The sequence below is a fragment of the Glycine soja genome, chromosome 13, assembly GCF_004193775.1.
Source record: "Glycine soja cultivar W05 chromosome 13, ASM419377v2, whole genome shotgun sequence".
Taxonomy (NCBI): Eukaryota; Viridiplantae; Streptophyta; class Magnoliopsida; order Fabales; family Fabaceae; genus Glycine; species Glycine soja.
Window position 1 is genome coordinate 26577128 of NC_041014.1, and position 72089 is coordinate 26649216.

Below are 72089 nucleotides of genomic sequence, written 5' to 3' on the forward strand. Positions count from 1 at the left end.
ATTTAGCCTGAAAACCTTTAAATGCATTTTAGTATGTGGATGTTGAGTATTTTGATCAATTAAGTGATGTAACACGTCACCTTCTCTATAGCTTTTCTTGTGCCGGTATAGTAGTACGTAATCTGTATCATAGACATCTGCCATCTAAAATTCCATTTCATTACAATGTTTTTACTTTGTATAATCTTTGCTACTAAGAGGGAAAATAACTGTTATGTATAATAAAGATAATCTCCAGTTTTAATTCTATGATCTATACATGAGAACTTGTTTTCTTTCCAGTTACGGAATGGGTGTGTCAGAAAATAGCTGGATGACACTCATGGATCGTCTTTTGACACTAAACAATTACTGCACTAATGAGAATGAGAAGGAACGTGTGAAAGAAAATATGCTCAAATTGATCGATATATACTATGAGGCATTAGATGCTCCTAAAAGTGGAAGAAATGTTAGTTTGTATTATTCCTTGGTTGCTACATACCCTACCTCTTTAGTTGGGACTCAGAAAACTAACATTCTTTTATGATTATTAGTTGGAAGCTAGTTGGGCTAATGTTCCTGTATTTCCTACGCTATTTATATTAATGAAATCTATATGTAAGCTAAACATTTTATTTCTATTGTAACAATGGTCCTATATATATATATATATATTAATTTTTTCATATTTGACATTAGGCACCTTCTTTTATGTAAATTCTTGTAATATGAATGATTCTATTAAATTGTAAGTGTTGAATTTGATGATGATGCTTTTGGTTTCCATCAATGTAGAGTGCCTTGTTTAAAGCTATTAAAGAACAATAAAAAAAAGCCCAAAAAAATTACCTAAAAAAGTAGAAAAAAACAGCAAAAAAATAAAAATCCAATCGAAGACAGTTATTGTATACCCTTCTTAGAATTGGTGAGTTGCTTCCGTTAAGTTGCTTCCGTTAAGGTCGGTTTCAAAGCATATTTGGTCATTGGTGATGTAAGTGCGTTGTTCAAGGGTGTATGGTGAAGTTTGGTCGGTTTTCTTCACTAGAGATGAAGAGGTACGTGAAATTTTTTTACGAACCTACAGATTGGCAATCTGTATGAAGCATATGGATTTCCAATCTGTATATCTTTGTACTAGTTTTAGTAATTTTAGAAAATTTGATTTGGTGATATTATTTTATAGTGATATAAAAAAATGTATTCAGTAATTAGAATGGTGAAAAAAATGCTAATGATTAATAATTAAGTAACATTAGATTTCTTAAAAATTAATATACTAATGATTAATAATTAAACAAATTTATATAACAATGATTATGTATTTACATGTTTAACTGATTAATAAAAAAATGCTAATGATTAATAATTAAGTAACTTTAGATTGTATAATTTTTTGTCATTGAATTGAATTTGTTAAATTTTTATTCAGATGGACGAAGACCAGTGGATGTATGATAGTATAATGTCTGAAGAAGTTGATATGAAAGTTGAAAATGAGGAAGATGCTGACGTTAAAGTAGAGCACACTAATTGCTCTGATGTCTTTAATACTTCTCAGGTATTTGTGTAATTTGTAGTTGTTGGTACATTAATTATATTACATAGATGTTTATTGATGTCAGACCTTATTTGAATTGTGTTATAGTTGTTTGCTAATCGTGATGAAGTTTTACAATGGGCTCGATCGGTGGCTCATGACATTGAATTTATTGTCGTTATAATGAGGTTAGACACCAATACTGGTGTTTGAGGAAGAACCTTATTTCTGTTGATAGCTTGCGAAAGGAGTGGTGAGTATAGGCCTAAGAAACATAATTTGGTAAGAACATGCACTGACAGTAGAAAATGTGGATGCCCGTTTAAGTTATGTGCGAAGCCAATTTTGGGAAGACCATTCATGTTAACTGCAAGCTGTATAGTGGATATGGGGAAAAAGAAGCTGGAGTTGGGCTTTGAAGATTAGAAAATTGATTTTGATTTATTTGTTGAAGACAAGCCTGCTCTAGAACAAAATGTTTGCTTATAGGTAATGGAAGCGGGTAAGGAGGTTCTGGAAGTAAGAACTAAAACATGACTTCGCCCATTGAGGTAAAAGCGTCAAGCTAATGATGTTAAAGAAACGCTTCGTGGGAGGCAACCCAGTTTTAATTTCTTTTATCTTTGTTTTTCATGCATTGTATCATGTAGAACTTGCTTCATAATCATTACATTGGGGTATATCATCTTGCTTTTGGATGATAGATATAAGGGTTTCAATTTCTTAAAGAAGGGACTGAAAAATAACTTAGAAATTTTTTCTGAAAAACAATCCTTTTAATTTCGCTAAGCGCATCCTTTGCTATGCGCTAAGTCGAGCGTCTCTAGCGCTTAGCGCTCAACCCTTGCATCTCAGGCTGATTTGATCCGCTAAGCTGGCCAAGGCTGAGCTAAGCCCATTTCAAGTTGATCTGAACTGGGCTAAGCGACGGCCTGCTCGCTAAGCGCATTGCATTATCAGGCTAAGCGCGACACGTCGCGGCTAAGCTCATTTCCTTGTGGCCAGAATTGGGTTTCATTGAGCTAAGCGAAACTCATACCAGCTAAACCCAATTCCTTGTGGCCATAGCATCGCTAAGTGACCCTCAACCGCTAAGCGCCTATACCTCTGTAATCAAGATGCATTATTTTAGCTAAGCTGGCCGAGAGCCAGGCTTAACGAGAGTTGCAGGTATTTTGTTCTGCAGAACTCGCTAAGCGACCCTATATGCCCGCTAAGCCTAGTCCTTTCTCTGTAAAAATAAAAAAATAAAAAAATAAAAAATAAAATAATAATAATAATAATAAAAAAAATATTAATTTTGAATTTCAAACGTGGGCTAAGAGCACGGATCCGCTAAGCGAGCCTCTTTGAGAAACCAAACGTCTCTCTAGCTCGCTTAGAGAGACAATCCGCTAAGCGAGAGGGTCAAAAATTGCTTAAGTGAGTGTAACGTCAGTTACACTCACATTTGCCCAAATTTATTGAATCTTGTGTGCATTCTCTCTCACACCCAACTTCGTGCATTCGTGTTTTCTTCTGCATCTTCACGCATCTTTTCTCTAACAAAGATCCAAGTAAGTTCCTCACTCCTTCTCTTTCTCTTTTACTTTGTTGAACCTTAGGTTAGAAAACCTTAGATTTAGCTTTAGATTTTTAGGGTTTGAATGTTTTTAGAAGTAGTTAAAGATTAGGACTTTATATATGTTTGTACCGTATAAGTCATTTTGGTTGGTTTGCATGTGTGATATTCTCAATTTTCATTGAACAATTGATGGAATTGGTAGGGACTATAAATCTATAACAACTGCAACTGTGTGTTTGATTTAGAAGATGTAAATAGAGAAAACAAAAATATAAAAAAATTAAATCAAAGAAGAATGTAGAAGGTGTGAAAGGTACATGAAATCCCCACAAATCTTTCTTATTTCTCTCTTCTCCCTTTCAATGATGTGTTTGGTTTAGAGGAGAAAAATAGAAAGAATTATTTTTAATTAAAATAAAGTGTAAAAAATATAAATCCTCTTAAAAGAATATAAAATTTCTTTCCAATTTATTTTCATCTTCCTTCCCCAACACACTCCAAGGATAGTTGTTTTCGCGAAGATAATCGGTCACTTTTTCCTAGATACTAGATACTATCACGATGATAAGTCCCTCTCGCACTTTCCCTACCCTGCCACTCAGAACCTGATTGCAGGTTTTCATTATTGGGTGTGAATTGTGATGGAAAATGCATTGCCTTCTACGGCCAAAAATACTTAAAGCTGGTTGCAGAACCCACAATATTTCCCTTCTGGGTTTCGGGTACAATAAGTTTTCCCCCTTAAATTAACTGAACTAATATAACATGTTTAGTTTTCAGTGAAAACTTAATAAAATCTACACAAGGATGTTATAAGATTGAGAGTAAGGTTTATAGAAGAAAGATTTGAGATTTTGGATGAAATTTGATGTTTTAGTTGGTAAGTTTTAAGTAAAAGACAATCGACTCAATTTATACAAAATTGAATTGAAAATAGGAATTTGAAGACCTTTAGGTATAAGAAATTCAAATGAGACAAAATTCGTTTAATTTTAAAATCAGAGAAACTTAATTAGCTTAAAAACAAGCTAGGAAATTAACCAAAATCAAATACAGTTGAAAGTATATTGATAAAAATGAAATTAACCCTAAATAGTAAAAACAACAGGTAATACGTGTTTTTTTTAAGATAATACTTTTTTATTTAATTTCCTTAAATAAAATTTTGAGTTCAAGCTTTTTTTTATGAAAACAATTACTCGGAAATTTAATATCACCATACTATAGATGTTCTCAAGTTGAACATAACTATTTCATGTGAAATTAAATAATTATTTTAATCAATATATAGATCCCTTAATTATTTGAGTATTTTTAAATAGGTATTTATACTGAAAATCAATAGGAAAATTATGTCAAAATTAGGAAAAAAAAATCTTTTTAACCTAACAAGGATCTTGGATTTACTGGTTATTTAACCTAACAAGGTGGTTCTTAAATTATTTAAAATTTTTCAAATAAGTCCCATACTTTTGAAATTTGTAAATGGAATCACGAATATTTTTTATAACTTTAAGATAACTCTGATCTAGTAATAAGGACTAATAAGTTTTAAACTCAACTATATATTTTTTTTAAATATAGGGAGTGATTAAAAAATAAAAAATTCAATAATGGCGTACATATTAGTGTAAATTAACACTGATTTGTATCAGTGAATAGGGTAAGAAAGAAATAGATGAGAGGTTTGTTTTCTTTAGTTATATTGAAATTTTAAAAAGAAAGAAGAAATGAAGTAAAACCCGCTTATTTTTTATCCTCAACATAGCTAAAAAAAAGTACGAAGAAAAAGTGTTTCTCTTTTTTTTTTCATATTTAATTAATACCCTTGCTTTAAGCTTGCCCAACCATTCGAACTATGCCTGGAATTCAACATTATGACTTTTTTAACTACTTGATCCATGCATTGTTTTTCTTATCATTTTTTCTATTTAATATCTCATATCAAACGCATTAAATTTATTATAGGATTTAATAACTAATCTCTTAAATACATTACCCAAAACTATACCTAATAATAATTTTATACTAAATCATTTTGGTAATATATATTTTTTTCTTGTAAATATTTTTTGTGTACCATCAAACAATATTATATCTTGATATTTCTAAAACAATATTTATATAATTTTATCAAAATACTAAAATATTAAAAAATTACAAAAATAGTTTTAATGTTATATTATACAACTCAATTGTTTAAGGGTACACTTGTTTATTAAAATACGTACTATTTTATTTTTTCACTTTTTATCAAATCAAATAAGTGATCAGGAGAGAATTTTATTTTCTTTGTCTTTGTTTTCAATCAAAGAATAGAGATATAAGAAAGTATCAGAGACGAGGGGAGGAAAAAGGATATATTCATAATTGTACTAATTACAATTTAACAAAAATTTGTCTTCAATTTCTATCAAATTATTTTATTTTTCACTTTGTTCCTTATACTTAATAACAAATCAAAGGAGATATTTAGAATTGTGATAACTACAAAAATGCAAAACTCATGAGCCACACTATGAAACAATGAGAAAAAGGTGATCGAGCATTATTAAGTGGGGAGACAAAGATTGTTGAAAATTAATTTGATTTTATGTTGTGAAAGTTTACAACAAAAACATTTATCTTTTATAAAGGTTGATAGAAAGGTGTTTATATATGATTTTTATTGACTTAAAAAAAATTTATGACTATGTGCCAAAAGAAGTGTTGTGAAGGACTTTAAAAAAAAAGTTATTTGCAAAATACTTATCAAAGTCAAAGGTAGATTTTATATGTCTTTTTAATCTTAATTTCTTGTACATCAAACAACTTATAAATTTATTTCCTTACTGCTTTCTTTCTATTCAATTTTTTTCTTCCTTTTTGGAAAAACAATTAGAGTGGACAAGTTACAAACTGAATATTGGTTTATACTATACTTATGTTATTTTGAAAGAATAATGAAGTAATTAAATCCAATGATTTGATCAACCTTTCCATAATTGTATTTGGCTTCCTTTGATTTTCCAATTACTTGGATACATGTAATTAACGTTGAGACAAGGAAGGAAAGGGTGGGTTGGAGAGAGGGAAATCATGAAAGGGGTGTGACGATAGAGCTGTCAATATGGTTCACTTTTTTGCAGGAAGCTTCTTTACTCTTTCCCAGGTACGGACACTGGCTGTCCAGGAGGGTAAGATCATATATATCATATATGCAATTGCAATGCATGTGCATATGTTTGTGTGGCCTGCTGCCACTAGTACCCTCAGCCTTATCATACAAGAAAAGGCACTTTGTCCTGCCACTCTTATATTTACCACTTATCTTTCTATATATAATTATATAAGCTTAAATGTATTTTTATTTAAGTTGACGATTTTTCATTTTTCTCTCTCTAAGTTTAGTTTTTTAATTTTAATTGCTATAAAACATATTTTTTTAATTTTAATTTTTGTAAGATATTTAATTCATTTTTAGTCTATATAAGTTTATATTTTTTAATTTTTGTCCTTATAAGTATTCTAATTTGTTCATTTATAATTTTTATAAGTTCATAGTTATAAAGATCAAAATTATAAAAATACAAACTTACATGATTAAAAATGAGTAAAATATTTTATAGAAGTTAAAATTAAAAAAATACAAACTTATAAAGATAAAAATTAGAGAAATAAACTTACAAACAATAAAAAAAAATTGTTAATTTATTAGGACAAAAACATATTTAAGTCAATTATATATATTGAAAATAAAATAGCTTCATTTATTTTATTTTCATCTTTGGTGGAGGGTGGGAGTGGTGTGGAGGTAGGGATTTCGCTTTCATCTCTCTGTAATGGATAAATGGTGGATTCACATATTTATGGCGTATCCAGGATACATATAAGAAGTCAGAATCCCACTTATATAGAAGAGATTATTCTTCGCTTGTAATTAGTATACATTTAACTAGGTTTAATTAAAGTAAAAAACGTTTAATTAAAAATGTATCTATGACATCACTAATGTAAACTTGCTCAACTTTTAATTTTTAAGTAATTAAAAACATTTCAATATATTAAATATTTTATAATATACACCTAATTAAAGAATTCGTGAACAAGATTGTATTAAGTATTATGCAAATTTATCTTGAAATCCTTTCTTTTTAGCTTATCCAATATTCTTACATAATGTCAAAACGAGTTGACACGAATAGTCTTACCCACCATAGAGAAACATTTTCATCTTTTTCAGACACAGGTTTCAATCCCTTTATAAGAAAATTTACATGGTAGACATTCAAGGAGATCTGACACTTAGATTTGATTTTTTGCGATGAAGATTTATACAACTGGGTTGGATTTCTACTAATCTCTAACATGCCATCCTTTTGTTTTAGGTGTTATCTAACATGTCATCCACGTCTTGCTAGATGAATTGGGTGTTGGCTCTTTCTTATCACTTTTGAATGTCTATAATATATATATATATATATATATATATATATATATATATATATATATATATATATATATAGTTAACTATTTCTTCCAAAAATTTAAGGATATACCTAATAGACCTTGCAATTGATTTAAGTAAAATTAACTTCGAATTTCTTAAATAAAATATGATGTAAAATTTATGGAGAAAAACCTAATTTAAAGGAAGGATTTAACTAAAAGGTGATCGATAACATGATATGATTCATAAAATACAAAAAAAGAAAAAATATCTAAAGGATATTCAATTAACAGTAAAATTTATATATAAAAACTTATAAATACAAATTTTTAATTCAAACACTGATATAATTAACTAGCAATCAATTATGCTTGGAGAGAAAAATAAAATTGAAAATAGTAAACAATTAACAAAATAGAAAATTGTTTTAATTTGTAAATTTGATGAGTTTACCAAAAAAATCATTATTACCATCATTATTTAACATTTTTGGTACTTAACATGGACTTCCTCAGAGAGGAAACTATGAAATTAAAGCTTACTCATGACTTGCAAGTTACTCACCTGTGAATCATTTCATTATATCATTTTTATCATGTTTTCATCATTGAGATAGTAACCCTAAACGTATATATGGCCACAAAAGTTTGAGAGTAAAGTAAGTGGTCGAAGGTTAAAATAAATACTTGCGCCGTGTTGTGGGTCATTTATTTCACAGTCAAATAGATAGATAGGAAGGACCACAAAAATAATATATAACTGTCGAGTGTATCGCTGGAGAATTACTATGCTGCGATGTATGGCTTTTTTGGGTATATACTGAAACGTGTTGCTGTATGATATTGATTGATCCTTGTGCACAAACCTGCTAACTGTATGGTTATTAATTTGCACACGCATCAAGAGCTAGTACTACACGATATTCCTGAGGAAGATCGATCGGTGTTATTAATAACTACACACACATGTTTATGTGTGTGTGAAAAATCTCAGTTGCAGTTGTACTTAAGAGATGTAAAATCTCAGTTACAAATTTGCTAATTATATATCCATATAGTTAACTATTGATATTTGTATCCTAGAAAACTTCAATTTGCAGCCTGCATTTGGGATCCAGTAGTAATTAGTAAAGATGCAACAACATGCATGGTAGACCTCATGAGCTAGGTTTTATTCCTAGTAAACCCAAACGGCTAACTCTGCGGTAATTACAGCAGCGTTATTCCTAGTAAACCCAAACGGCTAACTCAATTAATCAAGTGGATTATTTTAATTTAATCAGTCTTCTTGAATTCGAATTTTGGATACATATTTTTATCAAATATTTGAAAGAAATTTTGTTTTTTATAGTTGTTTTATTAAAATTGAAGTACAGGTAATTTTTTTTTTTTTAAAATAACAATACCTATGGAGTATTGAACATAATCCCGTGTTCTCGCACCAATTTTAACTTATTCAGCTAGCCTAGTTTATTCTTTCAAAATTGGAATTAAGAATTTACTTAAGAGTTTGGTGTCGGCAGCTTCCAGTGGTGCATAAATATGTGGGAGGTTTTATTAATCAGACTATTGATGACCTCTTAAAAATTTGCAACTATTTTACATAACATGGTAAATTAAATTGTTGAGTTATTTGATCTGCAAAGTGAACTAATTAAAAAGAGAAAAAAGAGAAGATATCATATACGACCATTTACTAGCACCCTAATATGAACTATTGATTATCTACAATGTAGACAAATGATACGATTTTCCTTTAATGTTTAATTCAAAAGCTCTTTCATAATGAAAAAAAAAAGAGCTGGTTTAATGCCTAAACGAGTACATTAATCTCCTTGTTCATGGAAATATTTACTTAAAAACAACGGGAAGAAATTACAACCTCAATCTACCCACCTTCTGTTTACAAACACCTAAAAACCTGCACTATTTAACCCCAAAACAACACAGAAAGCAGCACGGGGAAGGAAGGAGAAAAACAGTGACCAATTAACTGATGCAAACATCATTGAAGTTGCAACATAGCAGGTAATACAATTTTGATTCCAATTGCATGCATAAAAAGAAAAAGAAAAAAAGAAACTCACCTGAAATTGGTGTCATGTTCCAACACGCAAGTGAACTTTATCACTTCGCCTCCCTCACTAAAATATAAATTGATGAAGCCATTATTTTTCTCATAAATGCCCCATAAATATATATATTAAGATTGATCATCATCACCTAATCATCATCAATCTCTATACATACATAAACCCTCAGTTAGCTCTTTCTTACATGATATGAGACCGTCTCAGATACTAACTGTCAAATTTCTGTGCTTTAGTCACTAACCACATTTCACTCAGTGGTTTTGATTTTCTTTATTAAGCTTTAAGCCATAGTTCTCCCACAAGTTTCCACCCTCAGCACTCATCAAGAAGGGAAAGCAACTATCAGAAGGAGCAACATTTCCAACATTGGATTTTGAAGGTAAAGAAGAACCATTATTTGTTTGAAGCCTCTGAATCTCTTTCCCTTGATCATTGACATCATCTTCACAATAGGCATTTCCTTGATCGTATAGAGAAGAATGTTGTTGATCCTCATTGTTCTTGAAGTAAAAGCAGCTTCTAGAATTTTCCTTGCGCTTCTTGTTGTTATTCTCTTCCTTGTTGATACTTTCCCATTTCTCTTTGCACATCAAAGCACTCCTTTCGTAGCCAAAACAAGCCATTTTGGTTGCTACCACATCCCATGAAACCTCTTCTGACATCTCACTATATTGAAACCTTATCTCCATCTCAGCTCTCAGCTGTTGAAGCCTTGTGATCTCGGATTCTTGCCAGCTATCAGCACCACTAATAACAATATTACTGTTGTTCAAGATTTCACTCTCATCTTCATTATTCTGGTTGTTTTCTCTGTGGTTTTGAACTTCTTCTGCCGGCATTGCATTTATAGTACCCTCAGGATCTGTTTCAGGCTTCATGATTTCTGTTCCAGTTAGCTTATGCAAAGCCTCCATCAAAGCAGCATCTCTAGCTTCAATCCATGCTCTCTCTTTTGCCCAAAACTTATGCTCCCTCTCTAACCTGTTTGCCTCTTGTTTCCTCCACTCTTCCTCTCTTAGCATTCTCTCCTTCTCTTTCTCTTCAAGTGTCTTCACAAGCTTATCCAACCACTCCTTTTGCTTCTCCACCAGCTTCCTCATCTGTGAGTCAATGAAGTCTTTTATCTTCACCTTCCAACTCCTCCCACTCTTCCTCTTTCTCCTCTTCTCCATGGACTCATTCTCCATGCCGTGATCACTGCCACCATCACCATCATCATCTTCAGATGTTGATGTGCCAAAGTTAGAGGAATTAGTGAGGCTGAGGCTATCACAATGCTTGGTGTTGTTGTTGTTGTGAGACCGAAACTTATTATTATCTTGATTTGTTTGGGAGGGGCTCCCTTGAAAATGAATGCTGCCAACAGCAACATTAGTTTCTGGGAGTGAAACTGTGTTACTGTTTTCTCCATACAAGGCTTCAAGTTGACGAAAGAATCTGTAATGCTTCCCATCATGCCTTCCTGCCTTACCCTCTTTTGTCTTCTTGTAATATTTGTATAAATTCTCAAACTTCTCTCTGCACTTTTTCCCACTCCTTTTATATCCATGTTCTTCACACATGATCCTGTGATCATCACCAGCACAATCAAAAACTAAAAGGGTATGGAAGATATTAAACAGCAAAAGACTATAACTATTGATGACCCATCAGTGTATAAAATAGAACCCTAGTTCAATGTGACATTGAGTTTTAGGAATTAATTAATAATTTTATGCAATGCCATGCAGTGACGTTTTTAGGTTGTTGGTAGCAATAAGCATAACAAAGCATGCGACACTGCAATTGCCATAGAAGTGAGGCTTAGAAGGAAGAGCCTCAGCTTGGTGTCATTTCATACGATGGAATCAGAAGATAACAGGCGCAAATGCAATGGAATGGTCAATGAATTTTTCAACCACCAAAAAAAAAAACAAATAAACAAACGAAGGGATCAAATCAAAACCTTGCACCTAAAAGACGGGTACAAAATTTGAAAAATGGAAAACGAGGCACTGCTAGAACCCGTACTAGATACAAGAACTTAATGCTTTTAAGTACACGATCAATAGTCTCAAATTGAATATAATAGATAAATAAACAACAGCTTCTGCACACTGTATAGTAATAAACAACAGCTTCTGCACACTGTATAGTCACTTCCAACGAAAGAGAAGGTTAACAAAATTAATGCATACCGCTACAAGTCATAGTTTTTTCCAAAACTGCCAACGACAAAATTAACGTCAAGTCCATCCATGTCATCTCACAATTAACTAAATCGCGAAACAACTACATGTGCATCGAATTTATTAGGTTGCCCTTATTATTATTTTTTTCTAAACAAACACTACAAATTAATTAAACAGACTACGCACTATTATCATTTTAAAATTCTCAACTTGAATACAGAAATTGAAGAGAGAATATCAAGTATTATCAAACAAGAAGAAGAATTACTAAAAGTACTCTAACCTCTCTGTTTAGGATAAATTTTTCCATAAACACTTATAAAAAAAAGAAAATAAAATGAATTAAACTTCTCTCTTAATCTATGATTAGCATATGCTCTTTATATCTAGAAAGTTTAACTCACTTAGTTAGTTAAATATAATATGTGAGACCTAAAATCAACTTATACAGAGAAGTTAAACAAGAAAGTTTTTAATCAATTTTATGTACTTTGAATTAGAGAAGGTAAAAGAGAATTTCTAATAGAATGAGTATATTTGAATACAAGGTTAGAAGTATTTTTCAGAGTTTTACTATCGGAAAAAGTTCCATATTTCTAGTAAGAGAAACTCTCAAAAAAATACTTTTAACTTGTATCAAAACAGACCCTAAAACTTGTATTGTACCTAGAGACTTCATCCCACAAGGGTCCTTTGTGATTAGCCTCTTTGAATTTAGGGTCCAAGCGAGATCTGATCTCAAGGAGAGTGAGAGTCTCTTGCCTTGGCCATCTTCCGGTGGAGGGGTCTCCACCGATGCAAGCTGCACCCTCAGCAACATCAAAGCCGCTAGTAACAGGTGGAGAGGGTAGGGTGATGGTGGTGACAGCAGCAGTAGCAGAATCATGGGGTATGGAATTAGCAAAGTCGTGAAGGCCAGGTGGCATTATGTCGCAACCAAACATCATAACCTCGAAGTGCTGATGTTGTTGGGGATGATGAGTGGGTAAAGGAGTGAGATTCCGGTGGTGGTGGTGGTGGTGATGGTGGTGGTGGTTGCCGGGGAAAAGCTCCGCCGTTGGATGCGGCGGCATGGAGGAGAAGGTGGTATGGGCCGGCCTCGGCCCATTATTCACCACTTGCCTTAGATCGTTCATGCTAAAGTGATGTTGATGCTGATGCTGATGAAGATGGTGATCTTCCATTTCCATGAATGGGACTTGAGAGAGAAATAAAGAGAGGATGTGATGAATTGCAAATAAGGAGAGAGAGAGAGAGAGAGAGGGAGAAAACAAGAAATTAGAGAGGGAGAAGCGGCAGAGTCGGATCCTGTCGTGCACGAAAAAGCTCAAAATTTAAGCTGAGGACTATGGTCCCATGTCCAAGTGTATGCTTGTGATGGTGTGTATTATATGTATGTATAAGAATGAATGAGACTAAGAGAGAGAGACAGACACTGTGTGTGTTTATACTATAGCATATATATATACACATATATTAGTGTTGGAGTGTTATATGTCTATTTGGCCTTTCGAAGAACAATGCTGCTTCCTTCTGTGTCTTCTTTGTTCAGAACAGTGTTGTGGGGAGTGGGGTTCGAGTGCTTGGGAGAAGCCAACAAAAGGGTCTAAGCCCTAAGCCATCAACAGAAGGATGTGCATATCATTATATATTATGTATCATTATGTGGTGTGGCCTATCAAACTGACAAAAATGAATGTTAACTAACTATTGAAATTGGAATATAATAGGTATGGAATAGTTTTTTAAACAAACTTTGAGTAATCTTTAATTTTAAGTATTTATGTATGAAATTATATGTTAAATTTATTTATTTCTCATGGGAAAACATGAAAATGGTATTCTAAGTAAATAAGTATATCCCTTCAGATACATATGAGTTAATTTTTTTGGCATGCAATCAAAAGCAAAAAAGAAAACAATTTATTACAATTTCTATACTTATAATATACTGTAATAAATATTTTTTCAATGAAATCTTGTCGCACTCTCAGTTATTTAAAATTAGTTTTTGAGTTTAATGTTAAAAAATTCTTTTATATATATGTGTGTGTTAAAATAACATAAATACAAAAATCATCGTGTAAAATTTAATCAATTCAATATTTTTTTAAAATACTAATTAAATTGAATTGAATTTTTGTAATGAAAATTTATACTAAATATTATTTATTAAATTTGATAAATCTTGTTATTTAATTGGAAAATAACTAAAAACATGTGTTTGTACTTTGTAGGGTGCCAATGAAAGCTTGAAACGAGGCTGCTAAAAGTGGGATGACGAATGGGAGACAGCCAGTTTACATTGCTGACGCGTGTATAGTGCCTGGGATGCTGCCTTTTTTAATTTTGGTAATGATTCACTACAATCCATCACAAATTATAATTGTTTAACTTTTTCCCTACTTATAATTTAAAAAACTTTTTTCCTACCTTCAAAGTAATTTGATCATGCATTTCAACCACTAAGAGTTAATTTTAGTGACGAATCAATTTAATTACATGTGAATTTTAAAATTTTGTCATTAAAGTTTTTCTAAAGCCCATATTAGTGACGAGTATTTTATATTTGTTATTAAATTTAATCATTAATAAATTATTTTCTTTTAGTAAACCTTTGTGGAAGTTTTTATTCGTTCAGCAAATTAAAGTTTCTATAAAATGCTTGCAAAAATAGCAAGGGTAAGAGCTATTTTAAATTTTTTTATGTTAATGTATTGCAATAGAGAAATCATTCTTCAAAATGATTTTATGTGATCTAACAAATATTAAAACAAACCTTGGCAATTATTGAAACAAGAACCCCACTATACTCCACATGACTCTCATTCCTTAGAAATGTTTCATCCATGGAGTATAATAGGCCTTTTTGGCCAAATATTTAAAAGATAATCTAAGTTCTGCAATAAATTTTTGTTGTATTTTTTTTTTCATTCATCATTAACAAAAGGGCCAGAAACAAGATATATAGTTCACAACTAAACAATCTTAACAAACTTTTATATCTTCCGACGTTGATCAGTCACACCAAACCTATGGACTAACTTCTTACCTAAATCCTAGAATTAATTTACCGGGCCTTTCAAATATCTCACTACTTTCAATAACTATTTTATCTAATTAAACAATGAGTCAGATAATTTGTTATTGGTCAACTTATAATCTGAGCAAAGACAAAATAGTTATTGAAACTAGAGAGATATTGGAAAGACTTGTTAAACTAATTTTGATATCCAATCAATTAGAATGGAAGCAGGCAAACTACGATATATTTTTTGTAATGACATGGTCACTTAATTGAGGTATAGAGTTAGTCCATGGTTCTGGTGTAATTGTTTGTGTTAGGGAATTTAAAGGTCTGTTAATGTTATAATGTTGTGGAAACTCTTGTTTCTTGCTCTCTTGTCAGTGATGAGGAAATAGAAAAAGAACCGATTAAAAATATTTATACTGTTTTTTCAAATATTTGGTCAAAAAGGTTTATTTTCCTAGAATGAGAGCCAAGAGTTCCATGGGTGAAGTATTTCATGAGGAATGAGATCCAAGTGGAACGTGAGACGTTCTTGTTGCTATTGTCGAGGTTTATTTTTCCTTTTAGATCACACAAATCTATTTTAAGGAGTTTTTTTTTTTACTGCTATACATATACCTAGAATGAATAAAAGAGCTCTTGTCCTTTCTATTTTAGCAAGTATTTATAGGGACTTCAATTTCCTTAACAATAAAATTAAGGTTATTATTAAATAGTGTTCTTATGACATTGGTTAAGTAACTTAAAAAAATATTTATTGTAAAAATTGTAAAAAAACATAAAAAAGTTACAAACTGTGCAAGTTTGCACATTAATAATTTTTTTTCTTAGGTTTTTAACCAGTATCCTAAGAAAGCTGATTAGTATTTGTCTAAAATTAAAATTGTGATTAGCATTTGTCTAAAATTAAAATTGGCATAAAGGTTGAGTCCTTTCTTCTCTTTTTCATATTTTCTTTTGCCATGAATTCGATAGTTACCCACACATAGCAGTTTTAGAATGGTGAGCATCAAGTTGGGGTGGAGGATTTGAGTTGGGACATTGTTTGAGTGGTGAAAACCTATATGATGGGTCGATGGAAATGACAATATGCCATTGAGAAACTTGAAGCACACGATGAATAAGATTCAAATCTTGCCTAGGGACATGAGTGGTGGATCGGCTAGCTTGGGGTCCTCAAATTAAGCACCCATATGTGGGACCCTTGCATAATTGGAAACCTCTCCAAAGATAGGCTTAAATTGGAAGGTAGCAAGGGTTAGTTATTATTGATTCATTAAAGGATTAGTTGTTCACTCCAACACTTTACAGTTTGCAATTGGCACGATTAGGAAGAGAGATCTTATTAATTTTCTCTTAGCTCACACTTAATAAAAAGGAGTATTTTCAATGAGTATTTGTTTAATTAGAAATCTTTTCAAAAAATGGTGGCTTAAATTAGGAAGGAAAAATATTGGTTAGTCACACCGACACTTTCACCTTCCCGGCCAATTGGCACGATTCAAATAATTTCTTTTAAAAAATCATAACAATATTCAAGAAATAACAAGATGAGACAAAATTCAAGCATAAAACTCCAACATCAAAATTCCCTCATCTAAGAACACAGAGCAAAATTTCATCATCAAGATTCAATTGAGAACAATGAATAAAATTTCAGCATCAAAATTCAACTAAGAACAATATCAAAGTTCTACTAAAAACAATTTCAAAACCAACTAGTTTACAAAGCAAATTCAACTAAGAACATAGAGCCTAATTGCAACATCAACAATTAAAACAACAAATCAGAGGAGAATTCAACTAACAATACAGAGCATGTAATTAAAATCACAAAAACCAAAATAACATAAAGTAAAAAACAATAAAAGAAAAATAAATCAAGGGGTTATTTGTGGTTGTGTTGCGGTGGCAACGCAATATTGGTGTGTTAGTGGTAGCGACCACACATCGTTTTATTAGGATATATAGAGTATCAGTATAAAAAAATACAGGTTAAAAAACTTACACATTGAGATCCTGCACCATAATTATACTTTCGTTTTAACCTTTTTACGAAACATTTTTTATCAGATGGTATAAAAATTGTTTTACATTAATCATTTGATAAATTATTAAATTATATGTGCTTGTGTGAATCATTTGAAAAATTATTAAATGATCGATGGTGAGTGCGTGTGCATGTGTCTTTAGAAAATATTTTTTATATCAGTTGCTGTAAAAATTGTTTTACATTAATCATTTGATAAATTATTAAATGACACGTGTGTGTATCTTTAGTACTAGTTTTAATATTCATTTTTAGTAAAACATGCAATATATTATTATGCTCAATAAATCATTTGACAATATCATCACTTTGTAAACGTTCTTTTTCATATTAGCAGTACATACAGATTAAAAATAGTAAATGTTGTAAAATCATTTCATGAACAAATATATTTCCTTTAATCAAGGTGGCTCTATCTGGCTGTTTGTAAATTCACTAAAACTATACATGGATAGAAAAGAGAGAGAGATCTTTTGAGAACAAAAAATAAAATAAAATAGGAACAACATTCAATGTTAAATTATCTAAACTAAATTTAACCATATCTTTCATTTGAGAAAAAAAGGTACGACCATATATAACGTTACTTTAGTTTAATCTCCCAGTAAATTTTCCTACATTATGATATCTTCAATGTACCAAAGGGCCAATATACTGTGTTGAGTGGTGGAAATTAAAAGGCAACACTTTCTGGTTCAAAAGAAGGCAACACTTTTATTGCATTCTTTTTTCCGACTGAGTTACTTTTCGTAATTATTAAAGCATTTCATACATCCAAGATATGCGTCATGCGCTTTTGCTTCAGCCTCCTGATAAGTTCTAGATCCACGCTGAGTCTTAATATAAATATTAGCTCATCGTGCTGCTCATGATCACTTTGTTCTATTTTTCATACTTTTTTCTATTCTGAATTACCCAAAAAATTGAAATAGCAGCGATGATGTCATAATCATTCATATATGAAAAAGTTACTACACTTTTTGTATTTTTAAATTACAAATATAAATGTGATTCAACAAAATAATATAAATACACCAATAAATAAAAACAAACTATCAATGTACTCTAACTATATACTACTATATATAATGTAAATTGAGAGACCTAACGAAAATATAAAAAATATTGAAACTTTGAGCCAATTTAGTAAATGTTTGTAAATATATGAATCGTAGGGAAACTAATTTAATTAAATACAATAATGACGTTTCTTACAACTAAATAATAATAATAATAATAATAATAATAATAATAATAATAATAATAATAATAATGTTGGGTGGATTATTTTATATATGAATTGGGTAAACTTTTTTTTGTAATTTTTAATCAAGATTCTATATTAGCTAGGTTTTTTTGGTTTCACCTTACAGGTAATATAGAACAAATAATATGGTTTATTGTTTAGGATTTTTTTGTTTTGTAATTTCTAAATGACCTTTAGGGTTAATTTTGTTGCTCATCTATTTACACTTTATATTTTTCATGTTTAATATATAATAAATATAAATAAATGTTTATAATTTTTTACATTTATAAGATTTAAAACAACATTAAAATAAAGTTAAAATCATATATGATTTGATTTTAATGTAAAGATGATTATTTTTTATCAGTTCAGGATATAAAGTGCGGGTACCCTCTTAGCATTGAAGATACAAGAGCAACCACCAAAATTTATTTATATATCCCAAAATCTTTCTTATCAACGCAATTATAACTTAAGTTAAAATTACAATTATTTAATTGAAATATATTGATAATGTAAAATTTTATATCATTATTCAATCACAAATTATCAAGTAATAAAAATTATTAAATTTTATAATAATTATTTTAAAAATAGTATATGTGCATTCTAATTGATTAACAATATAAATTTTTACGCTTACCAACAATGACAGATTAACACGATTTTACAAACGTATGTCTTAGAATTTAATTTTAGGGATAACTAGTAAAGTGAGAGTGATTTTTTTATTTATATACTTTAATTTAATATATTAATAATTGATGTGACATTTTCAACAAATTATATAGAAAACAACGACAGATTAATACGTTTTTGAAAATGTATATGTGTTTGTTTAGTGACAACTACGAATATTTTGGTTAGTTGATTGCACTCATTCCATGATTGTCTTATCCTCATCGATCACATATGTAATTATAGGCTACTTTATTTTTCAATTATAGTATCGTCACTTTTGACTGTGAGTGCAAATCTTTTAATTAATGGTAGAGTGTGAAGTTTTAAGACGGTATCTTTTGTAGTATTATTATCCTCACTTTTGTCAATAGATCTAACAAAATGATGGACTCAAAGAGCAGACTTAAACTCCATTGGGTGGATGGGAGAGAGAGAATGAGTGAGCTTTTATGTAGCCGAGATAACATGTAGCATATGCAAGTGCGCGAGTTTTATGATAATGAAGCTAATAATGCATTTTCACATATATAAAAGAGGAGAGTCATACTCATAGCAAATAAGCATGGAATATTTTTTAGGAGACGTGTATTTGAAGTTATAAAATTGTATTTTTAGAAATTATATTTGTAGGAATGTTATGTCTAGAAATAACATTTTCATGAATATGTTTGATTTTCATTAGGAATTTTAGAAAATAAAATGAAATTATTTAATTAAAAAAAATTAAAAGAAGTAAAATAATAAATATGAAAAAAGAAGTGGGAATAAATAGTTATTTTCAAAAATAATTATCATTCCCATGGAAATAAAAAAAATACTCACATGTTGACATGAGAATAAAAAGAAACAAAAAACATATGTGTATTTCATATTCTTGAGAATCAATTATTTGTGAGAATATTTTCATAAAACTTGAAACAAACATGAGAATTTGGTATTCTCAAATCTACATTTTTGGAAGTCTTTCTTGAAAACTTGAAACAAACACTTCCTTAACATTAATTCTCATGAATTGAACTTGATACATTAATTTAATTTGGAGAGTATTGTAAAATTTATATGAATGGTGAACATGGAGCCTCTTTGGATAACATTCTTTAAAAGTATTTCTAAGAGAAAAAAAATAAGAAGAAATAAAATAAAATAAGTTATTCCATAAGTTAAAATTGATATTTTATTAGCTAAGCATTAACTGATTTATAAAAATTCTTTCATATAATTTCTCTAAAAAGATAAGAGAACATATATAAACTAACTAATTGAAAACTAATTTTAACTTATGAATAAGTTTATTGTATTTTTTTCCTCTTATATAAGTATTTCTACACGCGTACACGTACTGGGCGATGAACAGAAATTAACAGGGCAAAATTTACCCAATAAAAAGTTATTAGCTGAATAAATTATAACTGCAGTTTCAGTATATTTTTTATTTTAATGGGCACACTGTGATCTGTGCCTTGGAGTAGGACCCTAGTGAGTGTTCGTCGGGTAGCTAAGTAGCTTCTATTCGTCATAAATATGTGCCAAAGGGTCATGTGACCACACCATCTGGTGGCAATCTATGTGCAAGTACGTAATACCTCATACCTTATTGATTTATTACTTAGAAATCATTTGCAATAAATTTAATTAATCATTTTATTGATTAATATTTATATATAAGTTTGATATTTTTATACTAAAAATTATTTTAAGTCTATCAATAGGAACAACATACTCATCTTCTTTTTATCTTATTGTGATGCCTATTCATAATCATTATTTATATATTTTTTGTGTTAAATAATTACTTATTATTATTATTATTATTATTACATAACTAAAAATACGTGTATAATTTGTGATATTATTATAATATTATATATTATTCATGCACTATATTAAATATTTCTTTTTTTAATATTATATTACGACAAATTTATATAATTACTTATTAATTTTTAAAAAAATATATAGTTTGATTAAATTAAATTATTTTTACTTAAAATTTTATAAATTATTTTATTTAGAAATTTATAAAATAATTTTAAATGGCTTGATAAATAAATATGTTGTTGATTAATATTTATGTTATAAGGTTGAGATTTTACACTAAAAATTAATTTAAGTCTGATTAATTTTTCTTATAAATTTAATTCTATATTTTAAATAAAATAAGAAATAATTGTGCGACAATGACTAAATATATTTTTCTATTTCAATACTCATTCTCTTTCTATATTTTTGAAAAGTTTAAACAATTAATTATGTTTTTAATATATGTTTAATTTTTTTATGAGACTTGATATTTTTTATTGTGAAGGGTTAAGTTTATGTTATAATTAATTGCATTTTATTTTATGGCTTATTTAATTTAATGACATTTAAAATTAATCTTAAATTTAAAATTAGACAAAAAAAGTTATCTATAAATATATTGTTTTAAAGTAGTAGTCTTTTTACTAGCAAGAATGAGGATGGAGTGGATATACCTTACCCCAACAAAAGAAGACAAATATGCATGACCCTTAAGGATAGAGGTACATACAAAATGACATACTTATTCAGAGTTTGTCTTGTCATTATCCTTATTCACAATCATCACTTATATATTTTTTTTGTTAAATAATTATAAATTTTGATAAGATTAAAATATTTTTTACTCATTTAATTATTTTATCTTATGGACTTTTATAAACAATATACTTATCATATAAACATTGATTTATTTTTTTATTGGATAAACATTAATGTTTTTATAACAATAACCTTAATAAATTGAATGTGTTACATTATTTATTTACTTATAAAATGTGCCAAAAAGTCGATTCACCCCAGTGGAGACATGTGTATCGTGCTAGTCAGGACTAAAAGGGCTCTTTATTATATATATATATATATATATATATATATATATATATATATAGAGGCATATTGTTGAGTTCTTGTTACTGTATTGCCAATTCTTCCCATCACTCGACTCAAAATTGTTTAGCTAATTAACCAATCTCTAGTTCAATTCTCTGAAAATGAAATTGAATTAAAATTTCTTAACGACAACTTTGTAGCTCATAATCATTATTAGACTGGAACTGAATCAGGATTAGTGAATATTTAAATTAATGTTAGAATACAGCGATCTTAAACAAAAATGGTTCACTGATTTGGTTTTTCACTCAAGCGAGCCTGTATATATAAGCAGACCTGTATTTTTCTATAACGAAGTCAAATTGCGTTGTGGCACAGTTGCCTTGCAGCAAAGCTTATTGGAGAGCTAGCAGGGACATGCAGCAGAATTGGTGGGTTCAATCCCTAACCATCCAAAAAATCTTCCATCTCCAACGAGTCAACGACCAACATAGTTTCATTCAACAGACAGCTTACAGTGTATTTTGGACTCATTTTAGCTAGCATTGTATTTTGAGTTAAGCCCAAAGGTTTGAAAATCGGTATGTTCGGTAAAGAGGAGATAAACAAACAAAATACTCCTAGAAGTAGAAAAGGGTTAACGATAAATGCTAACAACGAGTATCTTAAAATATTAGTTAAAGTATTAAAATAATTTTTTTTATTAAGATACGTAAAAACGGTGTTGTTTATAACTTCTTCTTTTTTTATATTTTCTTATGATTTTTACATTAATTTCTTTAAAAAAATTTAACTAATGTCTTAAGATACTAATTGGTGAAACCCAAGGTAAATAGAAATAAATCAAAAATAAATTTAAAATTAAATAGGTTTAGTTCATATATATATATATATATATATATAAGAAATACAGTAAAAAAAATATGAGACTCATTCTATTTTTATTTTATTTTCACTCAACCAAATAATCAATATTATTTTTATTCTTTTTATTCTCCTATTTCTCTGTTAGCAAACAAGAAGAAAAATTAATGTACCTTTTGAAGCTATGAAACACTAAGGAACGAAATGGGAAAGAATGAAAAAAAAAAAATCTCTTTCCTCCCTTTGACATCATATAGAAAGTATCGGCAAAAAGCTTGTTGGAATTTTCTATTATTGATACATGAAATTAACTAGGTTATTAAGGAGAAAGTCTAAAGGTAAATAGCATGCATATGTGCGCTTAATGATTTTGATATAATCGTTACAATATATAGTTCAAGTAGGAGATTGTTGGAATTTTCTATTCCAATAATTAATTAATGTGGGCTAATATTATAAGACAATTATATTAGTTATTTATTATTAGTGGGTTTTATTTTATGTGATCAAATTAAGTGAGCTCGTTAGACAACTAAATCAGATGATATGGACTTAAATGAGAAGATGTCAGTGTTAACCCATTAGGAGATAATGTGAACCCTATTAGGTTAACACACCATAAGAAAAAAACTATGGTCCTCAATATACCAAGCCGTTACGCATAGTTTCTCTTCTCCCCATCTGAAAGTTAAGAAGGTCCTATTAAGCAATAAGGAGGTTCTAATTGAGGGATAATCATGAAGCCACCGGGTACGTTATTAGCCGATTATTCCTTGTCTTTATAACATTCTGTAACAGATCCTAAGAAGAGCATATAGATAAAAAATCACCTACGGATTCAAAGTCTGTTGCATTTGTTTAATCAAGTATTATAGATTCAGGTATTCCTAAAACTCTTCTTGATAATCTAACATAATGTGTTCATGATGGTTATTGGTATTTTATAAGGATCCTTTAAAATTCCAACTATATATATATATAATATTTATTTTATCTCTCTCTTTCCTCCAACATCAATTTACTCCCAAAATGAAATGGACAATTAATCAGTATTTTTCTTAAAAGTTATATTGCATGATTGAAGTGTAAGGCACAACAAGAGAAGAGGAAAAAAAAATGTAAAGGCAAGACACAGGGTAACGGTGTAAAGAATCTTGACTGGCAGAGGCACGAAACTTATAGCTTGCTTTTGAAGTATATATAGCAGAATGAACAGTGCAGATGGTTCCATCCATGCATAAGCAAAAATAATAGAAAGAAAAATAAACACCATCCCACTACAATTATTGTTCAGTTAACAAAATGAGTACGTGTCTCACGTGAACAAATCTTATTTTTATTATAGCACTAACAGAATTTGGTTCAGTTTAAAAGGTACAATGTACTATATATAGTGTAGACACTATATTTTTTGTTCTCAACCTTCTACTAATTAAAAACTTTACAATGCTTATTTATTTAAAATAAATACTAAATAGTGCTTGTTGGCACTCATGTTAATGTTTCAACTTTCAACCAATAAATGAGGTTAAGTTTGCTTTTAATGAATGAGTATTTAAGAAAAAATAACATGAATAAAATACACTAAACTTTTGTCATGGTATATACGTATTACGTTGAGTTAGTTTCTATTAATGGTATAACATTTATCTACTAGAAATTATATTTTTTAATATTAATATTCGGACTTTACAATATTAGTATAATACATAATATTAACACAAATTTTTGTGTGTAAAAATTAATATATGTTTTCAATATATATTGTATATCATAGATAATCAAATTGTTGGTATTATGAAAATTGATAGATGGTATGAATTGGTTATTGATGAAAATTGTGAAAGCTAAACAATAACAGTTTCATTGGTGGTTTTTTTTTTGTTTTTTTTATACTGAGTTTCATTGGTGGTTTAAAGTATGTGAATAAGAGTGTGTTTCGCATGACACTTATATAAGTTGTGTTATAGCTAGCTTGTTTAACTTACAACATTAATTGATTCAATTAAAAGATTTTGGTCAACTAGCTTTTTCTTACTAGCTTTTAAGCTAAGCCATTCAGTTCTTCATATAGCTTATAACTTATAGTTGACATTTTATTGTTTTTTTTACCATATTTATACTTAATATTTTAACACAATTTTCCTTAAGGACAACAGCTTTTGTGTCTTTCTTTACTTCACATTAGGATAATAGAATAAACTATAGTTAAAACCATTCTAAATACCTTTTAGTTATTATGATATGTTTTGTTAAGTTTTTTATTAAACTATTTATTATATATAATAAAGAAGTGCGATGACTCAGGTCTCGAGGCTAGATGTCCATTTTTTTTTATAAAAAAAGTCTATATAATTGTGTAATGATTTTTTTTTATATTTTTTATGTTGTTTTCATAAATAAATTGAAAGTATTGTCACAATTCATGTCTTCTTTTTTCTTCAAATTAAAATATAACATTTGATTAAAAAACAGGCCTGTCAGCTAAAAAACATTATAGTTAATGCATGCATGTAATATCCTGATAGAGGTTTTTCTAATTTATATGTAGAGGATTTGATATTTTAGATTTTTTTTATCATATTTTTTAATTTTTTTTAAGATGTGTTATCTCTAAGAAAATACTATAAAAATATAAATTCAACAAATGATTCAAAACAACAAAACATATAATTTATTTTCAAGATTTAATTGAATGAGTTTTTACTCTTTTTTACAGAGAAATTTTACTTAAAATTGAGTAAAGTGTATTTTAGTTCCTAAAATTAAAATTGTGGAACATTGTCATAATATGTAGTGTCTGGAATGAAAAAAATGTCTAATAAATTTCTGAAATTGAAACTTGTTATAGTCATATTAGTTCTTGCTCTGCTAGTTCCATTAGAGGCTATAGTGATAACAAGGTATAAGTTTTAAGGAATATGACAATAGTATAAGTTGTACATGTTAGGGGCTAAAGTATATCATATATAGTGTCAATTTTGGAGATTTATTTGATATCTTTCTAATTTCAAGGATATTGTGATAGTGTTTCACAATTTTATGAGCATGATTGTTCTCTCTCTTTCTCACCCTCATTATTTAGTGTTCCGCATACATATTGACTTGTATTTCAATTTGAACTTATCTGCACTTTTCTAACACATCAGTATTTTGTTTTAAAAAAATGTGGTGCTCCACATACTGATTCCATACTATCTACATTCACATTTTTTGGGGTTATGTTATGAGTGATTATTTTAATGCATCAATTTTCTTCTTTTTGGTTTTATGCTTTGTAGTGATTATTTTTGTAGTTATTAGAAAATAATTGCTATGATAAAATGTACTTTTGGTCCCTAAAAACTTTGTCAACAATCAATCCGAATGCCTGCATTTTTTTAAAATATCGGTTTTGATATCTAAAGGTTTGATCAAAATTAATCTTTGTTCTTGTATTTTTAAAAATTATTATTTTGATCCTTGTTTTTTGGAATATAGTGAAATTAGTGTTGATATCATGTCACTCGTGACAATTGTTAAACATGTGGACAAACAAAGTTAGGGAGGTAGAACTAATGAAAAACAAACTTCACCCATTCTTATAGATAAAAAACAAAAACATCTATTTTAAAAATAAAAAAACAAATTAAATTTATCAAGAAGAAAATACCTAAAATTTATTTCTCTCATGATGAAAATGTAAAATTTGTTATTTGAATCGTAGTTTTAGAATTAAATTCAAATCAAGGAAAAATTAAATCAATGATCTGACTAATTTGAATTTTTTATTGGATTGATCATGCCATTAACTCATGATTAATTTTATATATATGAATAAATCAATGTCTCGTGTGACTTGATTCTGTCTGTGATTTTTTTTAAGAAAAAAAAGCTAAAAAAAACAAGTGTCACCGTTAAACTAAGTTAACGTACACTTGATTTTTAGAAGAAATACATTAACAACCCTAGAGTATATTTTAATATTAGTAGTAACTACAATTTACTAACATACTCCTTCTAAGAAATAAATAGATGGGGTATACGGATTATTCTTTAAAAGGATAAAATATATTTGTAATCTTAAATAAATACCTAAATTTTTTGCGTATTTCTTAATAAATTTTTGCACCCTAATAAAACAAAAATTTTATATTTATCATTATCACTTGTTTTTAGTATCTGATAACAAATTTTATATTTATTTTTTGATAATTTTTTCATTTGTTATTAGTTTCTTTGAAAAAAAATAATATATGAATTTTTTTATCAAAGATTAAAAATAAAATTATTATTTTATTAGAGATTTAATGTAAAAAATAATTTATTAGAGATTAAATATAAAATTTAAATGTTTATTAGGAATAAAAAAAATATATGTTAACCTTTTTAAAATGAATATGTTAATAAGTTACCCTGGATAACTAACACTAAATGTGTGTTTGCTTTTGCATATGAGATCCACCTTTAGTTCATATTCATGTCCAAAACGTTGAAAAGCCACTATATTTTGCTTGGAGGATCCTTGTCCCGTGCCTGAAACACATTACCAAACACAGGATAAATGTATTTAAGATTGGTATGCCTGAAACACGTTACCAAATATAGGATAAATGTATTTTTTAAGGTAGGATAAATGTATTTTTTAAGGCTGGTACTCTCGTAAATAAGGATGAAAATGAGTCGAGCCGTTTATTAAGGGTGTATGGCTCGACCTATTTAAGACTCGACTCGGCTTGACTTGTTTATTATAAGAGTCAAATTCAAACTTCTTAAAAAAAAATTTAGATAAAAAGTCCAAAGTCAAACTATAAAAAAGACTTGTTTAAATAATAATAATAATAATAATAATAATAATAACTATTATCTATACCATTTTTATGACATTATGAATGAAAGGATGAAGTGGGTGTTTAGAGAGCTTACTTGCATGTGAAAAATTTTCAAAAAGAAAAATACTCAAGTTAGAAGGATAATGTAATCATATTAATACTTACAAAGAAAAAGAATGTTTTGTAAAGACATTTTTAGATAATTTAAATATTTTTATTTGGCTATATTAGTATAAATCATCTCTAATCCATATATTTTTTAATATTATGCTCTTTTTTTCATTTTCTTTTGATATACTTTGTGTTTTAATAACTTGAATTCAATATGATTTTGTTTATCAATTATTTTTGGATTTGTACATTACTTATACAAAATTTTATAAGTTTCTTTTTTTTAGTTAGTATTTCACTAGGTTTTAAAACAATTAATTGGTTAAAGACGTCTTTAAGCAGACTTTTAAATAGGCTCGTATATAGGTCAAGTTAGGCTTTTATGTAAGTCGAGCCGAGCCTTTTAAAAAAGTCTATGATAGATCATGAATCAAACTCAAGTCTTACGTATTCAACTCAAGTCGAACTCAAGCCTAATACAGCTTGACTTGACTTACTCATTTTCACCCCTACTCTTAAAGAATAAATAATTATGTTAATAAATCTCTTATTTATATTAATACTACTATTACTACTATACCGATGTGTACCATTAATTCAACTCTTGATCCCAATAATATTATTGTTGAGTAGATCATAATTAGTATTACTACTATACCGATTTGTACCATTAATTCAACTCTCAATCCCAATAATAAACATAGAAAATGTTTAATAAACATATAATGTGTTATCTAATATTTAGAAAGAAAATAAAAAAAGAAAAAAATTATAAATATGATAAATATATATATATATATATATATTAATAAAATATTTAAAATTAAAAGTAATTTATTTATCATTACTACTAAATAAATTAAATTTTGTAGAGGAGAAGCAGCTAGCTACAGGGATGGAGTGGGCATGAGCATAAGTAGATGACACTATACCCAGGAAGCAAGCTGATCAGGTGCTGCAGGGTGGCATGCCCTCCCCCCTAGTCCCCCTTTCGTAAACCCGAACCCCGAGGCTTTTTATTTTGTCGCCTCTCACAATTAAAATAACTGGGTCCCTCCTATCTCCTCATATAGCAATACCATACCCTTCCATGTCCTTCTCTAACACAACATACTTTTATTTTTTTCCTGATCGACGGACACGATTTGATTGATACTAACTCATCACAAAGTTCAACTTCACCTTTTATTTCACACACAATTCTTCAGGCATCGGATCACACAATTTGCAAACCATAATAATCCCCCAACAAACAACATACGTGAAAAAGTCTATTTGCTTTCTCCTCATGCAACACAGCCAATTTCTCTCTATCTATGTGTATTAAATTTTAACTAATGTACGTATTTCTATCTTTTTTAATATGTATGTATATGTGCTTAATTTCTAAAGCAATATTCTCAATTTAATGAATTTCTTTTTTGCTATCCTTTTTTTCGCACGTGTGGGGGTGTTGGGAGAGGAATCAATGATTAGTTTACAAAAAAAAAGTCATGTATTACACACGTACTCCATTGATAGCAACAAAATTAGTTAACAATTAATTATTTGATATTAGGCGCATCTAAATGTATTGTCAAATTAGAAAGAACGGATTGTACGATTGACAGGGCCAAGCCAGCTTTAAGGGGCTGCAATGGAGTGTGTCATAGTTTGATTCGATGGCGATCATTGTAATGGGGTCACCTCAGATACAATATCAACCAAAAGCTTAGGCTGTCCAATTAGCAAATAGCAATGCTCAAATTCAAAATTACTGCTGGTGGGTAAGGGTCACTCTAAAGAGATAGTGATTCATGAAGCAGATCCAATGTGGGGGCCTTTGCCCCATGATGGCGTTCCTTTGGACCCAATTCAATCACAAATTACCATAGTCATAAATAATATGTATGTTCAAACTTAACCATTGATTATGAGTAAGTATGTCATTGTCTAAATAAGTTTATCCAGTAATGATAAGTAATTGGTAGATACTAACAAAGTGTTATTAGGATATTGATAAACAAACTAAAAGAGAAAAATGCATTCATCAGTGTTCCTCTATACTTTTTAAATGTATTTTTACATGGCTTTTAATATAAACTTTCATCTTTTAATTTCTTAACCAGTATTTTAAGAATATGAGTTAACAAGATATTAAGTATGTATTTAATTTAATATTGAATTGAATGGATACACATTTTTATACATATTTTATGAAAAATATGAATTCATAGTTTTTTATTCAACCGTCGTTTAAAGGCTTTCAAACGATAAGCCAAACACATACAGTAATTAAATTTAACTTGCTGTGACACATTAGAGGAATATCTGTGGGAGTTTGAAGAATCAAAGGGGGATTTGATTGGTGGCCGGAAAGTAAGCAGTGGTGTGGGGAGAGAAAATGAGGAAGGAGTTTTAAAAGTAATCTTATATTATATGATGTTTGTTTTAAATTATTTCTAAATTTAGAATATTAAAAAATGTTAATTGTATTTTTTTTACTTTTATTCTTATTTTCCAAATATTTATTTAGTAAAATATGATTAAATAAACTTATATTTCACAAAATTAGAAGCATTTGATGATTGCTTACTTTTTTTATATGTAATCCTAATTAAGTTATCATTATTTTGGAATGGACGAAGTAGTACTATATATTTCCTGTAGTATTTGTTGGAATGGTTTGTCGGTCATTAATTGGGTAATAGAGAAACTTAATGATGATAAATAAGAAAGTGAGGGGGCATTGACTTTAAGCCTAATAATTAAAGGAAGTACCTTTCTAGTTTCTAGCAGCAGAATATGTCTTTATCAATTTTTGAGTGAAATACCATTTTATTCAGAAAAAAAGGGATTTATCGCGTCAATTCTTGAAAGATTAAATTTTTTATTTATTGTCTCTGAATAATTAAAAAATTAATGATTTTATTTCTAAAAATAAACTTATAAACATTTATCTCTTTCAAAAACAAAAACAATGATTTTGTTTTTCAAATATTAATGTTATTGATTCTAAATTTTTCAGAAGTCAAAGTGACATATTTTGGTCTTAATTTTAATCATTATATCATTTTCATCAAAATGCCCACAGGGGTGTCTTTGCATTTTAGAGATTTGGTAATACCTTTTATGTGGGGCAATGCTAATACTATCACTTTTTTTTTTTTTTTTTGTGAATGCTAATATTATCACTTATTACTTATCTCTCTTAGAAACGTTTAAATTATCTTTTTTTTTTAACTTTATTATTAATGTTGAACACTTTATTATTAATTTTAAAACTTCAGAAAAAGAAATGAGACTTTAAATTTTCTTTATATCGAACTTGAAAGTTTACTAATTCTTCTTGTTATCTTCTAAGTTTCAAAGTTGATAGTATAAATTAACCCTAACTACAAATGATGGTGAGAATAACAAAAAGAGAGAATTTTTTTTTATAAAAAAAATTAGTGTATATTAAAGGGCATGACAGTGTAATTTAAAAATTTATTAAGGGACGGATTGCAATCATTATCCACCCATATGTATAATAAATTTAAATCCTTATTCTTGAAAACAAGATAACATTTGGACATATTCTTTGTTTTACATTTATATTTCTTATATTGCTATAGATATATTTAGAATATTCATATATATATATATATATATATATATATATATATATATATATATATATATATATCAATATTCTTTTAATTAGTTATTAATGAGAAAAAAGTAATCTCTTTAAAATTTTAATGAATAACTAATTTTATTTAACTAAATTGAGTTGCTTATATAAAAATCACTGGAAATGTTCCAATTACATACCCAACATTCCTTTGTTGATTAGACAAAAGGTTCTCACAATTCAAAATATACTTGCTATTTTTTTCAATTTTGACAACCATATTCCTTAATGGCTCAACGTAGTATCAATATAGTGTAGTATGATTGCCAAATAATTTTATCTCTCAAGTATATGATTGAAGTTTCAATTTTAAGTCTCTAAGTATAAATAAACATTTGTTAGAAAATATCAATTTCTTAAATAGATATTTGGGCTCACCAAAAGAAGAAAAAAAAATGGACTCGATTTAGTTCTAGACTCTCAGATGAGGATTTTTTATCTTCAAAATAATAATAATAATAATAAAATTAAAACAACTCGATTAATGTAGGTTGAAAGTTTCCTGTGAAAAATTTAAGTAATGTTCACAGTTAAAGTTATCAGTATCACTCTAGCTCTAGTTGCATCTATTATATGTTTTCTAAAATGAAAATATAAAATAATGTAATTTATTTGATGTGCGTATATAGTCCCTGCTCGTTAATAACAACTAGGCACCACAAAAAGAATAGATGAGTATTTTTATAATTGGAGTGTAAATGAAAAGGGGTAGAAGTCATTAACTTTTCTTAGTGCATGTTTGGTTTTAGTCCTAAGAACCTGAATTCCATGAATATGGACAAGAGATATATACCTTTTCTTGATGACTTTCAAAGTCCAACACAAAACGGGCCAACTCCCCAACGGATATGCTACAAGGCCTATGATATTGAAACCAGTTTGATCTTTACACCTCCTCAAGGATTTTAACCAAAAAAAATCTGACTAAATATTTGTACCAAATATACTCCATTGTGTAATTAATTGATATGCGTGAGTGTTAACCAATCTATCTATCTAAACTTTATGTATGTGTACCAAACATGAAGATTTGATTATATATCTTTGAATTAAATGCAATCAATATCCATGTTGTTCATAGATTTGGTTTGGTTATGCTAATTTAAGATGAGAACAATCACAAATTGAATTAAAAAAAATACAAAATATCCATTTTTTCCTTGTAATAAAAAAGAGATGATTTTTTAATGAGAGATCACTCAATCAATATTTTTCATTGAGTGTGTGCATATAATATAATACGAAATGTTACTAGCTTAACTTATAATTTTTTTAAGGTAAATTTATCTTTTTTCCATTCTTTGAAACAATAGAGTAAATATGAATCCAATAACATTAAAATGGGTTATTCTATTGTTGACATTAAATTTGATCATTTTGAATCCTGTTTTTTTATGAAATTAAGTGAAAAGATTTACAAATAGCATCTAAAATTTTGTATTTTTTATATAAATTTCTATGTGAATAAAAATAATGTGAAATAAATTTTTAAGAAAATTATTGTTTGTTTATTTATTTATTTTCTTTTATCTTTTGATTATTATTTATAAAAAAATGTATTAAATCAACCTTTTTTAAGAGAAAATCAAAAGAGAACATGGAAGGCATCACCAAAGTGAAGAGAATCCTACCTACAACAACACTTCCAATAATAACAATTTTCTAAAGTATGTGTATATAAAAATATATTTAAATATTTATTGACATATCTACTAACATAATTATTAAAATTTAAACTAGATAATTAATAATATATTAAAAATTCAAAAAAATATAAAAAAATACTCCTATAAATTATAAAATATGAATTTAATATGCATGAGATACCATGACAGTAATATATAATGGAAACTAGTTTCTTTTTGTTAATAGTTTGTGCCATTCAAGGACTCCCTAGCAAATAGCAAGAATGATTGACATTTGTTTTCTGCACTCCCACTATTATTTCTTGCATTTCCCATTGCTGAAAATCTCATTTCAAAATGCAAATTTACACTTTAGAATGAGTTTTACTGAATGAAATAGAAATCATGGAAAATAAAAGTTGAAGTGCAGGAAACAACACCCAGCATGACTTGCAATTTACAAGCCCACCATAGCTGGAGTTTTCAATCCGTAACCCCAGGCCCAAAATGAAACATCTAATTCAAATCACCATCACGTCTATTCAGGGACTTCGCCGTGTGTATGTAATACGCGCAAGTGTATCTGGATTTTCTCGATCAATCTCCTTCAACAATTGCACTATATTTGCAGTTTACACTTCTGAATGCACATTTCGAATTGTATGAAAGAAAACTAAATAGAAGCATGTCGACCCAGATTTTTTCATTCTTTTGTTGTAGGTTTATCATACTCCACCAACTACAATGTAATGAGAAATGCATGTACTTCTTTAATTTATCATTATACACAAAGTTCATGAGTTTCATTGAAAAATATGTCTTACTGTTTCTTAAGTGTGTCGTCTTACATCGTGACAAAGTTGATCTTAGGTGTCTCAAACAAAAAAAAAAGTTGATCTTTCGTGAATTTTATTTAATAATAAAAATTAAATTAAAAAATTACAAAAAAAAGTATAGTACTAAATTTTCTGTATCATAAATAATACATTGAATACAATTCATGTAATATAACTTGTTCCAAACAAAAATCATATAGGTAAATAATCGTAAAATCGTATTCAAGATTAAGTATTCAACTTTCAAGTTCAAATTTGTATTGTATGCTTTTTTTAAGTTCATGGGGACAAGTGGGTTGTTACGGATCAGATAATGATCTTGACTCTGAAAAATATGTGTTTTATATGATAAAATTAGAAACACAATTTTAAAATTACGAGTCAAATAACATCTACTTTTATATTAATATAAATTAAAATATATAACTTCAATAGGGAGATTTTTATTCTTCTCATTCTCTTAATTAAACATTTTTTATATTTTTCCTTTTCTCCTCTTTGAAGGGTATATTTCATACATTACCTCCATAACTAGTAAAATAAATTCTCTCTTAATCGTATTGATTATTTTTCTTTTATCTTTATATGTATAATTGATATCACTTATCTTTCAATTTACTCTTTATTTTATCTTCATTTCTAAATTGAATATATATATATATATATATATATATATATATATATATTAAAAAAAGTCTTGATAATTAAAAGTAATCTTATATTACAATTTCTATTATTTATTCTAAATTCAAAATTTAATTTATATATTAAAAAATTATTTATTATGAATTCTAATTATTTTGATACAATTAAACTAAACGTAGTGCAGATATTTGTTTATCTAACTACGGATAATCAGCAGCACACGCAATATATCCCTTATAAAAAATTATACACACAATTTAGCAATTATGTGCCATAACATTAAAACTATTGTGTGTTATTTATGTTTTTTTTTTGTAACTATATGTATCTTTTATGAAAGAAAATTCTATTCAATTTGAATAAGATTATTGTGAACATATAGCTATATAATTCTTTTCTTACATTTTTTATATCAAGAAATTACCTTAAACTTCAATTAATTTGAGTTTACTGAATCCATTTAAAAAAAGTAAATCTCTTCTAATATTAATTTTTTCATTCATGACACTCAAACTTAAAATCTTACTAAATGAATCAAAAGGTCCAGTATGAATTACTATAAATCTTTTATTACTTATTTTTTATTTCTACAAAGAAAAAACTTCATTCAATGAAAGCTAAACACTGTCGTTCAAACTAACATTAGTTGATCATATAATATTTTTATATCACCAATAAATTAAAATAAATGCTTAATATTAAATAAACTATATTGACATCTTGAGGTGTTATATTAATTGCTAAATATTAATTGATTATATAATTGATAAACCAAACATTTTGCTTAATATTAATTTTTATATTCATTGGTTTATTATTAAATACATTCTTACTGAAATTATAGTGGTTAGTTTCAAATAGACTACCCACTCATTTGCTTATGAGATAAAATATATAGAATAAACTATATTGACATCTTGAGGTTTTTCAAATTAAAGTATCAGTATATATATCATTTGTGCAGTTACAATATGTAACCAGAAACCCTTGATTTTCACTAATATTGATCAATCATGGAAGAAAAAACTTAGATGACAGAGAAAAGATTATGGACCTATACATAGTCAATGAAAATTAAACTATACAAATCCGGGGGTTAAGTCTTCATGTCGGTCAGTTAGCAAATCAAGAATGAGATTAATGAATACAGAAAGGATGTTACTGGTGGAGCTGACCTCAAAACACCCATGGATTTTGTTCAATGCATGTTGCGAATGAAACGATCGATTTATGAAATAAGATAAGTTGTGCATAGAAAATAGAGGGTTATACGCATTTTTATGTGCGGCAAGGCTTAGGAATCCTATTTTGAGTGTCCTTACAACTTTTAAAAAAATTTAAAAAATAAAATTTATTAAATTTATTTTGATGAACTTTTCAATATATAAGAATTTTTTTATGGTTAAATTTATAAATGAAATTTTTTGTTGATGAATTATTTATGAAATACGTTTTCGATGTTTAAAAATTCTTCTTTAGTTTTTATTCCAGAGACGGCACTGATGTGGGGTTTGCTTTGCACATCTCACCAAAACCAACTTTGCTTCAGAGTCACACTTGGTGTTGATGGAGACAATGGGTGTGGAGAGGAAAAGGGTGAAGAAAAGGATTTGATTTCAATTGGTCACTTCTTTGGAGCGTATATGCAAAAGGGTTATGCTGCGAACCGCGTATTCAACATTAAGATGCCTCCTTCTCTGCGGACAAATCTACCCTTGTCTTTTTTAATATTGCATGAATTATTATCAGTTTTATTAATGAATAATCTCTAACTAAATATATTTAATGATGTCTCATCTTTCAACTATATTTTTTTTCTATAAAGTTTGAATATTCTAAGGTTTTACTTTAAAATTTAAAGACTTAAATAAGTTTTTATTTTTATAAGTTTTTAATTTTTATTTCTTGTAAGTTTATTTTTTTAATTTTAGTCCATTTAAGTCTTGATTTCAATTTTAGTTCCTGTAATTTTTTTTATTCATTTTTTATCGTTGTAAATTTGTGTTTTTTCAAAAGTTTAGTTCCTTTAAGATTTAAATTTTTTTCTATTTATTATCCTCACAAGTCCATACTTACATGTATCAAAATTGAAAAAAAACACAAACAAGCAGTAACTAAAAATAAATAAAATATTTTATAGAAATCAAAATAAAAAAATAAAAATTTATTAGGACTAAAAATAAACAAATAATTTATAAGGACCAAAACTGAAAAAAAAAAAGAAACCTACGGAAAAAAAAATCATATTTAGGTCCTATTTTACTTCAACCACAGACTTTTTTTTATATCCTATCATTGTTAATTAGATGCAAGGTCTAATGTTCTCTTAAAAGGTATATATTTTTTGAACAATTGTGTATTAATAATAAAAAAGATTTAATAGATAATATTTCATATAACATGAAATTATACATTTATAATTAAATTGTTTATTTTAAAATATGTATTGTAAAATTAATCTTAGTTTAAGTTTCATAATTCTTTTAATCTAAAATTTAACTATACAAAATATTAAGATTGATATACTATGTTAAAACACTGGGTTCATCGAATCTTATTTCATATATTTCAAGTCTTAATCGAATGAAATATAGTATTTTGTGTTGGGGTAAACTCATTCCTTGCTTACCCATAATTTTTAAAACATATGAAAATTTATAAATACCCTTTAATTATATATTTGTGTTCATTTTTCATATAAAAATTGACACAAATTAACAATTAAAATAATATATATAATTATAATTTAATAATTAGATTGATAAAAATTATGGTTTTATATAAGATTATTGATTATATAAGAGTTTGTATAACTTATAAAGTGTAATTAAATTGATTATTTGCCGTGCGTAAGAGTTAACTTAACTTAGACGGGTATAAATTGATCTTAAGTGTGTGTAAGAGATAGTTTAGCTTTTTATTTCTTAAGAAAGAGGTAGTTTAACTTATACATATATAAATTAATCCCATATGTATGTTTTTTTAAGCATGTGTGCATGCACATTTATGCATGCATTTGTAAATTAATGTTCTTTCAGGATAAATTGTGTGTTTGTGTGGCTGATTATTTATGGTTAAAAAATATAAATAATTAGATATCTCAAATTCAAGTAAAACTACATTAAATATATGAAGAGGAATGATAAAACATTATACATTATGATCATGTAAGTTGTAACAAAATATATTCGTATGAGTAAAGTTGTTGTGTTAGCATAACACTTAAAAATACACCCCAATGCTTCCTTCCAAGGGAGTGGTTTAGGTTGGATTGAGTTTTTGTCTACTTTTTAACTCAATCCAATCTATTGGATTGAATTGATCTTTTTTTATCAATCTAATCCAACCAAATCCAACTTTAATTGGATTGGTTATCAAGTTAGGTCATTATAAAAATATCCTCTTTTAAGTCTTGGAGAAAATTTAAAAAAAAAATTCTCAAATTAAAAAATAGTAAGGATATATTTTTTGATATAATAATAGAGATATTTTAAAAATTAATATTCATAACATATTGTACTATTAATATGAAAAACAACAAAAAATAAAACATAAATATATATTCATAGTATCATTCATATAAAACTATGTTATTATTACCTTAAAATAAACCAAAAAAGATAAACTTTCAAATAATATATTATGTTGAGAATGGGATGTACTTATTTTAGGATTTCTATATTAACAATTTAATTGTATGTTGAACTGAATTGTGTCTTAGTCGGATTCAAAATTCTAAATCTGTCACCAAATCTAATTTTAATTAAATTCAAGTAAACTAAAATCAATATAATCTAATAACTCAATCTAAGCCACTGATTGGGTATGATCTTTACAGCCCTACTTCTCCCCCTCCAGCGTGAATGTTATCGATCATAGTGTTGTCGTCTTCTTTTTTTTTTTTACTTGAAGGGCTTTAAGAGCCCAAAAATAAGACTAAACAAGTTCCTATTAAAAAAAATACCGGATCATAAAGCTTAATTAGACAAGAATAGAGATAGTGTTTAACTTCATTTATTTTGAGTTTTCCCTTTTCTTAAATGGAATTATTAATGCAAATAGAATTTCAAGTATTTTTTTTTTTAAAAAACAAAGTTGCTCTTTTAGCCTTTCTTATGAAGAAAACTATGAAGATGAAATTTTCACAAAAGTTAGTTTTTGAAGCTCTTGACTTTCTACTTTTCCTTTTCAATCTGTATTTCAAATCTTTAGATTCCAGAATACATGATCCAAAAAAAAATAACTTTAAAGTAACTACTGAGTAAAAAAAATTACATAATTGTCAAGCAATTTTAATTTTTAACTTTAAAGTGTATTTTAAACTCAAAAAAAATAAAATCAAATGATATCTAAATATATTTGTTATTTTACAATATATATTATGTAATAAATTGCTCATCTAATTATGAGCTTACTAGCAAATATTTTAGCTGAATCCCAAATTCCCTTGCTTAAGTGAAAAAAGAAGTAAAAGTCTAGCTGCTGTGAAAAAAAGAAGTAAAAGGCTAGCTAAAAGCTATTTAATGAGACATACGAATTAGCAAAGTTGTTAAGGAATCCTGATGATCATGCAGTTATGAATTATGATAACTTGATAAACATTTATTAACCGTTGATTTTTATCTAGTACAGGACTGAAGCTGGTTGCTGATTAGAAAACAATTTAAATATATTATTTTACCAACAAAAATTTAAGCCCTGTCATTCCCAATTACAGTCTCTAACTTTCCAGTTTTGGAAAGTACCATAGAAAAGTTTTTTTTTTTTTTTTTTTTTAACTTTTTATCCATAATTGCGTAGTATATTATACATGGAATATACATGCAATTGGGTTAATTGCCTGCAAGTTGGTACGTTAATTTGCTCCCCCATATATGAAAGGTCAAGAAGCAATGATACCAATTCAAATTTTTTAAGTGCATGCACTTAAACCTCATCTCATGTTCCAATATGTGGACCTGTCGAATATGACTCCTCTGGCTCAGATGGAAAGACAAGATAATGTTTTTATTTACGAGAATGGAAAGAGTACTACTAAACATAAAGAATGCAAATAGCTGATAAAAAATAAAATAAATAAAGAATGAAAATAAAAACTGGGTTTAATTTATATATATACAGAAATTCAATAAAATTTAATTATTTTACCATGATATTTTAGTCACTAATATAATATGATAATAAGGAAATTTTTTATTAGATGTTATATAAATATTTTACACTATGTATCTATCTATCTATATAAATTAAACTAATGAATATTATGATATCAATATCATTTACTAGTAAAATAAAAATTTAGTTGTTAATTAGTATTAATAATATAATTCTTGAAAATTTATGCGTATTTTCAAATAATTAACAAATTCATAGATTAAGAGAATAATTTATATTGAAGTTAACAAATTCCAACATTATATATTGTATACATATAAATCTTTGAATATCAAATCGACACAACTAGGTTCCCACTTTCGAAGACAAACTTGTATACTAACTTTATATATAAGTTTGTTTATATTAACTCTATATATGCATTATCTGGTCCTAAGAATGAAGGCTAAATATATGCAATATTTTTCATAACCTTTGTAACAGATAGGAAAATTGCACTACAAAAAAATTCAATTAATGGGTTGTCATTTTGTTGGTCTCCTGTAAGTGTATACCTTTTGATCAAATCCTATAATACGCAATCTTTTTCATCATAACCTCTTTAACAAGTAGGAAAATTGCATTACAAAATATATTCAATAATTAACTAATGGGTTGTCATTTGGTTAGCCAGTTAGTGTATTTTTTTTTAATGAAAATTAAACTGTTAGTGTAATCATTATGACTTTACATTAATAGTAAAATATATTATGATAAGAGTATATTTAAGACTAAGATATATTTTTATCCCTCATCTTATTTTTGTTTTCTAATTTGATTGAGTTTAAAAATATATATTCTGGTTCTTTAAAGTGTTTTTATTAAACTAAATTGATTATTTTATTAATTTATTATATTAACTTTCTCAACTAGAAAACAAGTGATGACAAATTTTGGATAGGCTTTAGAAAGTGGTGGATTGGTTGCTTTTCTCAATCCTTATACTGTACAGTTTGTGCAGTCTTCTTTTTTTTTTTTTATCTCTCTCTCTCTTTATATATATATATATATATATATATATATATATATATATATATATATATATATATATATTTACAAAGATATAAAAAAAACAGTAATGATAAATTATGAGAGCTAGCTATCACATACGATGTCAACATATAAACTTAAGTTAACATTATTAATGAAAAAACTAACGAAAGAACTAATTTAGCATGATAAAGATGTTTTAAGGGATCAAAATAAAATAAAAATTAAACTTAAAAAATCAAACTGAAAAAATAAAGTAAGATGAGAGATGAAAGTTGCATTTTAACTTATATTTAATGATTGAGACAAAAGCAAAAAAGCAAAGGGTTAAATTATGTTTTCAAAATCTTTTCAATAAGAATAAATAGCTAGACTATATGCTTCACAAAGACTGAGCATAATAGGACGAAACTAACGTATCATATGATGAATGATTATTAGATTTTATAAAAACCTTAACATCAAAACTCAAAATGTTTTTCCACACTAGTTCTACTCACTTCGACAATTTAATCTTGTAAACTAAGGAGATAAAGGAAGAGAAAACACACTTAGAATCTTATCTTGGTTCAACTTATAACCTAGACTACATATGTAGTCTTTGAGAATTACCAATAATTTTACTAAAATACAAATTTACAATAATCCTTAATCTTATCTGGTTAACACATTCCTTTGAACTTTCTCTCTCTAAAATTTATTGAAAATTACAACAAATTGTGAGTCTCACATGTATAATGACTCTCTCTCATGATTTATAATTTTCAATCAATAATAAAGTGTGAGTTAAGGGAAATATGTTAGAGAGTGTGTTAGTATCTATAATACTCATCTTATTTTTTTAATACTTTCTTTTTAGGCAACATCTCATGTATTCTTGCACTTATCTCTCTAGACACTTAATCCCAATTATTCTTTCAATAAGTTTGTTTGGACTCAAATAAGGTTTAAGAATCAAGTAATCTTAGAGTATGTTAGTAAATATTTATTATTGTTTTTTGTTCTGTTTTAACTAGTAAGATTCTGTTTCAGTAATAGTCCGTTACTTTGATCGAGTCTTTAGGCAAGAGTAGCCTGATTTTAGCTACTTAGTTTTCTTTTGCAATTGTAAAACCCACGCAGATGAGTAGTGGGTCAGTTTTATTGTTCTGGTTGTTAGCTTTGACAAGCTATAATAATGTATCTTGCTATGCAATTGAATGACAGAATACAGTGAGCATTTTTTTCTCACAGAAAAACTTACTTGTTCTAGTTTATAGAGTATTGTTGGAGCAAGTACAATTGGAAACATATGAAAGACAAAAAAAAAATGAAAACCAAGTGATCTCTTAATGGAACACCAATGTTTTTTGGCTGATAAAAAAGTGTGACACCAACAACCCATTTCCCACATAGTAGTGCTATCAATACTCTCTCTCACTCTTTTTCTAATACATTCTCTTTTATTAATTGGAATTCAAAAAGACCCTACGGCCACTAGTAGGTATTTGAGAAGAACACACAATGAAGAAACTTAATTGGTTTTCGCATAACCCATGGGCCATGGCCATTCTAAACACGCATTCTATCTTTCTTTCCTTTATTTTCATTATATTATTCATTGCATCTATCAGCTTCTTATCTTTTTGCTTCTTATTTCTATATTTTTCAAGAGTTTATGTACTAGTCAGGGTGTAAATAAACACTTTACAAAGATATACACAATATCTCTCCCCATTTCTTGACCATATCCGGTATGATCGGAGACCATCATGATTTCAACTAATTTCTATATAACACATAATCAAATATTTTTAATTATATATATTTTTCTCATAAACTGAAAAACTTAAATGCATGTCACATGAAGATTATCTAATAATTTCTTCCCGACTAGCTAGAAAAGAAACAATAATTACACTTTACTAGTAGCTATGTGAGACTATAATGTATATGCCTTGGCAAGCTCTTAAATCTTCATGCTTCCAATACAAAATGAAAATAAAAATAAAATTGTCTTTTGTAGTCCATATCATAAAAATTCACCAAAATAATATCAAAATTGAGTTGTATAAAATTATCCGTATTCCAACTTTTACACACCCACTTTAATTTCTACTTTTGTCTTGATATATTTGATTTGACGATGAGTCTAAAATTGCAAAACAAAACACAAATGACTGTGATATACCACTGTTTGCTTCAAGTTCGACTCAAATTCAATTGATTTTCACTTGTCGATTACTCTAAACACCCATTAATTGCTACTTTCTTAATTTCTTTTTTCATTATATTATTAAAAATTAATTCTGTCTATCAGTTTTTTTTCTCTCTTATTACTATATCTTTTAAGAGTATACATCATATGAGAATAAAAATGACTAACACCAATCGTTACATTGAAATAAAAATTCAACATTAAAATATTTTAAATTTAAATTAAAAATTTATTTAACCATAAAACTTTTATAAGATTTATCAAATAAAAAATTAAATTAAATCTTTAAGATAATTGATGTTCTGTTTGATAAATCTTATGAAGATTTTATAATTAAATGAAATTTTAATTTCAACGTAAAATATTTTAATTTTGATCTTTCATTTTATATATATATATATATATTATCATTAAAAATAATAAATAATTGAAATTAAAATATTTAAAAATTCAAATTAAAACATTTTATAATAATCAAATCTCTAAAGAATTTATCAAACAAATCACATTTTAACATATTTTAACTATTGTTAATCCATCATGACAGTGGATGAAATAGTGATTGACGACGATTATTATGATGATGATAGTGATGACAATGAATGTCATAACATTAGAGGTGGTGGCGGCGACGATTATGATAGTGACTACAAAAGTGGTCATGGTAGTAACAACAACATTGGTGATGGTGATGATGATGAGTTAATTAAGATATTTTAAAAAGTGATAATTAAGATTTTTATAGATTTTTGTTATTTGGTTAATCTTCTAGAGATTTGATAATATACTAAATTTTAATTTAAAATATTTTGATTTCTAACAATTTATTATTTTTAATTTTGATGTAATGATTGTTAATAATGTTCTCACATGAATATATTTTACATTCAAGTTAAAATTTCATTTATATATATATATATATATCATAGAAAGTATTGCTAACATATCTTCCATTAAAAAGATCAACTTGATAAGGCATGTTAAATTTTGTGTGTATCTCCATTTCTTATCGAATCTTATAACTATCATTTCTATTCTTTTTTCCCTATTTTTATCTCTCTTTCTTCAAAAGTTCTATATATGCTTAAGGGTATAAAATATTACTTTTATTCTAATTTTTACGCACAGCTTTAATTTTTATTTTTGTCTTGATATGTTTGGTTTCACGATAATGTCTCCAAAATCACGTTAAAAATGGAAAAAAAGTTGACAGTGATATATAATTGATCCAGGCTAGCTCAACGTGGAAACTTAATGGATTTCCACTTAACGCATAACCTCTCTAAACACACATTCTATCTTTCTTTTCCTTTTCATTATACCTATACGTTTTTTTTTTCTCTATATATGCTTAAGCAAGGGTGTAAAAATATTACTTTTTAAGAGATTTACAATGCTAATTTGTTTGTATTCTAATTTTTAATTACGCACTCATTTTAACTTTCACTTTTTTCTTGACATGTTTGGTTTGACGGTAAAGTCTCCAAAATCACATATAAAAGGGAAAAAATTGACAGTGATATGTAATTGATTCGGGCTCGATCAAGACGAAAACTTAGTAGATTTTCACTTAACGCATAATGGCTCTAAACAAGCATTCTATCTTTCTTTCCCTTCTCATCATTATATCTATTAGTGTTTTTTTTTCTCTTTCCTTCATTTTTTTCCAAGAATGTATATACCCAACAGGTGTAAAATTAAGAAACACTTTCGAAAGATATACACATATTGCTCCCCATTTCTTCCAGTATTAGGAACGATCATTGGAGCTTAAAAAATTTATAAATATGAACTGACGAGCTGAGTTGTTTGAAGAACCTTGAAAGAAGGTCAATTCTAACTCTCGCGCGGTCCATTGAACGTATCCACTTTGTTAATTTCTTCAAAGATAGTTAACAATCCCATTAGTTTCCTTGTCCTATCCCTTTCAACAACAAAAATACTTGTCTTTTGTTGCTAAAACAAATGGAGAAAAAAAAAAAGAACTTACAAAGTGTAATATTGGTAATGATGTAAAATTAGTAATGATGTAAAATCAAAATCACACATAGAAAATCCCTAAAATCATGACATATATACGCAATGCCGTGTCGTCCTACACCTAATAGCACAGTCCTTCAATTCTGGCTATTACAAATTAAAACTGGTGATATATATATGTAAGAGTTTCGTGGAGATATAAGGGTCGCTCCAATGTTGTGAAAGGGTGAAAAGAGAAGAGTGGGAGGAGAAGTCACATATTCAAATAAGGAGAAGTGGCATGTTCGAATCCACTCAATTGACTTTTTTAAAAACTAATAAGCTAATATTTGTTGATAAAATAAAGTAAGAGTTTCGAGAGAATAATTCAGTTAATAATTCACATTTTAGTGGCTAAGAGGCAGAAGACTTAATTTATACTATACATGATATAATTTGAGAAGAAGCTAAGAGCATCTTTAATAATTTGAAAGTGATTTCCAAGTTGTTGGCGAAACAAAACTAGCACTTGACTATGCTGTCTCTGAATGAATGCTCATGGATCAGTTGCGGCAACATCACAAAACCCTACCTAATTAATTGGTTGGAGACTAAAAACACGACGAAAAGACTATGAGAGATGGAAGAAAACTAGAAAAGAATAAACCTCGTCCTTGTTTTAAATTTAATTTGCCATCCAAGAGATTCCCACGTCAGTAATAATGTGTATTCCTTTGTGCTGTCCCAAACACATGTCGCTGCACTAATTATATCAATGAGAAGATATCCATGTTTTATGTTCTCGAAAATCTTTGTTGGAAATAATTGAAAAAGGAAAACAGTGGTTTAGTGATGTTATACAATATTTGACAAATTGCAATATCACTGTTGGACAAATTTGACGTTGGATAAGCGAATTCATTTCAGTTTCTTTCTTTTATCTTTGTTTCTTTTTTATTATTATTATTTTTTAAGTTAATTTTGTAACAGAACACGCTCTTCCAACCCAGATATCCTTCCTTCCCAACGCCAAGCTGGCTTACACCCGAAACCCTTCACACGCCGCAATTCAGCAACAACTGGTTTGCACTTTCTTCCGCAACTTCTTCTCCAGCCTTCGATAAACTCACCCCCATAAATGGCTTCCCTGAATTGCCTTCCAATTCCACTCTCAACACAAATTTTCACACACATAGGCACCATGTATTCCGGCAATGCAACCAGCAGCAGCAGAGGCTCTTCGGAATCCGGTAGGTACCGCGGAGTGAGGCGTAGGAACAGCGGAAAATGGGTGTCGGAGATTCGCGAGCCCAAGAAACCTAACAGAATTTGGTTAGGCACGTTCCCCACGCCAGAAATGGCGGCGGTGGCCTATGACGTGGCTGCGTTGGCTCTCAAGGGTAAGGATATATTCATGAAACATCATATTTTAATTTGCTTCACTATCCCTATCTCATACCGATACTCTTGATGGATATTCTTCTATGAAATTTTTAGACTTTTTAAAAACAAAATATTTTAAAAATCTAGTATATCTAGAGACATAGAAGCATGTATAATATATATAGAAACAGACATTGTTTCTTAATTAACCAAAAATAACCTAAAAAAAGAGTTGAATTGATACTTTTTAAAATTTTGTAAACATTATAAAATGATTTATGATGATAATGATTTATATTATTTTTTTTAATATCACGGTGATGCATGTATTTGTTTATAGGTAAGGATGCTGGGCTCAACTTCCCTGACTCAGCTTCTTCCCTTCCTGTCCCCGCTTCGCTTTCTGCACGCGACATTCAGGTGGCAGCTGCGGCCGCGGCGGCGGCTGCTGGAGCAGCAAAGGATTCTATGAGGACACAAACAGGGAATTATAACATTTCAGAGGGGCAAGAGAATCAAACTGGGATGGGTAACCAATTTGTGGATGAGGACTTGATCTTTGACATGCCTAATGTTCTTGTCAACATGGCTCAGGGAATGCTGCTTAGTCCTCCTCCTTTTGACATTGGTTTGGAACCGAATAGCCCAGAAAACACCGAACAAGAGACAAGCCTGTGGAATTTCCCTTAAAATAAATTAATAATTAAACCCCTTTTCTTAATTTAGTATTAATATATAACTATATGTTGCATAAGTAATGCTTGAAGAAAAAGAAAAAAGGGAGCATAAAAGTTGCCCTGTAATGAATTGTGGGCGAACTCTCACATCAAAGCTTTTGCTTGGCCGTGACGAAATTAATGTAATGTGTGTTAAGAGTAGTGTTAGTGTTAGTATAATTTTCTTTTCTTTTGGTTCTATTTTTTTGTTTTGTTTTTTGTTCCCTTATGTATAGGTACAGCTAGCGCTCTCTAAGTTGAGGGTGTTTGCTTCTAGGGTTGTTTTGTAGGTTTTTCTTTTCGTTTATATTATGTGATGTTTGATGTGTTAAATAACCTTTTTGGCCATGTGTTACTGATAATATTGTTGCCTTTAGCTTGAGAATAAGGATTAAATTAATCAATCAACCTCCTTCTGTTTTCTATCTCTTATTTTAATTATCTCACTAGCCAGAAATTGTTATATGATTAAAAAATAATAAACACGGTTTCCTTATTGTTATTTATTCATTTAGCTATAAGTGCCAATTTTTAACTGAAGGGATAAGGAAAGAGAAACAAAAACGGAGACAAGTATTTGACGTTGGTTGTTTCCGACACACCAAGCACCAGGGTTTTAAAGGTTTTTGGTAATCTATTTTCTACCTTGATCAACTAGTAAACCGTCCAAATATGTCAGAAACTACTTTAACTCCATTCTGTGGACAAAAACAAGTTCTAATATCATATCTCATCATGTTAAAAAAGAAAAGATCAGTGTGTATATTCAAACGTTGCCCTAAAGTTCTATTATAGCTTCAAATCCATTTTAAAGCTCCTCACTGTGATCAGGATTCGGTAGTTTGGTTCTACAGCATAAAATTAATTAAAATGAGGAAAAAAATACATTTTAAGAATTTGGACATAGAAATTAAGAAAAAAGAAAGGAAGGGAATAATTATGAGTTCATTCAGAACCACCAGATGTTTTCAATCTCGACTAATCTTTACATCGATCACATGTAAACACTTTTACAGTTTACGATTAATCTTTAGCCAAAATCATATATAGAAATGTAAATGGTCCTGTACCATACGATATTTTCTGCAAAGGGTGCAAGTGGCTAAGTTTATTATTACCATGTTGAATGTATGGGTGCTTTGTTTCCTAATCATGTTCCAACTTACTTTTCTCTTGATATCACAAGAATGAAGGGTCAACAAACTTCTGGGATCAGTGCTATAAACGAATATATAGATGAAGTTTGTGGTCCACCTTACCCCATGGTTAACGTGTCATTCTCAAGAAGTTGAGATTCTTACAAGTGTCATTCCAACAGTGGAAAACATATCGATTGTGGTTCTTAAGGATCCCGGTAGAGTGAAATCAAAGTAAATTGAGATAAATGTTTTGAATTTAAATAAAATGTAAAAATGTGCATCTCATTTTATTTTATTGTTAATTTCATTCATTTTTAATTCTCTTTCACTTCAAAGGAACGAATCCTAAACACACAACTAGAGGAGATATAACAAATTTTCTCTATAAACCATTATATTCAACATATAAAGTGGAATGGAACTGTTAGTTGACACTTCAACTTGTTTTGGTAGCCATTTTTGTCTCCCATGTCATGCATGAGTGTAAAATTGGCTTAAAAATATATTATAATGTTTGACTATATGCCTGCGCGTGTTTTTTGAGCGTATCTAGCGAATCCTGCAAAATGGATGTTTGTTACAAGACAGTAGAAACTGTATGATGATTCTAACATCTCTTTCACTGTTTATGTTTTGTTTGAATAAGTTTTTCTGTAAATGTTTACAGGAAAAGAAAATATAAAGATAAATAAACAAATTTTTTTCATATATTAAAATATTATTATTTACTTAGGTTTTAACTTTGGAAGTTGTTAGATGAGAAAAATTTTACAAAATTAAGAATATAAATTAATTTTAGCTTATGAAAAAATTTAATTTATTTAATTTATTTTTCTATAATTATTTATAGAAAAATTATTCAAACAGGACAAAAAATTAAATTATATATATTTTTACTTTTTTATATTTTTCATACATAATTATATATTAAAAATATAGATCAAAATTAAAGAATAGGAAAACTTGGTAATGAAAATGAAAAGGTTTAGATTAGAGAAAAGAGAGCACCCCTTGTTCCCACCTTCCCCATTCCCTAATCCGACCATCATGCCCGCCTCGTATTCCACCCCTCTTAAATCGGCCTCTTTCTTTGTCTCACCCTCTGCCCCTCTTTATCGACCGTCTTTTTCGTCATCTCCTCCATCCCTTCTCCTCCCTGTTTCTCTTTTCCCCAACCCTTTGACTACATCGACCTTCTTCCTTCCTTTTTTTTTTTTTTTTTCTCTTTTCATAGTTTTTCTTTTTGAGCCATCTTTTATGTTTGGTGCCACTTCTCGCTCTCTACCGTACTATGAAAAGAAAAGAGAGCCACACAGATGGGGGTTGGAAAGAAGTTAGGAGAATGAGGCCTAGTGTTAGATGGAACTTGCCTCATCAACAACTTGATTGATTTCACAACTCTAGCTGTAATCTAAAAAAAAGGACGATATTGTTTCCCTTTTCTTCACTAATTTTTTTGACAAATTTTAGATCAAGAGAGATGGGGAATGTGTTCAATCACCATGGTAAGGTCTTGGAGGTATACCTACCAAGTAAAACAGATAAAAAAAAGGGGACCGCTTCAGTTTCATGCAATTCGTCGAAGTTCATGATTTGCAATCTCTAGTATTGAAATTTGACAATCTTTTCATTGGGGACAAGAAGATTTCAGTGAACATCCCAAAGTTTGATAAGGATGTTTGATAAGGATGTTGGGTTTTCACACAAAGATGAATCATCATATTTGTTGAAATTGTTACAAATTTCTAGAAAGAGAGAGAGTAAATCAAGCTACATTATTTTTAATCAAAAGAGTTTTTATAACAATTAATTTAATATTACATCAAAAGAAATTATCACTAGGTATTATAATTCACGTTAATAAAAAGAACTCAATTTTTTAAGGGTTCACACTCAACACAATAATACATCAATTTTACAGTAATTTCTCATTGGGACAACAACTGATTCATCAAACATATATAATTCACAGTTATAATTATAAGGATAAAATAAAAAATTACAAAAATACCCCAAAACTCATTCCAATTGATATTCTAAGGATCCCTACACATGTTTTCACTAATCCTCAATTGTAAATAACTCATCTCTTACCTCAATATAGTCACTCAAGCGTTCTCCGTTATCAATTGTGGCGTTTTTGGTGTTCTCTAGAGCTCCTCTTTCGATTGCTCTGTTAGGGTTCCCAAACATTAGAGAGAAGGAAAAGGGATTGAAGCCTCCATTCCATGGTCCTACGTGTGATGCTTCTTTCTCTATTCACATGCATTATTTTGTAAATCCCAACGGTTAAGGTGTGTGGAATTAAATCTTGAACCACATATCAAAATTTCATGACAATCCAACGATTAACGAGTTCAGGATTGTAGTTTTATCGAGACAATTTTGAGTTTCTGTGGGAAAGAAAAAGTTACAATGCGAAGGGTTTTTCTATCAACTCTGATATCATTTCGTAATTCCCAACGTGGTGAGAAGGCTCAGAATTGAGTTGCGAACCTGTTGCTTAAATTTCACGACTATCCAACGGCGAATGAATCTGAGATCGTCGTTTTTCTGAGATAGGTTTGGTGGTATGCGGGAAAAAGAAAGGATTTTGGGAGGAAAAGAGGGAAAAGCGGAATTAAGAATAAGAGGAGACATCGTCAGTGTGAAAACTAACCTAACTCGTCTCTATTTATAGCTAGGGTACTTACAAATTATTGTTTACTCTATTTATTTATTTTTATTATTTTATAAAAAAGAACTCTATTTTATTCTCTATCAAATAAATAAATAAAATAACTTTTTTTTCTTTCAAATCATTATTTTAATTAATAAAATTATTTCTACTTATTTATTTAATTACAAAAGCCTCATCATTTTTTTAAAATTCTATTTATTTTAAATAAAAAATCTTTTTAATTTAATTAAAAAAATGAAATGTTACACATGTAATAGAGGGTGATGAGGGTGATGTGGGTGCGGTTCTAACTTAAGTGAGGATCAATCCTAACTTGAGCAAGCTCTAGCTTATAAGTGAGAATGTAAAAAAAAGAAAGTAAATTGGTCACTAGAATTTTCACTTAAGCAAAAATTGAATGACGCTTAAGTGAGAACAGAACTGAGATCAATGTGATTTCTAAGAATAATCTCACTTAAACGATACTAAGGTGACACTTAAACGAGACTTCATTCTTAACGTTTTATAAAATGATTACTAAATGAATTTTAATTGAGATTTTTTCTATTGCTAAGAATTATGAAAATGTCACAATTAAAAATAAAGTTCATTATTAATTTCCACCAACTAATGAAGTTAGTGCGTCAACTTTAAACCTTGAGAATCTCTGCTGTAACATATCTAATTATTTTTTGGAACATGAACAATGGATTAAGAAAGTAATGGACACAGTCAAAAGATGTAATTATTAGATAATAAGCAATGGTTTAAGCACCAACATAAGGTTAATTATCACCGTTCCATTGTTGACTATTGTTATGATTATTGTGCTTTCCTGTCACGGCCGCGAATGATAAGTTCCTTTTCTTAGATTTGTACAACCCATTTTACAACTGTATCATAACAAAAACCACTAATTAATTAGTGGTAAAATATTTGCTACAATCATTTTCTACCTAAACTCATTTATTGCGATTAGATAGGTCATGGTTTTGGGACACATCTATCGTAAATCATTCTCTTTTTATTTCTGTCAAGAAAATAACTCGATCAGACCAGCTCCCACTTTTCCTTCTTCATTTATATGATTTCATTCATGTGCCCGGTTTCTGAAACTATTTACAAATTACAAGTTCTACGTTGGTGATTATCTTTTTGTTGAGAAATGGCCACCAGAATGGTGAATCCTAAAGGGAGCTAGCCCACTATGGGTACGGAAAAAGAAAGAAAAGAATGGATTTTTTTTCTTCTTCTTATTAATGAAAAGAGGAAACCATCAATTGTTATGGCCGGAAATTAAACCTTAATAGTTAATACCTTTTTTATGTTACATTTACTTCGATTAGAGCAATTTTAATATGTTGCATAAAATAATACTTTTCATCCTAAGCAACCGTACCATGTGATATATCACAAATAAGTTGTGTCACCTGGTAAATCAGATAAACAACTAATACATCTTAAATAAGACATGCATGGTTTCATGTGAGAAAAAGAGGGGCAATATCAAATAAAAATAAAAATATAAAGATGTGGTTAGATCTTTTTTTAAGGAACATGTGGTTAGAATTTGGAAACAATAATTGCCTAAATTGTAAAAGTTAAAAAGAATTAACGTATCCCTATTAAGACTCGTGTTAAGTAATTTTGATTAATATCATGGATAAAGATGTTCTTTTTTGACAATTGGATAAAGATGTTCTTACGTACATGAGTTGTGTCCAAAGACAAACTATATAGTTAAAATTTTCTAATAATAATGTAAAGATTTTAATTTAATTGAAAGCAATTATGATAAGAATAAGCCATGAAATGTCTAAACACAATTCATTTTAATTTTATAATAAAAATATAAACAACAAAGACACTTCAAGAATTTTCTTACAAATTAAAAAAGCTTAACCATCGTTAAAATTATTTTCCACTTGTGGTTTAATCTTCAAACTTACTGATTTACGTATAAGTTAATATATCTTAAATTTATAAACTTCATTATATTCATTTTTATTATGTCATTTAGCCAAAATGACTAATTTAATTATAAATTTAAAATTTAATTAACTCATATATAAATAAATTCAATAATTAATCAAATTAAAACTTAAATTAAATTATAGAAAAAACTGACCTTTGTTGGACAACGGAGGTCCATCATTTGTTTGGATTTTGATAAGTCATAAATTTTAATTTTTTTATCAGCAAATGTTAATGATTAATTTGTTAATTTTTATTGAAAAAATGCATGATTTTCTCTTTTTTTCTTCTTTCTTAACCATTCAATTAATTTTATATCTCCATTTTAATTTTTAACTCCAGCGCCTGTTACAATAACAAAATAATCTTATGAAAAAAATAAACAAAATTAAAAACTCCCTAATAAGACTAAAAGGATCGCATTCAACCTTTTGCGAGCTACAAGCCTACAACTAACTAGCCAACAGGTGCAGCACTCATTTTACTTTAGGATTAGTTATATTTGATTGCAAAATGATAGCATATCAATTTTGATTTTTCCTCCGTAATCAAGTAAAATGAGATTTGAATAAAAGCCCTCTCTTTGTGCTCTTGAATATTTGTTAACAGTGAGTGGTGACATGTATTCTATAGGGAATTGGTGTTAGAATTCTAAGAGAAGTTAATGATTAAACTGTAATTATGAGAAGTATTTAGAGGTAAGTCAGGTAACGACTACTCGATTGAATTAGTGGTTATAAAAGGGTTAACACCTATTAACATAAAATACAGTTCTCTTTTTAAAGTGTTTTTTCTAACTCCTGATCATCACGAACGTAGAGAGATAAAAAAAATAGTCAAGGAAGTGAAACATTGTTTCTCTCCTCTTTCAAGAAATCAAAGTGCATCAGAAAAAAAATCTCACTATGAAGAAAAATACGCACTATTTATGTATTATGTGTGAGAATCATAGATTTCAAGATCATATTAGTTTCTTATAATAATTAATATAGGAAATCTTTAAAATTTACATGTGGTAGTATCAAAACATGTATTATAAAATTTATGATTCTCCAAGAATGATTTATTTTTTTCTCAATTATGCATGAATCCTAATGATGAAATTTACAGATTTTTTTTTTTTGTTGCAAGTATGAAATTTTATATTGAAAAAGATATCACTTAAATTGCTTTTCAAATTGTAAGTATAAATGATGTTTTACTACGAGAAATTATATTATTTTGAAGGTATGAGAAAGTATAAAATTGGAGAAAGCAAAAGTCGTATGTACGTATATTATCTATGGAATTCTTTGGAATTGCTATTCCAACCCACTTTTTGTTATTCTCAATCCCATGTATTCATTTTTTCTTTCAATATTATTATTAAAAGTGATTAAAGGATTGAAAGTTTATGCCCTGCAATTAAATTGAGGTGAATGCTTTAAAATTTTCGGTAACAATAAATATGTATATGCTATATATTTGCTTGAATGTGATTGGATTTTTATTATTTTATTGGTTATAATGTGAATGTATGATATTTATTTGGCCTGGAATGGAATTAATAAAATGACTATGAATTGTTAACAATAATAAATATGTACAGGCCGTATATTTATTTGAAATTAAGTGTATGATGAATTTGTTAGTCACCAAAGTGGCCAAATTTATAAGGTTATTTAATTCTAAATTAGTGATTATTTCAATTACTCAGAATAACAGATGCTAAATTATATGATTATTGGTTTATGGGTAATTTAAATTCATTGTTATAAGACATTTATGGATCGCTCAAAGGTTGATTAGTTGTTCTTATAATTAATGAATATAATTGTAGGCGATTTGTGTGTATAATTAGTTTTATTTATATACCCAAAGGAAATAAGTACTACTAATTGGTGCATATTTAATTGTCAAATAATGTTAAGAATTCTATTAGCATCATGATGTGTGTATGTTGTGTATTGGTGTATCACCCAAAGGAGAACATCAATATATATTGATTTTTATCTGAATGAATTATATGTATGACATGTGTTTTATCTCTCAAAACGCTTATGTAAATTTTATTATGCAGTACTTGTTCCCAATTCATTAAACTCTCATGTACCATTTGTGCCAATTTTTAATGGGCTTAATTTCTCTGATTGGGATGAGCAAGTCCAATTTCTTTTCAGTGTTTTGGATCTTGATCTTACTGTATTGGAAGAAATGCTTGCTACTATTACTGATGCTATTAACAATGAAGAGAAAGCCCATTATAAAGTTTGGGAAAGATCTAACAAACTCAGCCTAATGTTCATGAGAATGATTGTTGTATACAATATTAAGAAAACTCTCCCTAAGACCGATAATGCTGAAGAGTTTATGGGTTTAGTAGGAGAACGCTCTCAAACAGCTGATAAGTCTTTTGTTGGAACATTAATGAGTACATTGACCACCATAAAATTTGATGGTTCACGTACTATGCATGAACATGTCATTGAGATGACAAACATTGCAACAAGACTTAAGATCTTGGGAATGGTTGTGAATGAGAACTTTCTTGTTCGGTTTATTTTGAACTCATTATCGTCTGAGTATGGTCCGTTCCAAATAAGCTATAATACCATGAAAGATAAATGGAATGTGCATGAATTGCACAGTATGTTAGTTCAAGAAGAAACGAGACTTAAGAATTAAGGAAGTAACTCAGTCCATTATGTAAGCCACCAAGGGAATCAAGGAGCTGAAAATAAATTTGTGAAAAAGCATGATAAAGGAAAAGAGCCATTAAAGATCAATGATGATCCTATGTAGATCCAGAAGAAGGCATCAAAGATCAATAATTATCATTTCTATGGGAAATCTTGACACTTCTAGAAGGATTGCCCAAAGCGTAAGTCTTGGATTGAAAAGAAAAGTAAGTTTAATGCTCTTGTATGTTTTGAATCAAACTTATCTGAAGTTTCCCATAATACATGGTGGATTGATTTTGGATGTACGACTCATATTTCTAATACTATGCAGGGATTTCTTACAATCCAAACCATAAGCCCAAATGACAAGTTCGTCTTCATGAGGAATAGAGTGAAAGGTCCAGTAGAAGTAGTTAGAATTTATCGTTTAAAACTTGACACTGGACATCATTTAGATTTATTGGAAACTCTTTATATACGTAGTTTATCTAGGAATTTACTTTCATTATCTAAACATGATGTTACTGGATACTCTTTTTATTTTGGTAATTGATGTTTCAGTTTATTTAAAGCATAATCATCTCATTGGTACTAGTGTTCTTTGTGATGGTTTATATAAATTGAAATTAGAGGGGTTGTATGCTGAAATCATTTTAACTCTACATCATAACATTGGCACTAAATGTAGTTTAGTGAATGAATGATCTGCTTTCTTGTGGCATAAACATTTAGGTCACATTTCTAGAGAAAGGATACAAATATTAATAAAGAATGAAATTATTCCTTATCTAGATTTTACGGATCTAAATATTTGTGTGGATTATATTAAGGGAAAACAAACAAAGCAAACAAAGAAAAGAGCTATAAGAAGCACTCAGATTCTTGAAATTGTGCATATTGATATTTGTGGGTCCTTTGATGTTAATTCTTTCAGAAAGGAAAAGTATTTTATCACCTTTATTGATGACTATTCACATTACAGTTATGTCTACTTATTGCATGAGAAATCTCAGGCAGTGGATGTCTTAGAAATTTACTTGAATGAAATAGAAAGACAATTAAACAGAAAGGTAAAAATTGTTAGGTTTGGTAGAGGTGGTGAGTATTAGGAAAGATACGATGAAACTGAGCAACAGCTAGGTCCATTTGTTAAACTCCTTTAGAAACGTGGCATTTGTGCCCAATACACAAAACCTGGTACACCACAACAAAATGATGTATCAGAAAGGCATAATAGAACTTTAATGGATATGGTTAAGAGTATGTTAAGCAATTCAACTTTACCCGTATATTTCTGGATGTATACCTTGAAAATTGTTATGTATTAATTGAATAAGGTTCCTAATAAGGCAATTCCACAGATACCTTTTGAACTATGGACGAACAAAACACCTAGTATAAGACACCTGCATGTTTGGAGTTTCCAGACATAAATAAGGGTTTCCAGACACTTGATGTTAGTCTAAGGAGTGAAACAACGTAATTTAATTATCTTGTATATTTTATTCATAATTAAAAATGTGTTAAAACTTATGAACGATATAAGTTTGTAAGATTCCTCTCCAATCATATAATTATCAAAGTTAATTAAAATTAATTAGTCTATCAAACTTAACCAACAAATAAGGCACTATTTGTTAATTATATGCGGCAAGGACGGGTTCAACAAGCCTCTGTGTATGACTTTTTCTTGATGTTACTCTCCTGTGTTTATGTGTTTATATAGCGAAATCTTTTTTAAAAATAAATTATCAACAGGTATATTTATTCACCAAAAAAAGAGAAGCAAAAGGTATATTGATTTGTAATTTAATTATATAATTTAAAATAACTTACAATTTTTAATTTAGTCAAATTAATATTATTTTTATCAAATTCAAATATAAATATACTTTCAACTATTTTCGTGTGTATAATTATGCATTAGTCTGTGTTTTATTTTTTATTTATTTATATAGCTAGGTAATCATGTATATAGGAACTTTATAGATAAAAGTTTACTCTTTGGTTATCAAAATGGTGAATATTTTAACATTCCAAAACTTTATTCCCCACATTTTATTTTGGTTGGGGTTTTTACTACAACAGAAAATATGTATAAGATGAATACCATGAGTTAATATCCCCTCAAATTACTTTCTAATTTTTTTTATTTTACAGAATTTTAGTTAAATTTGCAGAATTTAAATTTGCTTTACTAGGTCCTTCTAATTTTCAATTTTTGAAACTAAATCCTAGGGAGGCCTATGACGAAGAAAAACATTGTTCAAGATGTTGTATGTCATGCCAATATATAAAAACTTAACATAATTTTCATTCTGTCATAGGCTTTGTTTAGGGGCTTATTTAAAAACAAAAAATTAAAATCACGCATAATTCTTGTGCTACTTACCATGTCGTTTTCACTTTTCAGCACTGGGACAGGCAAGTCTGACAATTTGGAATTCATTCACATTTCACACAGATGGGCTCCAAATTAATCTTTATGTGGACGGTGGGAGTGTTGAGGGCAAATAAATAAATATCATGTGATAGATAGTGGGCTTTGTCCAGCAGCTAGGCCCAACCTGATGTCTACAGGGATGATTAAGATTTGTGGGCCAATCCACCACTGGACCTTTATTTATAGTAGTGACAGCAAATATCCTTGTCTTTTTTCTGGTTTTATGTGTGCGTGTGGTTAATTGTCTCAAAATGGAAATTTTGTTACATGCGTTGTTGCTTACTTTTTTGGATTTTTTTTTCTTTATCTTTCGGTTTTGGGATTGGTCATTTCAAAAGCCGAAATCTATAATTTACTTTTTGGATTGGTCATACTAGAAGTCAAAAAACAGATGTGCAGGAAACAACAGTCTTATGCCTCATGCTGTTTTGAGGGGAAAAATAAAGGCTCTGACTGATTCATTATATCAATAATTGGGTTTAGAGTTTGGACTATATATGCTTTGTTGCTTGTGGAAAAATGCTTCTTTTTTTTCTTCTTTTCTTAAAGTTTGGTTCTTTGTGATTTTGACTCTTGATCTACACCAATATACTAATGTAAAATATGTTTACTAATGATATATTGGTTGTTTTAGTATGCCTATATTGATATATTTGGGTATATTTTGAAATGGTGATATTTTATCGTTGTTTGGATTAAAATTAGAGAATTTTTACGGAGCTCCTGTTAATTTAGAGGTATTGATATTGTTGATTTTTTTTAACTAATAGGAATCGAGTTGTATTATTATATTATTATTTTAAATTTAATGATAATTAAAAAAACTTTAATTTTTTTTCAAAAAATTGTTACCAAAAGATTAATTTAAAGAAAAAAAAATAAGGATATGCCAATTAGCATAATAAGAACCAACACGATATGACAACAAATCAATAAAATTATTAAAAAATCACAATTTTAAAATTTTGAATTTCATTCTTATCTTTTTTTAAGTCTTTGCATTTTAGGAATTTTAGGTATCTTATATAATTCTCTTAAGTTTTTTTTCTATTGAGAGTTTAATTCTTAATATTTTTTATATTTATTACTTAATTAAAATGTTAAAATTATGCAAAAAAAATTTGACAAAACACTAAAAGATAACAAAAAGTATATAAAATACCTAAAGAGAAAATATATACTTTTTGTATATAAAAATTATATATAATTGACAAAGCACAAAATTGGCATATATAACTTAAGAGAATTATATAAAATACCTAAAATTTGTAAAATGCAAAGACTTAAAAAAAATAAGAATGGAATTCAAGATTTTAAAATTGTGAATTTTTTAATCACTTTCTTGATTTGTGGTCTTATGGTGTTGCTTGTTATTATGCTAAATTGGCATATTCTTTTTTTGCCTTAAATTAATCTTTTGTTAACAATTTCTTTTTAAAAATTAAAGTTTCTTTTTTCAAATTATCATTAAATTTTAAAATAACAATATAATAATAAAACTTAATTCCTATTAGTTGAAAAAATCAACTGTATCAATATCCCAAATTAACGAAAGCACGATAAAAATTCTCTTAAAATTAAGTATCAAGCTTACATTTGCCATAAAACTTAAGAAGAAAAATGGGGCTTTGGTCCTATCATGAGGATCTCGTGGCTCTTGAGAAAGGAGAATAAGACCCCAAAAAATTATTTTCTTAAGTGACTAAATGAGTTAGAACACTTAAATCAAGTGACTAGGAAAATTGGTAGGAGTTTTAACGTAAAAGATTGCTTAAAGATTTGGTTTTTTTGTAAAAAAAAAATGGCAAATAAAATTTTGCAGACCTTAATACGGTGAGATAAAATATTTGAAAGTGATTATAAATTATTTTTTATAAACTTAGTGCCTAAAAAAATACTAGACTTAGGAAAAAAAATGTGGAATATGAAGAAGTGATTCTAAACTAGTTTCGAAGTCTAAAATTCATGAGTTAAAAGGGAAATTGAAATTTTGTGATTAGTAATTTAAAATACTAGTTTACTTAACATAATTTATTTAAGTCCTAATTCTTATTTTTATTTTTCCAATAAAGCAATGATATTTTTTATTTTCCCAATAATTCTTATTTCTTTTTTACCTCTCTTTTATTGTCACATCATATCAATTGTTATACTTATATTCTTTTTCTCTCACTAGGTATAAAATAGCATTTGGATGTCTAACTGTATTTATGCAGGATGATAAGAATTTTAACCAAAAAGAAGAAAAGGAAGGAAAAGATTTCCTTATTTAGTTTGATTAAAGAGAAGGAATTAATAGACAGAAAAGGGTGTCCTTCTGGTTAGCAAGGGAAGGGGAGAAAGGGTCTCGATCCCTTTCTTCCATTTTAATAAACACCTTTCAAAAAGAACATCGTGCTTTTTGTTCTTCCTTAATTTTTCTCTTCGTTCTCATTTAATTTCATCATGAGTATTACTTTGTGGTCCACAACAAGGGAAGTTCGTCAAGCAATTGTAAGAGCCAGAGCCTGCTAAGATGATGAATGAGTGTACTGTGTAACCTAAGCTCTAAAGCTTCCTAAGTCCGTTCCACATGCCAAGGGCCAACTATGAACTATCCCAGTTGTAACATCCACGCACGTATCAAAATGAATTCAAGTACGGCTGAATGCTCCGCCACAGAATTATATCACCCCAAGTTAATAATCTCGAATTTTGGGTCAACCCAAGCATAAAAAGTAATGAATCACACAAGCATTATCATGATCACGTACAGTATACATAAATGTCGTATTCACATGAACATAAAAGCATCGTCAACCCTAAAAGTTAATTTTGGTTGTTAAGTTTAAATTAAAAAATTGTCACATAAAATTTGAGAACATTTACTAACTTTTAATCTAATAATAAAACTAAACTTATAAAACTCAAGTTGAATTCTTTATTTATTTTTAGTGAGTTCATTCTATCTTTTCACCCACTCAAAAACTTTCATTTTAATTTAAAAATTATTTTTTAATAATTAATTAAACGCCTTGCTTCAGATTGTTTGTCTATAAGAAGTTCATAAGAATTCGTGTATATATGATAGTATGTTTAAGTTAATTAACTTTAACAAAAGAATTAACATAAACAACTCAATTAGAGTTTCTGTTATCTGATTAGTCATCAATAAATTTATATATACTAAAAAGAGAGAACTTCTCAACAATCACAGAGAAAATAAGTTATGTACTAATAAATAGTATAAAAGTTTGAACCATCATTCAATTATAAATCTCCACACATGATAAGTTTATTAATCTTTATAATAAACTTTTACAAAATCATTTTAAGGATAATTTGTAATTAATTAATAGTGTGAAAGTGTTTTACACTTACCTCGTTAAACTCAAAATCAAAATCCATAAGTTTTGAAAGATACCATAAAATTTTTATAATATATAACAGAAAAGATTTATGATACAGCTTGTTTTTTGATTAAAATATCGACCATACAGCAATCGCTATATAACTTTTGAATTTATCACTAATATCTATGATGAATTACATCTACAGACTATTAATATATATATATATATATATATATATATATATATATATATATATTGCAACAGAAATTGCAAGTTCCTCTCTGGTTTGGAGAGACAGTGTGCAAGTGTTTTTTGGGTTTACCTAAGTGGTCATCAGTTTGACCACAGAGTCAAATCCACAGTGGTTTCCCCACCAACCCAATTGAACCCTCTTTCCAATGCCGGCGGTGTGATAATCAACGCTTCGGCCATGCTGTTCAGCAACTCCGGCATGTTAAACACCTCCTCTTCATCCCAAAAGAACCTTTCAGAACCTCCTTCTTTTGACGAAAACTCCGAAGAGTCTTCGTCCAAAGAGAAGCTTCCAGAACCTGATCCTTCTAAGGAACCCTCCCTTTGGAGTTGTTGAGACTCTGCACAAGAAAAATGCTTCTCCGCCGCCTGCGTCGCCGCAAACTGAATGGCCCTAACGGAACACGTCCGCGAGTTGAGGCGCGGCAACGAGGTGGCGGCGTGCGGGAAGTTTAAGGAAGCATTGTCGCCCTTGAAAGCCAAGGCGGCAACATCGTACGCTATAGCAGCCATGTCGGGGTGCGTGAATGTTCCGAGCCACACGCGCGCGTTTTTGTTGTTAGGTTGTCGCAGCTCGCACACCCACTTCCCGTTCCTCTGCCTCACCCCCTTGTAGACCGGGTGACGCGTCTCGTGGAACTTCTTCCTCCCAGCCCTCCGTTTCTGCATTTCGTCCCGTCTTGTTTTCCTTCTAATGTACTTAGCGTGCTATCAAACACAGATGGGTATAAATACTACTCGAGATCCATAATTCTGAAATTTCATCTAGTCATTGATGTGACAAAGATAGTCAATAGATTACTGATCGAATCCGTGATATATTATCAACGGCCGTGTAAGCCACTAGATCACTGAGACAACGGCATTAGATTTTCAATTTTTTTGAATTTTAATATTTTTTAAAAAAATATTTGTTATTAATTTTAATTATTAAATGATAAATTAAGTTATAGTATAATATATTATTTGGTATTATTTTTATTAATAAGACCACAAATATTAAATATAGATGTAAGTATTATTATAAATAATTTAAGTATATTTTTCTTATTTATTTAAAAAAATTAAGCAAATTATTTTATATCTATTTTGCATTCTACCTCTTTTCTCTCTACAAATATATTCATTTTGCATCCTACCTCTTTTCTCCTTGATTTTTGGATCTAACAAATGATCCTTGTAAATGATTTTGAAGTTAAAAAAATTAAAAAATTAATATAAAAATTGATATTTTATATAATATATTAAGTCTTTTTAAAATTTTTGTAAAAAAAAAATTCCTTTAACATTTTCACCTTAGGTTCAAAATGTTTATACACGGTCATGTATATTACATATAAATATATAATTAATATTATTTAAGTAAGAAATATTTATTCATTTTCTAAAATTTAAAATAATAATTAATAATAATGAGACATCAAAATAATATTGTAAAGATTTTTTTTTTTTGTAAAACTGATCGGATGAGATCGATTCAACTGAGACGGGTTTAATGACGTCATCTTGAATCAAGTGATCAATCTAATAATATAACCGACTCAATTAAATTATCACGATTAGATCGGTTCAATCGATCAGACCCAACCCAATTTTACAAATATACTCGTGAAAAATGAATCGAATATCGAACCAAAGATCCCTAGCAGAACTAGAAATTTTACAACTGTTGTGAGGGATTAGGCTCAAGTTTTAGTACGTGGAAGAGTGTTTTGATGAGGGTGGGTTTTATATGGTGAGAAAAAAAGAAAAAAAAAAAGTGGGGATCGCGAGGGGACTTGTGTGGCATGTTGCGACACCACGATGTGGCGCGGTTGGCACGGAACGTGACATAGCTACAGCGACTTATGGTGGCACCTGGATGGTGTGAGAAGCGTGCTTAAATTGTTTGGACCAGAATATTTTATGATGTTCGTGTCTCACTGCGAAGTTTGATTCACAAACCCACGTGGAGGAAAAGAAGAAGAATAGAAAAATATTCCAATATAAAAAGTTTATTTGAAGTCGTTGTTATAGGCAAAAAGTGATTGTTTCGTAAAAACCGTTTCATATTAGGGATTAGTAGTTACGATGATAATCTTTAAGTAATTGCTAAGTTGTTAGGAGACTCATAAAGTATTGTCATTATTGTTAATTATTTATAAAGGATTGGTGAACGAAGTGAGACTTGAACTTGGAGTTACACGTGTCGATTATAAAAATAGCTAAAAAGAGACGTAAAGTGTGAAGGGTTGACATGGGTAATGACGCAAAGACCCACGAACGGGAGGGTCACTTAAATATACTATCACTTACATTGTTCTAAAATTTAATTTAATTGTTTAGAAAGAAGATAAATTTGTCATCTCTATTTTTATTGAGTTAGAGTTGCTGTGTGAAATGTTATTATTTTATATTAAAATTACTTAAAATATTTATTTATATAAAAAAATTAAGATCATGTTATAAATTTTCATGCTAGAGTATATTATAAAAATAATAGTGTTTTTTATTGATTGTATAATAACTTAGGAATACCCTTATATTTTATTTTAATAAAGTGCTTTTATTTGTAAATAAGTTATTTTTATTACAAATATATTTAACTTTTTATTTCGATAGATTTTTAACAATATATTTTTATATAATAAAATATGTAATTTAGCATATTTTAAATTTCTTATTTAATTATAACGTGCTACCGTACAAGGAATATTTATAATATTTTAACAAAACAGCATAATATAATATGTCATAATTGATGTCATGGGGAAAGCAAAGTAAGACTACTTTGCCACGACTGATACTGACACGTGCTATTTTCTAAAGATTCGAATTATCTATCAGACCTGTTCTTTTTTCCATTTTTTGAAGACTGGGGCTCATATGTTCCCTATTTACAATTGTTGTTGTAACGGGAATACGATTTCCACAACATACGGTTGTAATTGTTACTTATTTTTTAGTTTTGTGATTGAAATTAAGCTGATTGATTCATTTAGGTCATTTTTTTTTTCAAATGAGTTTGTAACAAAATTATTTATTAGTACGAGTGTGTTTTGACTATAGACCGAGTAAATCAAAAGTTTGACGATGTGACATACCACATAAGTGTCCTACAATTTGAAGTTACAATTTATGATTATTAGTTTAATCACTTTTTTTGTGTGTCATGATAGTGACCACCTCATATGGTCTGAAGTTATAATTGGTGATTGCTACCTAATTACTTGAACTAAAGCTGCAATTCATGATTGCTGCTTTCTATAACATTGTTTTTTTAATATTTAAATATGTTAACAAATATATATATATATATATATATATATATATATATATATATATATATATCATCTTATTCTTTCTATTTTTAAAAGTTTTATAAGATATTTATGTTTTTATAATTTGAATAAAAGTATATTTTTTTATTTTTACACGTTGTATGTAATATTTATATTTGTCCGCATAAGTATTTTTTAAAATTATTGTATATTATATTTTTTTGTTGCTTGTAATTTTCTTATGTGTTCGTATTTTTATATTTTTATATTTCACATGCATACTTTAAAAGAAATTACAAATCATAAATTTACAAAAAATCACATCATAACATATTTACCACATAGAGACCATTTTAAAAACTATTTATTAAACAGGATTTCTTTTCAAACTATTTGTAAAGGGGGTCTGTTTTTGTAGGGGTCGTCCGAAGCAATGGTGAGATAACAGTGCCGTCATCACCAATGACGAGAAGCTGGCTAACGTGGCGTGCATGCATGGATGCCGCCATCACCAATGGCGAGACAGTTGATGTGGAGGGGGTCTCGCTGCTGCCATTGACGAGACACCTTCAGGCCAACTGGAATAGGGTTGCAGTGTTCTGATGGAGTAGGGTTGCAGGGGCTAGGGTTGCAGCTGAAAATGCAGGAGTAGCAGTGCTTTTGACTGTTGATTATTTACTTTTTCTCCTATAAAAAAAAAATGCTCCATCAACATTAACTTACACTTCTCCTCCCCAAGTTCCTGAACTTCTCCTTTCCCCTCCAGTGTGCTGCCCTTTCTTCTTCAATTTTCGTGTTTGCCATTTCTCCTCCATAATTCTTGGTAAGTATTTTTCGAATTAAATAATATTTATGTATTCTGTTCTTAATATTATAAAAAGATTAGGTTAGTTAGTATTAATAGGTATTTTGTTCTTAATTTTTATGTATTAATAGGTATTCCAAAATTAGGTTAGTTAGTATAAAAATATTATTTGGTTGTCGTATATATTCTGAGATATTATATATATATATGTGTGTGTGTGTTCACACACGTAAATTTGTCTTTTTAATATTATAATTTTGTATGTTATATATAGATAGTACAATTTTAAATAAATGAGTTGATATGTTAATATTATTTGATTTAGTTATTTTTAGTTTGAATGTTATTAAGATATATATATATATATATATATATGATAGGGTAGTGTTAGTTTTAGTTTGTAGGTTAATATTATTTATTTTAGGTAATTTACGTTATTAAATATATGGTACATTGTACATTATTATTATTTTTGTATATATATTGTTTAAATTATTTTTTACATTTTAATATTTGTTTGTATTTTAATTTATATGTTTGTCTTCACATGTATTTTAATTTATCTGCAGAATATATTCAAAATTGATTATTTGTATAATATATTTTGTTGTTGAAATATATAAATTCAAATGTATATATTGTGTTATTTATTACAAATTTATTTATATATATTTAATAACGTTTTTATAAATGTGTCTTGTTTTATTTATATTATGTAAAAATAATGTATAAATTATTTTGTGAATTTATTGTATTATAGTTTATTTTGCAGTATCAATGACATCTTCGTCGTCATGTCCATCAAATATTAAAATTAAGTCTGGCCCAATCGATGGTGACGTATTATGGATGCAAGCTTAGAACATGTTTGGAATGGGGAAGAAGACCGGAAATTACACATCAGACGAGTTGTCCCCACTTATCAAGGGGAAGAAGAAATACTAGAGAAAACTATTCCTTTGCATCGACAATCTGGTTTTTACTGGATTATGAAGATGAGATACTTAAAAAATAAATGTCTAATTAATCAGTGCTTTGATAGAAAGATGGAGGCCGGAAACACATACGTTTCACACAATGTTGTTAATGGCGGATGGCGGTTCATGGCGGAAAGTCAAAAATGCGCCATAAAAATGTGGTGGATGGCGTAGCGAAAAACGGCGGATGTCATGGCAGACAAAAAAAAAAACATATATATAAACTCATTGAAATTGAAAAAAACAAAGGATTGCATTCAAATAAACTAAAAAAGTTTCATGAGTTCATACTTCATACAATAATCACGTACCAACACTAAATAAACTCATTAAAGAGTTCAAATAAACTCAACCATTTAAAAGAGGACTGAACAGAAAAAAAAATGTGGTGTCAAATACGGAAAAAAAAAATGAGACTGTTAAAAGTAAAAGGGGGTGTTAAATAGCAAAAGGAAAAAAAAAGTTGCAGACAGAAAACAGGGGTGTCAAACAACAAAAATAAAACTAAGAAAACCTACAACTTCTTCTTCGCGACAGCTTCGTCTTCTCTGCGTGAACTTCTCGCTGCAGGCCGCCGTTCGTGACAGGTGCGTCGCTGCCGGAGCTCGTCGCCGCCGTTCGTGCCGGTGCGTCGCTGCCGGAGGTCATCGCGGCTGCGTGCACGTGCGGCTGCATGCGCGTGTGGGGTGCGGGAGGGACGCGGCTGGTGCAGGGGAGGCTCGCGGTTGGGTTCTCTCTTAGATGGAAGGTTGTTCTGAATCACAGAGCTGTGCTGGAGGGCCTTTTTGCTGGATGAATAACCGGGTAGGGTTGGGTCGGGTCAGCCCAACTCCTACCGCAGACAAAAAGCAAAAAAAAAACTCCATTTTCCGCCACCCCGCCATAACCGCCACGACCGCCATGGCTATGGCGGCTGCCATGGCTATGGCGGCCGCCATCCCAAACCCGCCACGCCACCGCTATTCGGTGGCATTTTTTCGAAAAACCGCCATGAAAATCCGCCATGGCGCTGTCATGGCCGCCATTTAACAACACTGGTTTCACATGAGATGCGGAGAGTGTACTATCATTCTTCAAGATATCTCTGTATTGTTAGGTCTACGTGTGGATGGTTTACCATTAATTGGTCCAACAAATCTTAATTGGACTGATTTATGTGAGGAATTGTTGGGAGTCAGACCACAAGAAGGTGAAATTAAAGGTAGTGTGGTTAAATTAAGTCGGTTGGCTCACCATTTTGCACAAATAAATAACCATGAAGATGAAGAACAAGTACGAAGGTTTACCCGTGCATGGATACTAAGATTCATTGGAGGTGTCTTGTTTGTTGACAAAAGCAGTAACAAAGTTTCCCTAAGGTACCTTCAATTTTTACTTGACTTTAGAGACTGTAGCACATATGCATGGGGACCTGCCGTACTTGTTTTTGTATACAGAGAGATATGTAGTGTCACCGATTATAAAACTAAATCAATCGGAAGGTGCATCTTAATACATATGTGGGCATGTGAACGATGTATAAGTTTGGCTCCAAAGAGGACTCCTCCCCTAGTAGAAAATAAACCATTCGGGCACATGTTAGTCATTTTTTAAAGCGTCTTTCATTTCAAAAGAATAAATGGTTTTAGGGTATATTAAATTTTAATCTTTGTAGGTGGCTGCGACGTGGAAATCAACATATCAGCAATGATGATGTGAGAGTTTTTCGTCGCAAATTGGACATTATGAAACGTCATGAGGTAAGAACATGGTATTGTGTTTCTAAAATAAAAAATAATATGTGTTATTTTAATAAAATGCTGACAACTATGTTGTTATATGCAGTTTGTGTGGGAGCCTTACACAGCAACTGTTATGTCATTGTTGCCTCCCATTTGTGTAGTCAGAAGTGTCGTGTGGTTCACGGTGGTGCCACTAATTTGTTTCCAAGTTATTGAGTGACACCAACCGGATAGAGTATTGAGACAATTTGGACTGCAGCAACCAATTCCAGGGTCTCCTTCGCAACCCTTGAATATTCATGGCATAACACTGAAAGGCAAACATGATGAAAATTAGAGGCAATTGTTTGCCCCAATGATTGATCAGTGGAACAATCGTCATGCTTTTAGGGTCAATGCTTATCCCCGACAAGAGGGCCTATTGAGCTTTAACTCAGACTACATGGTCTGGTATAGGCGAAAAACAAAGATGTTTGTTGACCCACAAAATGCAAACACAGTTACATTGGTATTTTTTTGTTTTTTGAATATTTAACTTTAAATGTTTTTTTTAATGATGGCCATTAATTTTCTAACCCTAATAATTGCAGGCTGAATTTTTGGAGACATAACAATACATGGTGTCTCCTCAAGGGAGGAATACATGGAAAGTTGATGATCTCGTGCCTTATGTGGAGAAAATAATGATTTTATCCGAAGAGCAAGAGAGAATCACTGAGCTTGCATCACATGGTCTAGCGCGTCAATTTCCAGCACAAGAGTTTCACATTCTTCAGTCAAGTGTTGAAACTCAGGACATAGGCAGACGAAGGGAGGCCGTTGAAGCGGAAGAATATTCCCAGCAAATGGCGGAGCGTGGCCATGGAATGTATTACACGCCACAAATATTTGCTCAGTATCCTTTTGAAGGTCATCACATTGATACTTCTGCAAGCGAACATTCGTTCGGTGGTGTTGCGGAAACACATCCTAATTTTTCATGGCCGACTATGACCCCTTCACAGCAATGTCATGGCCCAATTCCAACACCTAATACCCCATTAGGTACACAATGGAATGTACCGGGACCAATACCTAATGTGGGTGACTTATTAGGTGTTGATTTGTGTCACGAATTTTCTGCTAAGGCTGACCAAGTAGAAGCGGGGAGACATCGGGGCAGAAGAAATCCTGATCGCCAAGCACAAAGATGGGATCGACCATGTGGCACTTCCTCACGTCATCAGGGACATCATAATGAATGATTTTATTGTCTCTATTTAAATATGTTGTTGTATATTTCTCATTTGAATTTGACACTTAATCTATCGTATGCAATTTATTAAGGCTTACTAATAGATATAGTTTATGTCGCGCATCAAACTATAATAATAAATAAAGTTAAAAAAAAACTAAGGTAGACAAAAGAAAATAACTAATGTTGCTAACTAACGATGAACACCAATGCCATATGTGCACTAAGGTAGACAAAAGAAAATAACTAATGTCACTCAACCTGGATTGATCCACTCCATTTATTTCAACTTCTAAATGTAATTTTATTTCATTAGATACATATGAGTCTAGAGTTTTTCCACCTTCCTGTTTGCTCAGGGGTTACGGATTAGGGCTTATGGGTTAGGGTTTTGGGCTTATGGGTTATTGGTTAGGGCTTAGAACAATGGTTTAGGGTTAGGGGTAGTTGAATGGTTTAGGGTTTATGCTATATTCTCTAGGGTTTAGGGATTATTTTTTAGGGTTTAGGGTTTATTCTGTAGGGTTTAGTCCTTGTTCCAGATAGTCCATAATGACTAAGTCCATAGTTTGTCATTGTAGATAGTTGTCCTTTAGTATCAATTTGAATACCCTTAACTACAACATTGTAGATAGTTCTCCTTTAGTATCAATTTCAAAAATAAGTAATGTATAAATTTTCTGACAAAAGTACACATTCAAAAATAACTAACTGACGATTTCATTGAACACCACAAAGTAAATACATTGAACAGAACCTCAACCAATACAAGTCACTCATCTAACATACATAAATCAATTAAATGAATTACTCCCACGGTCAGATTGCATTGGACATCGGCGCCTATTGTGCCCTTCAGCTCCACATCTACTACATTTTTGTCGGTGGTTAGATGGTTCGAGCCAATCCATCTCATTTCTAATCCTTGTTGATTTTGGCCGACCTTTCGCACGAATTGTAGTTGGGTCAGGGATAAGTGTCCATGCATCATCAGAAGGAGGAATTGTCGCTTCATTCCCAAGAGGCCACCATTGTTCGGAGTATGCTTTTAAGATGTGCTCATTTGTGTAAACAATATCTATATATTGGTAGTAGTTCATGCTCACGTAACCACAAGCTGCAATAATGTGTGAACATGGATAGTGAAGCACAGAATACATTCTGCATTGACAATAATAGATATGTATATGGTCATGTGTAAAATCACTTCACAGTGAGATCCAATAAAATTACTAAGGGCAAAGCTATTCCACTGTTTAGCCAAGGCTTTCCAAATGAAAGAGTCAGTAACTTTGACAGCAAGAGAATAATTGGAGATTCCATTTCTAGCATATTTTTCTTTCAAAACTTGAGCACATAAATTGTCATCACACTTTCTCAGGGCCCAACCTAGTGTCATAAGACACGCTTGATTCATGTCTTCCAAATTAAGCATGGCTAGCCCTCCTTGGTCCTTTGGCTTCATCAAAGTATCCCAGTTAACTGCGTGAACTTTACTTCTATTATTAATCTCACCCCAAATAAAAGAGCTTCGCAATCTCTAAATTTCTTAAAGCACATTCTTAGGTATAATAGGTAAACTCAACATTAAATAAATGGGGAAGGATTGGATGACAGGTTGGGACAAAGTAATTATTCTGCCGGCTAGAGATAAATGTTGATATTTAAAACCGGACAATCTTTCATTGACTTTGTCCAACAAGTGTTTGAGATCATGTCTTCTAGGATATCTTCCAATAAGAGGGATTTCAAATATCTTCCCAAATTCTTTCTTCTTTGAGAATGTTGGTGAAAATGGTGGTCCACCCCTACCACTATGAACTCTTACCACATCTTTATTCAGATCATGAGAGCCATCATCTACCTTTGCTAGTCCATCTTCCACACTTCCTCAATTGCCTTCTCAAAATGAATGCCTAGCTAGTAACTACTAGCCAACAGCAATTTGAACATGGGACATCTAATGACAATCATGTGGTCATAATGTGTACAATCACCTCTCAACTATAGTACACCTCATCACTTAATAAATGAGAGTGAACCTTAGGGACTGATTTTGCTGACACAAAATTAATAAGGACTTAAAATTGGAAAAATAAAATAATTAAATAGACTAAAAAACGAATTTTGAAATTGTTGAGAAACAAAAAACTTAATTACCCAATATCAATAGATATGGAATGAAGGTAATATAAAATTTGTATAAGTAATTAATTCATTAGTTATTTGCAATGATAGTTTTGAATTGTGTTTAAGCCACGATTAGATACGTTGTTTTTAGGACAATAAGACATTTTTTCGCCAAACTTGACAAGTCTTGTTCCAATTGACAGTAAGACATTTGCAATGATAATGGGCCTGCGTAATTGTTGAATTGGGAATTGTTTCAGCAGTTTATTGGGCAAGTGAACAGGTTATTTAATTTAATGGGTTTGTTCAAAAACGTATAATATTTACGAAGGCACTTTCTATTTAGATTCCCCATTTTTGCTAAGTACACCATATACATCCTTTTTGCCTCTTAATTATTCATTATACCTATTTTTTCCTTAAAGGAGTACACACCCCTTGGAACCCATTTTCCTTTCCAAAATAACATATACCTATTTTAGAAATGTATTTCTAGAGTTGTGATACATAATTTTGGAAATACATTTCCAGAATAGTATATGTTATTCCAAAAAAAACATTTTTGATAATCGTTGATGCTATAAGTGCTTATCTTTCACCCTCAAATTTATTAGTCTTGTCTTATTTTCATGATCTCATTAGTGTTATTTAAACTCTATCTAAAATCTTTTTTTCATTTTATCTTTACTGTTTTTTAAACCCTAATTTTGAACCTCATCTTCATTATATAATATTTTTTTATATTACATCCAACATTGTGCATTTTTCCTTCAGATGGGATTCAAAATTAGGATTTAAAGAACAATAAAAATAAGATATTAGATACGATTTAAAGAACAGTGACGATAAAATGAAAATAAGACTAAAAAATATGAGAGTGTAAGATAAACATTTATAATATCAATAAAATTAAATGATATT

The 72089-nt window shown here is 29.2% G+C and overlaps 3 protein-coding genes across 3 annotated transcripts; 1 reads left to right on the top strand and 2 right to left on the bottom strand.

The window, feature by feature from the left end:
- Window positions 1–9479: 9479 nt before the first annotated feature.
- LOC114381286 (trihelix transcription factor PTL-like) lies at window positions 9480–13354 on the bottom strand. The gene is made up of 2 exons (XM_028340507.1): window positions 12442–13354; window positions 9480–11170 (listed from the first exon to the last, which is right to left on the bottom strand). The coding sequence occupies exons 1-2, from the start codon at window positions 12963–12965 to the stop codon at window positions 9856–9858; spliced, it is 1839 nt and encodes a 612-aa protein (XP_028196308.1). The 5' UTR covers window positions 12966–13354; the 3' UTR covers window positions 9480–9855.
- A 32058-nt stretch (window positions 13355–45412) lies between these two features.
- On the top strand, window positions 45413–46968 carry LOC114382133 (ethylene-responsive transcription factor ERF024-like). Its single transcript, XM_028341370.1, has 2 exons — window positions 45413–45883; window positions 46207–46968. The coding sequence occupies exons 1-2, from the start codon at window positions 45622–45624 to the stop codon at window positions 46554–46556; spliced, it is 612 nt and encodes a 203-aa protein (XP_028197171.1). The 5' UTR covers window positions 45413–45621; the 3' UTR covers window positions 46557–46968.
- Window positions 46969–60916: 13948 nt separating this feature from the next.
- Window positions 60917–61808, bottom strand: LOC114380927 (dehydration-responsive element-binding protein 1D-like). Its single transcript, XM_028340058.1, has one exon. It carries the CDS (start codon window positions 61708–61710, stop codon window positions 61123–61125), a length of 588 nt encoding a protein of 195 aa, XP_028195859.1. The 5' UTR covers window positions 61711–61808; the 3' UTR covers window positions 60917–61122.
- Between the last annotated feature and the right edge of the window lie 10281 nt (window positions 61809–72089).

Bases quoted from the DNA above. Each gene is read 5' to 3' on its own strand.
- LOC114381286 (XM_028340507.1), bottom strand. From the start codon at position 12,965: ATGGAAATGGAAGATCACCATCTTCATCAGCATCAGCATCAACATCAC. The intron at 11,171-12,441 runs GTACAATACAAG...TGATGATCACAG, and splicing joins TTGTGGGATGAAGTCTCTAG to GATCATGTGTGAAGAACATG.
- LOC114382133 (XM_028341370.1), top strand. From the start codon at position 45,622: ATGGCTTCCCTGAATTGCCTTCCAATTCCACTCTCAACACAAATTTTC. The intron at 45,884-46,206 runs GTAAGGATATAT...ATTTGTTTATAG, and splicing joins GGCTGCGTTGGCTCTCAAGG to GTAAGGATGCTGGGCTCAAC.
- LOC114380927 (XM_028340058.1), bottom strand. From the start codon at position 61,710: ATGCAGAAACGGAGGGCTGGGAGGAAGAAGTTCCACGAGACGCGTCAC.